Consider the following 72,089-nt stretch of genomic DNA (forward strand, 5'->3'; position numbering starts at 1 on the left):
TACAGACCCCGATCGTTACTGTTCGGGTTCGCCCATCACTAGTCTTAACCTTTAGTGTTAAAATCTTACCATGTGTCAAAGTGACCTCAGTTTGAATAAGGGCCGAGCAGGACCAGGTTCTGAATATGGATACCCAGCAATCGGAAGCTATAGAAACATAATATCCATGTCAAAGAAAGGGATACCACACCCTTACCTGCACGGAGTGCAGAAACCTGAAACTTAAAAAAAAAAAGCAAAAAGAAAACTAGAGTTTAAGTTGGTATGCACACAAAATATATGTGCATGCTCACACTTCCTGTGTAGAGAGACAAGTGTATTTCCACTTCACTGCTCCTATTTCCTGTAGAGAAACAAAACCCACCTCCAGTTTCTCTAGAGAGACAAAGACCTGCCCCCTTCCTGTAGAGCAATAAAGACCATCCTTCACTTCCTGTACAGCCATAAAGACTTTCCTCCACTACCTGTAGAGATGTAAAGACCTCCCCCACTTCCTGTAGAGAGATAAAGACCTACCTCCACTTCTTGTAGAGAGACGTAGGCCTGCCCTCACGTCATGTAATTTGTCTCCACGTAGAGAGATAATTTGAATCCTGTACAAAGATAAAGACCCGCCCCCACTTCCTGTAGAGATATAAAGACATTCCCTACTTCCTGCAGAGAGACCTAGTGCCACCTTCAACTGCTTTAGAAAGACAAAGGCCTGCCCTCACTTCCTGTAGAGAGACAGAAACCGCCCCCCCACTTCCTGTAGAGGAACATAGACTTGCCCCCATTTCCTGTAGAGGGACATAGACCCACTTCTTGTAGAGGGACATAGACCCACTTCCTGTAGAAGGACATAGTCCCACTTCCTGTAGAGGAACACAGACCCATTCCCTGTACAAGAATGCAGACCCACTTCCTGTTGAGGAACATAGACCCACTTCCTGTAAAGGGACATAGACCCACTTCCTTTAGAGGAACATAGACCCACCCCCACTTCATGTAATTTGTCTCAACATTTCAGCTGCTGGAGGTGGATTGCACTTGACAACAGGCAGAGGACAGTGCCTAATTGCTAATTGCGCTGCAGTGTGCTGCCTTATTTGCTTGACTATATACGAGTTGGTGACTCTAGGTTCAGCACCTGTTCACACTTAGTCTATGTTTGGATGTGACGGTCAGTTTTTTGAAATGTATTCTTTAGCCTTCTGACCGAGCACTCCGCCTCTTAGCCACAGGTGTCTTAATTGCAACAGGTCCATTACCCCTCCACAGAGAGAGAGAATGTTAGTCTAAGAAGAGGTTTTCACAGGTACCCATTCACATGGAGACGTTTATTCTCAGCGAGGAAAAGAAAGCGTAGGACCTGGTATAAGAGAGATGCCCTAAAGTGGCTACCAGGTACACATAAAATTGGCCATTTTTATGCGCTAAACGCTCTAATTTTTCATATTTCTAGTGCAGTAATGCAGTTCAGTTTTCATGTTTGCATGTTTCAGCGCTGCAGTGTGCTGCCTTATTTGCTTGACTATATACGATTTGGTGACTCTAGGTTCAGCACCTGTTCACACTTAGTCTATGTTTGGATGTGACGGTCAGTTTTTTGAAAAGCACAAATTATAGGACGCACTCAGTTTTAAAAAAAATCTTCTCAAACCATCAATGGTTTATAATCACAGAATCTTAAATTTGTTGAAAAGACAGTGACAAATTAAAGTGATAGCCCATCGAAAACCTTGCTCTTGGCTTCAACACATGTTTACATGAATCAAGTTTTCACAACGTTATCTTGTTTGAAGACAAAATATCAGAGGTCACTTTCCTATTTGCTTAACAAACAGATGTATTTTTAGATGTTAATTATTAAATGATGCTGTCTTTTTTTCTGTGTCCGCTCGCTTCCTTTTCCTACTATATCTACTTTTCACCCCTGAGATTTTGCAGTGCGTTCTACACGATGGGGATGTACACACTACTGGTGGTGACAGTGCTGGTCGTCCTAACCCCGGGTAAGTGCAATGCCAGCTTCATACCATCTCAAAACCGTCAAGGATATATTGTCGCAAAGGGGTTAACAAATGACCCATGAAACTATAGTATTTGCTGCACGTTCTTGATCGGAAACTGTTAGAAGATGGTGTATAAATAGTCAATGATTGGATGACTTAGATGACTCCATTTAGTGGCCATTTCTGTGCCTATTCTTGGATTTATGGTAGATGTGGTCTTGACTGTGGCTCAGAGTCACAACTACAACTTTTTTGGCCCTAATTTGTAGAGGGACCTCCACCTGTCGTGCATTTTATAATTCTAGCAATGTAAGGTTCTTACATGGTAAGGTCATTTTTAGGCTCCTTAGGCTCTAGAGCTTGGGGGCAATTTCTACTTCTGCACCAACTATAGCATTTCTCCTGTTGTGGCTACTGGTCAGGGGTGCAACTAGACTACACACTGCTTTAATAGGTAGATGAAATGGCAAAAACAAAAAAATGCTGCCGCCTACATCAGAGAAGATATGCACCTTGTCTAATGGTTGGCCCAATCCTCCTTAGGAGTAGGACACCAAATGTTCTGTACCTATTTGGCGAGAAGTATACCCTTAGTTTTCCTTCAACTGGGCTCAAATATAAAGTTTTCTGCTCTGACCCTATATCTAAAATCTAAATACCCTGGCTAATGCTGACTGGCATGTTGATGCCCCTTTTGTTCAATCTTCCAACTCTCCGGCACATGCCTCATCAGACCATCCTAGATATGCTCCTGCCTTCAGGATCAAGGATACAGCCCGACATATGCACTTACCTTCTGCTCTATATTTTCCTTCTTAGGTCTCATCTCGGCTTATCGTGCTACAGGAATAGTCGGCGATACCTTAATTTTACCCTGCTTACACCCTGAGATCAAAGACACAAGTCTCGCATGTTGGGGAAGGGGAGCTTGTTCACAAACCGGTTGTAACCATCCAGTAGCCACAGTCAATGGAAGCAGAGTGATCTGGACAAAATCCGTAAGATACCAAGTGAACAGGGATAATAGTAAAGTAGAACTGCCGCTGACCATCACAGATGTGAACCTGGATGATTCAGGAAAATACTGTTGCCGTGTAAGGTTCCCAAATGTTGGGATTGATCTGAAGGTCGAGGTCGAAGTGGAGATACAGCATCGTAAGTAATTTCCTATACATGTAGATCATGCACCATTCCATCTACTCCCCAATTAATACATTAAAAGACCTTTATGCCAAGATAAGTGAACAGGTTAGTCAACAGGTTAACGAGAATTGTGGCAGACAATTGGTGTTAACAACAGTGATTTTACACTTGTCACAATTTGCTGACATTTGAAACAATCCGCTGGCAATCTCCTCAGCAGCACTTCCATTACTTTGCAACAGTCTCTGTGTCAATTCTTCAGCAGATCAGCACACACTCACACCACTAGTAACAAATCATGTCAAAATCACTGTTCAATGTCCTGCATAAGATCATCTTCATTTTTAAAAAAATTGTGGCATACCGGACACAATTATCACGCCACAGTCCCTGACATACAGCCATTTCTTAACAATCTAGTGCTTTTAGACTTCAGATGTGGCAAACCCCTTGCCCCTTTCAAGTGACTTTTTTCTTACTTGTTCTGGCATATGTACTCTTCACATATGGATACGCCTCTATGCACGCCTGGGCTCTTACATACCTTACTGCTGTAGATGAGGTCCCTATTGTAGGTGAGCCAGTCTCTTCCGCTTGAAACAAACAATTCCTACTACACCTGAGGTTGGAGTCTCTGCTTGCCCGTACTTACACCTCACTAAAATATCGGATGGTGCGCTTTACTAGTGAGTGCTACTCACACCCACATGCTAGCTAGCTATAGTGCTTGATTTCAGAAAATATCATTTTAAGGTTCTAATATATAATAGTGTCTAGAAAATTACAATAAATACAGCTTTATCTTGGAGGCATTTTAGACCAAAAACACAAACTAAGATAGTAAAACCCAACCTCAGCAGGCTAGACAGCATTGCTCACTTACTCCTCTAGGTAGGTCATCAGAAAATTACCTATTGATTAAATGAAAGTTATATTTAAGAAAAAAATATAGAAAACTTGCAATTTTCACCTTGGCTACTTAGCCCAAAACTAGACTTTCACTCAATAGAAGACATTTCATCAGTCTTCTCTCAATATAAATAATAGGTGAGGTCAAGGCTCAAAATTTCCTTTAATCTGGGAATAAAATTCCTAACAATCTTGAAAACAGGTGAACTCCAACAAGATCGAAAACACAAATAGAAGCCCAACATAAAATGTCTCATTCTTGATGCCTTTCTCTCCACAGCCATGATGCCCAACAATCTTGTGCGGGGGTCAGTGAACGACACATTGACTTTGCCCTGCAAATATTCAGTTGTTGATGGTCCAAAAGAGGTTTGCTGGGGAAAGGGTGGCTGTCCTTTCACTGGCTGCAAAAACAAGGTCCTCAAAACTGATGGCACCAAAGTGACCTGGAGCGAATCCAGCAGATACAAGTTATTGGGAGATATCTCAAAAGGTGACTCCTCTCTAACAATCAGCGGGTTATCAAAGGATCAAGAGGGAACCTATTGCTGCCGCGTCCGGATCCCAGGAATGTTAAATGACATTAAAAATGAGATAAAACTAGAGATACAAGACGGTAAGAATTATGCTTTACATTTACTATTTGGCAACATTTCGTTAAAAAAGTCGGTTTCAATATGGTGGTGAACTTTAAATACATAGTCCTGTATTCCATCACTTGGTGAAAATAAGGCCATGAACTAGACCATGTATAGAAAGTTATCGAGAACTTCCAATGACAAGAATTACCCAATGTCAATGACCTTTTTCATTTTTATCAAAAATGTATTTTGGTTTCCCAATATTCCCCTTTACTCATCCCAAACTAGGTAGCAAAGGGCCAAAGGTGAGAGGTCAAAAAGTCTCGTATCAGTCAGACGCTGTTCACACTACGGTCATGGCTTCTATTATGACCACTGTGATGGGTCTGTTTTCAAACAAACACTGACAGATCCCATTGACTTTTGAAAGGTTATGACAGATTTTCAATGTGGTATCCAGTGATTTTGACTTTCTGGTCTCACAAAGCTGCTCTTTTTCAAAAGACAGGATTGATTGATTGATTTAATTTCTTTAGTAGTTGCATTTTATTTTTTATTTACCATAAATTAATAGTAAACGTGAAAATAATAAACTTTGTAATATATCTTATCAGATAAATCTGCTTCTTTCTCCTTCTGTATGAATCTTTTACTCAAAATTCATTGATCAAAGCTGCAAAATGTGCATTCAGTGAAGACATACTGAATATTTCACTTACTGAGATAGGAGATGATAGTTGGTGATTTTAAAATTCTATGCAGAGGGAGGAGCTAGAGGCCGACACAGACATTCTAGGGAGGAGCTAGAGGCAGACACAGACATTCTAGGGAGGAGCTAGAGGCAGACGCAGACATTCTAGGGAGGAGCTAGAGGCAGACAGACATTCTAGGGGGAGCTAGAGGCAGACACAGACATTCTAGAGAGGAGCTAGAGGCAGACACAGACATTCTAGGGAGGAGCTAGAGGCAGACACAGACATTCTAGGGAGGAGCTAGAGGCAGACACAGACATTCTAGGGAGGAGATAGAAGCAGACACAGACATTCTAGGAGGAGCTAGAGGCAGACACAGACATTCTAGGGAGGAGCTAGAGGCAGACAGACATTCTAGGGAGGATCTAGAGGCAGACACAGACATTCTAGGGAGGAGCTAGAGGCAGGCACAGACATTCTAGGGAGGAGCTAGAGGCCGACACAGACATTCTAGGGAGGAGCTAGAGGCCTACACAGACATTCTAGGGAGGATCTAGAGGCAGACACAGACATTCTAGGGGGAGCTAGAGGCAGACACAGACATTCTAGGAGGAGCTAGAGGCAGACACAGACATTCTAGGGAGGAGCTAGAGGCAGACAGACATTCTAGGGAGGATCTAGAGGCAGACACAGACATTCTAGGGAGGAGCTAGAGGCAGGCACAGACATTCTAGGGAGGAGCTAGAGGCCGACACAGACATTCTAGGGAGGAGCTAGAGGCCTACACAGACATTCTAGGGAGGAGCTAGAGGCAGACACAGACATTCTAGGGAGGAGCTAGAGGCCGACACAGACATTCTAGTGAGGAGCTAGAGGCAGACACAGACATTCTAGGGAGGAGCTAGAGGCAGACACAGACATTCTAGGGAGGAGCTAGAGGCAGACAGACATTCTAGGGAGGAGCTAGAGGCAGACACAGACATTCTAGGGAGGAGCTAGAGGCAGACACAGACATTCTAGGGAGGAGCTAGAGAAGACACAGACATTCTAGGTAGGAGCTAGAGGCAGACACAGACATTCTAGGGAGGAGCTAGAGGCAGACACAGACATTGTAGGGAGGAGCTAGAGGCAGACAGACATTCTAGGGAGGAGCTAGAGACAGACACAGACATTCTAGGGAGGAGCTAGAGGCAGACAGACATTCTAGGGAGAAGCTAGAGCCAGACACAGACATTCAAGGGAGGAGTTAGATGCAGACACAGACATTCTAGGGAGGAGCTAGGGACAGATACAGACATTCTAGGGAGGAGCTAGAGGCAGACACAGACATTCTAGGGAGGAGCTAGAGGCAGACACAGACATTCTAAGGAGGAGCTAGAGGCAGACACAGACATTCTAGGGAGGAGCTAGAGGCAGACACAGACATTCTAGGGAGGAGCTAGAGGCAGACAGACATTCTAGGGAGGAGCTACAGGCAGACACAGACATTGTAGGGAGGAGCAAGAGGCAGTCAGACATTCTAGGGAGGAGCTAGAGGCAGACACAGACATTCTAGGGAGGAGCTAGAGGCAGACACATTCTAGGGAGGAGCTACAGGCAGACACAGACATTGTAGGGAGGAGCAAGAGGCAGACAGACATTCTAGGGAGGAGCTAGAGGCAGACACAGACATTCTAGGGAGGAGCTACAGGCAGACACAGACATTCTAGGGAGGAGCTAGAGGCAGACACAGGCATTCTAGCGAGGAGCTAGAGGCAGACACAGACATTCTAGGAAGGAGCTAGAGGCAGACAGACATTCTAGGGAGGAGCTAGAGACAGACACAGACATTCTAGGGAGGAGCTAGAGAAGACACAGACATTCTAGGGAGGAGCTAGAGGCAGACAGACATTCTAGGGAGGAGCTGGAGCCAGACACAGACATTCAAGGGAGGAGTTAGATGCAGACACAGACATTCTAGGGAGGAGCTAGGGACAGATACAGACATTCTAGGGAGGAGCTAGAGGCAGACACAGACATTCTAGGGAGGAGCTAGAGGCAGAAACATACATTCTAGGGAGGAGCTACAGGCAGACACAGACATTCTAGGGAGGAGCTAGAGGCAGACACAGACATTCTAGGGAGGAGCTAGAGGCAGACAGACATTCTAGGGAGGAGCTACAGGCAGACACAGACATTGTAGGGAGGAGCAAGAGGCAGACAGACATTCTAGGGAGGAGCTAGAGGCAGACACAGACATTCTAGGGAGGAGCTACAGGCAGACACAGACATTCTAGGGAGGAGCTAGAGGCAGACACAGGCATTCTAGCGAGGAGCTAGAGGCAGCCACAGACATTCTAGGAAGGAGCTAGAGGCAGACAGACATTCTAGGGAGGAGCTAGAGACAGACACAGACATTCTAGGGAGGAGCTAGAGAAGACACAGACATTCTAGGGAGGAGCTAGAGGCAGACAGACATTCTAGGGAGAAGCTAGAGCCAGACACAGACATTCAAGGGAGGAGTTAGATGCAGACACAGACATTCTAGGGAGGAGCTAGGGACAGATACAGACATTCTAGGGAGGAGCTAGAGGCAGACACAGACATTCTAGGGAGGAGCTAGAGGCAGAAACATACATTCTAGGGAGGAGCTACAGGCAGACACAGACATTCTAGGGAGGAGCTAGAGGCAGACACAGACATTCTAGGGAGGAGCTACAGACAGACACAGACATCCTAGAAAGGAGCTAGAGGCAGACACAGACATTCTAGGGAGGAACCAGAGGCAGACACAGACATTCTAGGGAGGAGCTGCAAGCAGACATAGACATTCTAGGCAGGAGCTAGAGGCAGACACAGACATTTTAGGGAGGAGCTAGAGGCAGACAAGACATTCTAGGGAGGACCAATAGGCAAACACAGACATTCTAGGGAGGAGCTAGAGGCAAACACAGACATTCTAGGGAGGAGCTAGAGGCCGACACAGACATTCTAGTGAGGAGCTAGAGGCAGACACAGACATTCTAGGGAGGAGCTAGAGGCAGACACAGACATTCTAGGGAGGAGCTAGAGGCAGACAGACATTCTAGGGAGGAGCTAGAGGCAGACACAGACATTCTAGGGAGGAGCTAGAGGCAGACACAGACATTCTAGGGAGGAGCTAGAGAAGACACAGACATTCTAGGTAGGAGCTAGAGGCAGACACAGACATTCTAGGGAGGAGCTAGAGGCAGACACAGACATTCTAGGGAGGAGCTAGAGGCAGACAGACATTCTAGGGAGGAGCTAGAGACAGACACAGACATTCTAGGGAGGAGCTAGAGGCAGACACAGACATTCTAAGGAGGAGCTAGAGGCAGACACAGACATTCTAGGGAGGAGCTAGAGGCAGACACAGACATTCTAGGGAGGAGCTAGAGGCAGACAGACATTCTAGGGAGGAGCTACAGGCAGACACAGACATTGTAGGGAGGAGCAAGAGGCAGACAGACATTCTAGGGAGGAGCTAGAGGCAGACACAGACATTCTAGGGAGGAGCTAGAGGCAGACACATTCTAGGGAGGAGCTACAGGCAGACACAGACATTGTAGGGAGGAGCAAGAGGCAGACAGACATTCTAGGGAGGAGCTAGAGGCAGACAGACATTCTAGGGAGGAGCTACAGGCAGACACAGACATTCTAGGGAGGAGCTAGAGGCAGACACAGGCATTCTAGCGAGGAGCTAGAGGCAGACACAGACATTCTAGGAAGGAGCTAGAGGCAGACAGACATTCTAGGGAGGAGCTAGAGACAGACACAGACATTCTAGGGAGGAGCTAGAGAAGACACAGACATTCTAGGGAGGAGCTAGAGGCAGACAGACATTCTAGGGAGGAGCTGGAGCCAGACACAGACATTCAAGGGAGGAGTTAGATGCAGACACAGACATTCTAGGGAGGAGCTAGGGACAGATACAGACATTCTAGGGAGGAGCTAGAGGCAGACACAGACATTCTAGGGAGGAGCTAGAGGCAGAAACATACATTCTAGGGAGGAGCTACAGGCAGACACAGACATTCTAGGGAGGAGCTAGAGGCAGACACAGACATTCTAGGGAGGAGCTAGAGGCAGACAGACATTCTAGGGAGGAGCTACAGGCAGACACAGACATTGTAGGGAGGAGCAAGAGGCAGACAGACATTCTAGGGAGGAGCTAGAGGCAGACACAGACATTCTAGGGAGGAGCTACAGGCAGACACAGACATTCTAGGGAGGAGCTAGAGGCAGACACAGGCATTCTAGCGAGGAGCTAGAGGCAGACACAGACATTCTAGGAAGGAGCTAGAGGCAGACAGACATTCTAGGGAGGAGCTAGAGACAGACACAGACATTCTAGGGAGGAGCTAGAGAAGACACAGACATTCTGGGGAGGAGCTAGAGGCAGACAGACATTCTAGGGAGAAGCTAGAGCCAGACACAGACATTCAAGGGAGGAGTTAGATGCAGACACAGACATTCTAGGGAGGAGCTAGGGACAGATACAGACATTCTAGGGAGGAGCTAGAGGCAGACACAGACATTCTAGGGAGGAGCTAGAGGCAGAAACATACATTCTAGGGAGGAGCTACAGGCAGACACAGACATTCTAGGGAGGAGCTAGAGGCAGACACAGACATTCTAGGGAGGAGCTAGAGGCAGACACAGACATTCTAGGGAGGAGCTACAGACAGACACAGACATCCTAGAAAGGAGCTAGAGGCAGACACAGACATTCTAGGGAGGAACCAGAGGCAGACACAGACATTCTAGGGAGGAGCTGCAAGCAGACATAGACATTCTAGGCAGGAGCTAGAGGCAGACACAGACATTTTAGGGAGGAGCTAGAGGCAGACAAGACATTCTAGGGAGGACCAATAGGCAAACACAGACATTCTAGGGAGGAGCTAGAGGCAAACACAGACATTCTAGGGAGGAGCTAGAGGCAGACACAGACATTCTAGGGAGGAGCTAGAGGCATAGCTATATATAGCTTTTTGAACACCAACTGTCATCTCCTCTTTCAGTAATGGTAAAATCTGAAGACACATTTTAACTGTGATTTCAGGATTTAAATAGTGAAAGATGAGTCTAGGAGGAGAAAAAAGCAGATTTCTCTAATAAGATATATTACAAAGTATCTTATGTTCATGTGTACTATTGAGTTACATTTATGAAAATAAATAAATAATATGACTGTTACTATTTAAAAGAGACTTTGAATTCATTACAGGGTGTCTACTTGGAGTTGAAAGGGTTGTTGTGAATTAAAAAAACATGACTGCCTTTGTCCAAAAACACCTAATCTGTCCAGAGATTGCATGTGATATTGCAGCTCCGCTACGTTCACTGTTGGGCATCAATTCAAGACACATGGCATGGACACATGTTGTGATTTTGGAGAAAAACAGACATTTTTTCCTACCCTTGGACAACCCCTCTATTCTAATTTAGTTGAGACTTTTATTAGTCTAAAACTTTTCACCAAAGGTTAAGGAATTAACTTAGGATTCTATAGCCTTCACCAAATTTTTTTATTTGAAAGGATGTTTTCGAAGCAAAAGTTCTAGATGAAGAGAGAAGGATACCCAATATTTGATCTACTATGACTATTTTTATGTATTATTATATATGAATTTAACATTATTTTCTACTTATTTACTTCTCCTTTTTCCCCAGTCCATCTTGTTAGAGGGTCAGTGAAGGATAAACTGGTCTTACCATGTTCATACTCCACCGATAGTGGCACAAACCCAATTTGCTGGGGTCACGGTCATTGCGGACTTTTCAAATGTCACAATACAGTCCTTAAAAGTGATGGCAATGAAGTGACTTGGAGACATTCGAACAAATATGAATTAGATGGGAACTTAGCCAAAGGGAACGTGTCCCTGACCATCGAATCAGCCAATGCGGATGACGGTGGAGTCTATTGCTGCAGAGTGAAAGTCCCTGGAGCCTTCAACGACATAATGAAGGAAATCCGTGTAGAGATACGAGACGGTATAGTATTTCCCATCCTGATATACAAATGTGTATGGTGCAGAGAACATATGTGGAAGAAGTATAAGGGGACATTTGGCTTGTTCTTCATCATATCTAATGCAGTTCTGTATTTATATAGTTAAATCCATAACACATTTACCCATATTTTAATTTTTGAGAAGTAAGAATGGACCCCTAGGCACAGTAGGGAAGTCTGGAGAAGTGTAACCAGCTAAGGAGAAAATTCACATACAGTGAAAATAAATTAATCTATGTTTAATTATATATACTGTATATTAGTTAAGTATGGTGTACTAGATGTGGCCTACTTGGCAGGCAAAGACAAAACAAATAAGTTAAATACTTAAAAAATTCCCTGAGCTCCGCTGATTCTGCTGTTGTTTTTCGTTTTACCCTGAGACACTCCATTATAGAGATATTCACATTTATTGTTTTGGAGAACAAGATGTGAAATCTCTGCTTGCAGTGCACATGATTGCTTCATCATCTACTGTATATCTGGGAGGGAATATACTCTCAACCCTCCCTGCTAGACACTGCCAATCAAGTTCGGCAGCGTCTGAGGCTGCTTCACTTCTAGATCCGCTGTTCAACTGTGATTGACAGCATTTGAGAGAGAGGGATAAATGTGCGCACCCCCAGAGAAGACGCTGAAGAAATACCCTGTTGGTCTTCAAGCAGAGATTTCATATAATGCACTCCAAAAGCACAAAATATGAATATTTCTGCAATGGAGCAACGCAGCACAAAACGGAAAAGGGCAGCAGAATCAGGGGCGTTCAGGGAATTTTACAAGGTATTCATTTCAATTTTTTGAAGTGACAGGTTCTCTTTAAAGGCTCCTTAAATGTAAAACCTTTACTGTTCATCTTTACAAAGTATTCACAAGTGAAAAATGTGAATTAATGAGAAAAAAAAACTCAGGTAAAGGTAATCCCATTGTTTAACTCTACCATTTTTTTCCAAGTGGGCGTTCTTTTCTGTGAAAGATCTTCTTGAGAACCACGCCCACTTGACAAACAAGATATTCATTGAAGAGAGGGCCATATCTCAGGATTGGAGAGGCGCAGGAACAAAAGAAAAATGAAGCCGGATTCAGGAGAACAGCAGCGTTTACACCAGTTATAAACATTGCACATTCATTTTTTGTGTTCCATTTTCACAGCTGACCACTTGTCTGGATTTTTTGGTGACACCATCACATTACCCTGCAAATACAATGCTACTGATGGCACTTCCCCAATGTGCTGGGGAAAAGGCACCTGCCCGACATTTAAATGCACCGACACCGTTGTTTCGACTGATGGCGATTATGTGTCCTTTGCCGAGTCAGGAAAATATGTGTTGAAGGGAAAGTTAGAAACTGGAGATGTGTCCTTGACCATCAAGAGAGTGACAAAGGAGGATGAAGGAATGTACTGCTGCCGCGTGGAGGTCCCAGGACTTTTTAATGACAACATGAAAGAAATCAGATTGGTAGTCTTTGATGGTAAGTTTTTCATTTTCTTAGGAAAAATGTAGATTAAGTCTATAATTAATAATAATAATTAATATATATTTTACAAAAAAAACATTTCAATCGTAAGATCAAGGATGTATCTACCGTAGAGGCAGTCCCTGGTGGCTCTTATAGATGAGGCCTACGAGGCTCTGGTGTTGTGGGTGGTTAGGAGTATGTTGGTTTCAATCTGCTGCTGAAAGACAGTCTGATATGTATCATTGCTGTAAATCAACTAAGTGCAGATGTAGAACATGAAAAAATTGGTCCTTACAGTTAATACATTCATGGTCCGATTGCATAGCTGGGCAGGTAATGTGTGAACAGGTCAAGCTATGTCCGTAGCTTGTAAAAAATCTACAATAATTTGGCGATAGTGGGGTTCGAGAAGATGATCATGGCTCATCTAAATCTCAGGTTTCGGGTCTCGGTGCTTCTTCTCTGCTTTTGTTTTCAATTTGAGATTTGCCTATACATTGAAAAACTTGGAAATGGAGAGTACGAAAGCCTAATATCAGAACTTCTTCTTTAATTTTTTTCCTAGATGGATTCCAAGGACACAAAAAGTAATTTGGGAAGGTAATCGACCTATTATTATTATTTATTTATATAGCATCATTAATTCCATGGTGCTGTACATGAGAAGGGGTTACATCAAAATACAAATATCACTTACAGTAAACAAACTAACAATGACAGACTGATACAGAGGGAAGAGGACCCTGCCCTTGTGGGCTTACATTCTACAGAATTATGGGGAAGGAGTCAGTAGGTCGAGGGTTGCAGTAGATCCAATGGTGTTGAGGTGGCCGTGTGGTCTTTACAGACTGTAAGCTTCTTTGAAGAGGTGGGTTTTCAGGTTTCTTTTGAAGGATCCAAAAGTAGTGGATAACCGGACGTGTTGGGGCACAGAATTCCAGGGGATGGGTGATATTCGGGAGAAGTTTTGGAGGCGATTGGGTGAGGAGCGAATAAGCGTGGAGGAGAGGAGGAGGTCTTGGGATTACCGGAGATTACGTGAGGGAAGATATTGAGAGATTAGTATGGAAATATATGGAGGAGAAAGGTTATGGATGGCTTTGTAGGTCAGTGTTAGTAATTTAAACTGGATACGCTGGGAAATTGGGAGCCAGTGAAGGGATTTGAAAAAAGGGGAAGCAGGAGTGTAGCGAGGAGAGAGATTATTTAGTCGGGCAGCAGACTTAAGGACGGACTGGAGGGGTGCGAGAGTGTTAGAAGGTAGGCCACAGAGGAGGATGTTGCAGTAGTTGAGTCGGGAGATGATTAGGGCATGCACAAGCATTTTGGTAGCGTGTGGGTTGAGGAAAGGACGGATTCTGGAAATATTTTTGAGCTGAAGGCGACAGGAGGTGGCGAGAGCTTGGATGTGCGGTTTGAAGGACAGGTCAGAATCCAGGGTTACTCCAAGGCAGCGGATTTTCGGGACAGGGGAAAGTGTGATTTCATTTATTTTGATAGATAGATCAGGTAGGGAAGATATGCGTGATGGAGGAAAGATAATGAGTTCAGATTTGTCCACATTGAGCTTGAGGAAGGGAGAGGAGAAGAAGGAGGATATGGCTGATAGACACTCTGGGATTCTGGAGAGCAGAGAGGTTACATCTGTGCCAGAGAGGTAGATCTGAGTGTCATCAGCATATAGATGGTACTGGAGGCCATAGGACCTTATGAGTTGTCCCAGGCCGAGTGTATAGATTGAGAAGAGATAAGGATCCTAGGACAGAGCCTTGGGGGACTCCAACAGAGAGGGGGCGAGATGAAGAGGTAGTATGGGAGTAGGAAACGCTAAATGTGCGGTTGGTAAGGTATGAGGAGATCCAAGATAGGGCAAGGTCTTTGACCCCAAAGGAATAGAGGATCTGTAGTAGGAGGCAGTAGTTAACTGTGTCGAAGGCGGATGACAGGTCTACAAGGAGTATAGAGAATTGTCTGTTAGCTTTGGCTGTAAGTAAGTCGTTAGTAATTTTGGTCAGGGCAGTCTCAGTGGAATGATGAGGACGGAATCCAGATTGTAGGTTGTCGAAGAGAGAATTAGATGCAAAGTGAAAGGAAAGTTCAGCATGGACTTGACCTACTCAGGATCAAACGAACTTAGAATTCCTCTTTCCTATCTCCGATTCCACATTTTTACATGAGCTTTGTAGAAGTCTAGAACACACATAAGAATCCTTTATATCCCAAAGAATAGGAAAGAGTTGGGGCAGGACCATGTGGCCATGAAATGTGTCAGTCACTCTGTACATCAGTTGTTGGGAGAGAGGATTGGGCAGTGAGATCAACCACCGCTTTTTATTCATTTCTCCTCTCCTGCACACTTATTCAAGCATTCATCTTTTCAGTATTATTGAGTAGCTTTTTAAAAGATGAGCCAGGCAATCTTTTTATGACCCCAAAGCACTGCACCATCAGTGAGAAATCATGTTTTAAAGTTGTGCCCGGAAGTGCATTTTGGTGCAATGGTGCACTTACAGCTCCTCAACCTCGCCCTTTTTTTCCTTCCTAGAAGCTTCTGCCTTGGCTGATTAACAGGTTGTTTCCACCGTTACAGCAACCACTTTCTTATCAGTCAGTCAGGGGAGTGTGCTGCTAAGTAGGAAATTCAGTGTGAGGCTGAGAAGCTGTAAGTGCATTTCCTGACACAAGTTCAAAACGCTATGATTCACTGCTGAGATCATAAAGGAATTGACTGGCTTATCTTCTAAAAGGCTACACTGTCATATAAATTATCCATCAGGTTGAATTTCAATGGTCAGTCTTTTTTTCACAGCAGAGATAAGTCACTGACAGAGGAGTCTGGAGGAGGAATACAGTGTTTTTTGGCATAGTCACTCCCATAGAGAACACAATCATCCTCAGCCAGGCTGAGCATTCCTATGTATGAGAAAGTCATGAGAGACATCTACTGAATGAAAAATTGTTTGGTGAACATGTAGCTAATGTGTATGGCCAACCTTAAGGCCCTCATACATATTAGACCAACGTTGGCTGAACCTGCCAATATTGGTGTCTAATATGTATGAGGACCTCCCAACTCTTTCCCGAGAAGGATCTGGCATGTCCAGTTTGAAACTTTTGTTCTCCTGAAGCTAAGCTGTAGCCAGAGGAGTTTGGCAGTACCTCTCTCGTAGAAAACGTAGACATGCTTGGCTGGGCCAAGTGCTCCTGTGTATAGGGAAGCTCAGGAGAGATTGCTATCAGATGATGATCATCCAATCTATCGTTTAGCCAACAGCTATCTATTGTGTATTTGGGGCTTTAGTGTTGAAAGCCTAAGAGAAAATTGGTATCTCTTGCACGAAACTGAGCTATTAGAGTAAATAGACCAATATTGACCAATACTCAGTTATTAAAGCACCAGATTTTCTCTAGGTGAAACTTTCGGAATATAATACTTGGTCTACATACAGATTCTGGTCTCACCGGTGAAGTAGGTAAGGTTCATTGGACTATATGTACGATGGCCGTCTCACAGATAGGATGGCCGTGTTGCCCATGTCCTATGTCTGGTTGATTTTTTTCTTCATTTTGATTCAGAGGTTCAAAATTGTTAGACCAATTATATGTTATTCCTATCCCCCCAGCTTTAGATGTCTACACATGAAGGACCAGAGAAGCTTACGACTCTGCAGCATAAGGGCGTCCACGTTGTACTCAATGTACAGAAGTCTACACGGCATTCAACACTACGCCGGATCTGATTACCTTTACTAAGTCTATAAATTAGTTCTCCTAAAGTTGATTAATTATTCCCTACCTGTGCTGTCTTATTACATTTCTTTTGGTTCTGTTGACTCTATAGTACTATGAGCCACGTAGACTAGTCAGTCTGGTTTCTTTTCCATTATATTCTCTTACATCTAGATTGCTTTTCATAACAACTTTGTGATCTTACAATAAAAAATACCGCTATCGTGGTCTCTACTATGGAAAAAGACGACTCAATTCTATTGAAAATTTGATATAAATCAGATTACGTCTTCTAGGCTAAAAGGAAAAAACTGTGGCACAAATAATCACTTTTAGGAAAGGTGCTATTATTGGGTTCTATTAGGCAACACCTCACCAGAAAGGAGCTTAGGAGCGCACCAGAGAGGAGCCTAGAAGCGCACCAGAGAGCAGCCTAGGAGCGCACCAGAGAGGAGCCTAGGAGCGCACCAGAGAGAAGCCTAGGAGTGCACCAAAAAGGAGCATAGAAGCGCACCAGAGAGGAGCCTAGGAGCGCACCAGAGAGGAGCCTAGAAGCGCACCAGAGAGGAGCCTAGAAGTGCACCAGAGTGGAGCCTAGGAGCCCTCCAGAGAGGAGCCTAGGAGCGCACCAGAGAGGAGCCTAGAAGCGCACCAGAGAGGAGCCTAGGAGCGCACCAGAGAGCAGCCTAGGAGCGCACCAGAGAGCAGCCTAGGAGCGCACCAGAGAGGAGCCTAGAAGCACACCAGAGAGGAGCCTAGAAGCGCACCAGAGAGGAGCCTAGAAGCGCACCAGAAAGCAGCCTAGGAGCTCACCAGAGAGGAGCCTAGGAGCGCACCAGAGGAGCCTAGAAGTGCACCAGAGAGGAGCCTAGGAGCATACCAGAGAGGAGCCTAGGAGCGCACCAGAGAGTAGCCTAGAAGCGCACCAGAGAGGAGCCTAGGAGCGCAGTCAAGCACAACTCCTCTCTATTGTCTCCCATTGTCACATTACTGCTTCACTCCCTTCAGCGGCGCTCATGGATTAGTTGCATGTGTGTCCCTGTGATATGGACGTGTCCATGTTCATGATCAGAGTACATTTATTCTGTGTTGTGTTTTGTGTATTGTGACTGTGCATATGTGTGCATTCATGTGTACGGTGCGACTGTGATCTGAGGCATGGTATTGAATATCTGGTCACATACCATGCAGAAAAAGAACTTTTGAACTTATTTTAAAAAAAAAGGTAATGAGAAGTATGTGGGCAGCTAAGCACAATGCAGTCACAGACACAGATAAAGGTTTGTGCAGTAAACAGTTCCTCTTTTACATTTTCAAAGTTTTGTTAGGGGCAGGCTCCATTTGAGATTGAAGCAAAACTATACTTTATGACAGTGGAATAATAAATCTGGAGAGATTCTTCTCCATTGGCCAAGACCATGAGATAAGCCAACGGGTCAACAAAGTTAATGTCGGGAAGTGCCATGGTGGTTCTCAATGAGGTCACGCCCCACAATTGCTGGTCCCAATTATAAGCTGTTTACACTTAGCGATAGGTATGTGCACACGTCCGGATTTCTTGCAGAAATTTCCTGAAGAAAACCGGAAATTTTCTGCAAGAAATCCGCATATTTTTTTTTTTCGTTTTTTTTCCGTTTTTTTCGCGGTTTTTTAGCATTCTGCAAGCGTAATTAGCTTGCAGAATGCTAAAGTTTTCCAAGCGATCTGTAGCATCGCTTGGAAAACTGACTGACAGGTTGGTCTCACTTGTCAAACATAGCGTTTGACAAGTGTGACCATCTTTTTACTATAGATGCTGCTTATGCAGCATCTATAGTAAAAGATAGAATGTTTAAAAATAATAAAAAAAATAAAAAAAATGGTTATACTCACCTGCAGGCGTCCGTTCCTATAAATGCCGGTGTGGTTCAGGACCTTCCATGACGTCGCGGTCACGTGAGCGGTCACATGACCAGTCTCGACCAATCACAAGACCGTGACGTCATCGCAGGTCCTTCACCGCACACCAGCTATAGAAACCGAAGCGGCAGCATGCAGCTGAGAGGCGGGAAGACATCGAAGGTGAGTATATGACTATTTTTTATTTTAATTCTTTTTTTTTTACCAATTATATGGTGCCCAGTCCGTGGAGGAGAGTCTCCTCTCCTCCACCCTGGGTACCAACCGCACATAATCTGCTTACTTCCCGCATGGTGGGCACAGCCCCGTGCGGGAAGTAAGCAGATCAATGCATTCCTAGGTGTGCGGAATCCCCTGCAATTCCGCATTTTAATGAACATGTTGCTTTTTTTTCCGCGATGCGATTTTTTCGCGGAAAAAAAGGCTACATTTGCACAAAAAATGCGGAATACACTGAAAATAATGGTAGGCATATGTTAGCGTTTTTTTCGCGTTTTTATCACGATTTTATAGCGAAAAAAACGCGAAAAATACTGAACGTGTGCACATGGCCTCACTTTGTTCTTCCACTAGTCCTCATGGTATGCCAACTATTGCAGCAATCGTGTACATTGCACTATGCTCTGCACAGCAGGACTATGGTCCCTGGCCATGTAGTCGCCAATACAATATTAGAATATATACAATCGCCAATACAATATTAGTCCTTTATTAGAAAGGGGTACCATGTACTAAAGCATTCACCATACTTGACTTGGAACAGTCTTGGAACGTCTAGGAGGCACCCAGAAAAAGGACGACCTCCAGGACACCTGGAAGACTTGACAAATTCAAAACTCCCAGAAGAGTATTCAAATGCCAGATACTGCAAAAGCCTCACCTCTCTCTATCAAGGCTTTGATGACAAGGTATCCTGATTAACCAGCCGCAGACCCCATTGTTCAGAGTGTTAGGGTGTTGCCCTTGATTTCTTGACACCATAGAGTTGACACATCCTTAAAATTAGGTTTGGTTCAAATTTTGGATCCTTGTCTAACAGGATTCTTTGCAGACAACTGTAAGGTTGAAGGACAAATTCTAAGGCCAGTCAAAAATTGGTGAACAACAGGATTGAGTTCTATGGATGACTGCATCTTACCGGCAGCAGTAAACACCCTCAAATAGAGACAAAGAACAGATAATGGAACATGAACACAGTAATGTAACAGGAAACATCTTGAAACCAAATATATACAGATATGATAAGTTGCATGCTTGAGCCATGGGCTAACCTAGAGCTGTGCGGTTCGGTTCTTAAGATGGGCTGTAACAGACTGGGTGGTGGAACCACTGTCCCGTGATCCAAGGAAAGTCTGGAAGGGCGTGACTAGGTACCTCACCGAATCTGACCTCGGATGCACAGTGGCTGACAATCCTGCGATCCGAGGAGAAATGAGGGAGGAGGGACCAGGTGCTACTCCAGGACTGACCTTGGGTAGATGGCAGCTGACCCCCCATAGGACAGGAGGCAGGAAAGACCAGGGATGGTAGACTTGTCAAGCACAGGCGGACACGGCTGATAGACAGGCAGGCTGGCACGGCTGATAGACAAGCAAGCATACAGGAATACGAGCATTGGGACCTGAGAACTAACAAGAGTGTTAAGAATAAACTTACAATGTTGCACAGGCACCTCCCACCTGGTGGAGGTGCCTTAAATAATAAGTGTTCCCCAGCCATTGGCTGCAGGACGATAAGGACGAGGCGTGGAATTGCGTCAGTGAGTATGTTGGCGTCTCTGCTGGGGGAGGCAGATAGCAGGGGCAGCAGGAGAAGGAGAGGGAGGTGCGGGACCGCGGTGGTGAGAGCATCAGTGTCTCTGCCAGGTAAGAGGGTGCAGAGAAGCCAGCATTACACAGGCACAATATTTAGCCCCTAAGAATATTTAGCCCCTAACATGCAATGTCAGTCTTTAAAAATGTTTATATCCAGGTTTACAAAGACTCCATTGTTGATTGAGTTGGAGGCAATGATTATTTATCTTTTGAGCAACTGAGAGCCCCAGTACTGAACATCTAGCCTTATACTAAGACCACATACATTAAATGGTTGTCAGCTGAACAATATTTTACAGAATGTTTGACCAACAGACATCTCAGCCACCTATCCCATACACATGAGCGCTTACTCTGCTGAGCACTCTTGCACTCTCTATGAGAAAGCAGCAATGGTTCACAAACTGTAATAGTCTTTGTCTCATTCTTCTCCAGTTTTTTTCCCTGCACTTGGGCCTCATTTTGTGCTAGGAACTTAAAGAAAAAACTGAACTTAGCTTACCTAGTACACAAGGGTGAACGTGAATTTTCCACCTGACAACAAAGTGACCTGTAAGTTTTTTATTTTCCTTTTTACTAGTTGATATGTTATAACCTATAGTATCAGTTAACCAACATTGCAGATATGCAATTAACTTAAGCGGTATTAGCTCCCCTAGTACATGAGGGTGAAAGTTATAGTTCATCTTTTGCTTGATCTGTGGTGTATAAGCTACACGTTGTGGTATAATAATATAAAATACAACTCAGTACATGTGTAAATAATTATTAATGTATACTTCTTTTACAAATTAAGCAGGGCATACAACAACCACAACGCCATGAAAAGGAGGAACAAGGGATGATAATATTTAGGAAGCAGGTGCACCTATATGTTAAAATGAAATAAATTTCAATGGTGGTAAGGGGATATTAAAACAAAACTTCCAATTTTATACAAACTATATTTGTGCTGCTTCTAAAAAAACAAATGTTACAGCAATATTTCACCACCACAAAGATTTTATCTGTTAGTTCCGCTTCTCTACATATATATCTATATTTTCCCATGCTAAGCTCAGTTTTTCTGATGTCCATCTTCCCATTGACTGCACAAAATGGATGTGTGCTCCGGATGGATTATCTGCCTTGTCCTGTCCATTACAGGTGGGTTAAGACATTTCTTGTGATTTTTGAATGTTTTTTATTCTTTTACTTTTTTTAAATTTTATATCACATCCCATTTATTAAACTTTTAGCAGCATGTGATTGCTTGTATATTGAAGGCTAAAATGCCATCATTTACCCTTAAATATTTTAAAGACTTCTACCATCGTAGGAGGTTATCGGATCAATTATCATTGACAGTTTTCGAGAAGTACAAATTTCCTTAATAAAGTAATTTCCAGTGTGGAAGCCATGCTCTTGTAGTTGTTCCATACATTGTATAGGAGAAAGTGCAGGAGAGGCAAGGCTTGTCTTCCTTGTCAAGTAAAATTTGACGAATTTCCTTAATTTCTAAATTCCTCCTCCATATATTGACATTTATTCTCGAAATCTCATATTGTTCCCCACAGCTTTGCCAGCACCAGCTGAAGTTGTGAAAGGATCAGTAAATGACATATTAAACCTACCCTGCAAGTACACCTTTGAAGGCAATGCATATGCCATGTGCTGGGGACGCGGGGACTGTCCAAATTCTGGTTGTAATAATGAAGTCATCAAAACAGACGGCCAAAATATCATCTTAAGGAAATCTGACCGATACCAGTTATTGGGGAACATAGCTAGGGGGGACGTATCCCTGACCATCATTGGGGTCATTAAAGAAGATGAAGGAACGTACTGTTGCCACGTGGAGATACCCGGACCAAACAATGGTCAGAAGAATAATCTGGAGGTGAAGATACAAGGAGGTGAGATATTACACATCTCTACAGTGTTTATGACCTTAGGGCAAAAAAATTAGAGTTGGTCAATTGGAAGTCTCCTACGAGAACAAAAAGGTCCAAGAGAAAGCGCCTTCATGAGAGAAAATAACTACCCTTATTCTCTGCAGTCCAATCGATGCACTTCCTAAAAAGTTACTTTCTCTGATGAAGACCCCTTCACATTGTTTGGGACATATGAAAGAATGATTGTCTGTAGAAGACGGGGTGAGCGCTACCATGTCTGCCAACAGTAAATCATCCCGAGACCATTCATGTTCATGCTTGGGATTGTTTTTCATCCTTCAAAGGTGCTCACTCACAAATTTGCCTAATATGATTGCCAGGGATCTAAACCTCCTCCAAGATCAACTTCTCCCAATGCTCCAGGAGCAATTTGGAGATAACCAATGCTTTTTCAGCATGATGGACTCCACATTATTAGGCAAAAGTGACAACTAAGTGGTTCGGTGAAGAAAACACTGAACGTTTGGGTCCATGGTGAGGAAAATCCTCAGATCTCAATCCCATTGAAAACCTGGGATCAATCCTCAAAAAGCTGGAGTGCAAAAAAACAGAAATTGTGATAATCTCCAAGCACTGATTAGACAAAAATGTGTTGTCATCAGTCAGGATTTAGCCCAGACACTGATATCCAGCTGCCAGGGGCGAAGGGCAGAAGTCTTGTAAAATAAGAGCCAACCTTGGAAATATTGAGTTTTTGCATAAACTGGATGAATTTAAAAACGTATGAAATGCTAATAGTTGTACTTCAGTAACCATAAAAAATCTGACTAAAGATCTTAAAACAATGAAGCAGCAAATGTAAAAACAAAAATTTGTGTCAGTCTGAAAACTTTAAGCCATGGCTAAACATGACATTTAGGCAGGATCAGCCTTAGGTGCAGGCAGACCCCCCCCCCCCCCCCCCGCAAACCCAGGGCACTTCAGCCAGTGGCATGCCACTGAAAGCGCATTGATGTCACTTCACTGCACACCGTGCTGTGCTGGGCAGTGAAGCTGCTGAGACATGCTGCAGACACTGGAACAGCTGGGGAACGGGGAGAGGTAAATATTGTATCTTTAAATAAGAGGGCTGCATTATACTCTATGGGGTGGCTGCATTATACTCCTTGGGATGGCTGCATTATACTTTATGGGGTGGCTGAATTATACTCTGAGGGGTGCTGCATTATACTCTATAGGCTTCATTATACTCTATCGAGGACTATGCGGTGCATTATACTATATGGGGTGCATTATACTATATGGTGGCTGCATTATACTCTATCAAGAACTATGGGGAGTGCATTATACTATATGTACTATATGGGACCTGCATTATACTGTATCGAGGACTATGGGGAGTGCATTATACTATATGACGGTCTATGGGAGCTGCAGTATACAATATGGAGTACTATGGGTTGCATTATACTATATTGAGGACTATGGGCTGTGCATTATACTATGAGGAGGATATGGGCTGTGCATTATTCTATATGGAGGCCTATGGGCTGTGCATTATACTGCATGGGGAACTATTGAGTTTGCATTATACTACATGTAGGACTATGGGGGATGTATTATACTATATGGAGGGCTATGGGGTGTGCATTATACTATATGAAGTTCTATTGTGAGTCTATTATGCTATATGGAGGACTATGGGGAGTATATTATACTATATGGAGGGCTATGGGGCACATTATACTATATGGAGGACTATGGGGAGTGCATTATACAATATGAAGAACTATGGGGTGGATTATACTATATGGAAGACTATACAGTGCATTATACTATGTGGAGGACTATGGGGTGTATTATACTAAACAAGCAAAATGCTGCCTATTCATCGAGTGAATGGATTGTTTATGCCGGAACAAAACTCATTGTTCTCAGCGGCACATCACCTGGTGAAAACTGCAGACATGCTGCTGATAACATGATACTGTATGGGGACAGATTGATATATTATTGATTATTCTATCTTCATCACTGTTCCTCAACCAGAGTAAAAAGGCTTGGAAACAAGGGTCGAACGACTTCCATATTGTTGATCACACTTGTTTAGCGGCCTGAACTCAGCGCATGTAAACGCAACCGAAATGTTTCTGTGTGATGGTGCAATATGTGAGCACCAGGGCCCCACTTTGTCTAAAACCGGCCCTGCATTTAGGTCCTAACAAGAAACTGTCTTCAGGAACTTAGAAAAAAGAGAAGCCTGAGGAAATATGTAGAAGCAAAACCATGACTAAGGTCAAACAATATACCACAGTAGTTGGGGTCTAAGGGGTATCGTTTCTCCTTATGGAGAGTGACATACCATCTCTGGCTTGTCAAGGTAAGGAGGCTTATTTGCCGTACAATGCTCCTCTAGGAATTTAAATATGCAAATTGCCTCTTCTGAGAAAAAGAGGACTTAAACTCTACAGCGCCACCTATTGGAAGTAGCGATCCTACAAGTCACAATCAACCCTTTAACGAGTCGTGCAATATGACTTAGGATAAAAGCCAAATCAGTATCTCAATTCGCAGACACGGTGTTTCGGGCTGTTGGCCCTCGTCAGTGCGAAGCATGAGAACTGATTTGGCTAGGTGAGAGGCTCTGGACATGGGGTCTAAGGGGTATCGTTTCTCCTTATGGAGAGTGACATACCATCTCTGGCTTGTCAAGGTAAGGAGGCTTATTTGCCGTACAATGCTCCTCTAGGAATTTAAATATGCAAATTGCCTCTTCTGAGAAAAAGAGGACTTAAACTCTACAGCGCCACCTATTGGAAGTAGCGATCCTACAAGTCACAATCAACCCTTTAACGAGTCGTGCAATATGACTTAGGATAAAAGCCAAATCAGTATCTCAATTCGCAGACACGGTGTTTCGGGCTGTTGGCCCTCGTCAGTGCGAAGCATGAGAACTGATTTGGCTAGGTGAGAGGCTCTGGACATGGGGTCTAAGGGGTATCGTTTCTCCTTATGGAGAGTGACATACCATCTCTGGCTTGTCAAGGTAAGGAGGCTTATTTGCCGTACAATGCTCCTCTAGGAATTTAAATATGCAAATTGCCTCTTCTGAGAAAAAGAGGACTTAAACTCTACAGCGCCACCTATTGGAAGTAGCGATCCTACAAGTCACAATCAACCCTTTAACGAGTCGTGCAATATGACTTAGGATAAAAGCCAAATCAGTATCTCAATTCGCAGACACGGTGTTTCGGGCTGTTGGCCCTCGTCAGTGCGAAGCATGAGAACTGATTTGGCTAGGTGAGAGGCTCTGGACATGGGGTCTAAGGGGTATCGTTTCTCCTTATGGAGAGTGACATACCATCTCTGGCTTGTCAAGGTAAGGAGGCTTATTTGCCGTACAATGCTCCTCTAGGAATTTAAATATGCAAATTGCCTCTTCTGAGAAAAAGAGGACTTAAACTCTACAGCGCCACCTATTGGAAGTAGCGATCCTACAAGTCACAATCAACCCTTTAACGAGTCGTGCAATATGACTTAGGATAAAAGCCAAATCAGTATCTCAATTCGCAGACACGGTGTTTCGGGCTGTTGGCCCTCGTCAGTGCGAAGCATGAGAACTGATTTGGCTAGGTGAGAGGCTCTGGACATGGGGTCTAAGGGGTATCGTTTCTCCTTATGGAGAGTGACATACCATCTCTGGCTTGTCAAGGTAAGGAGGCTTATTTGCCGTACAATGCTCCTCTAGGAATTTAAATATGCAAATTGCCTCTTCTGAGAAAAAGAGGACTTAAACTCTACAGCGCCACCTATTGGAAGTAGCGATCCTACAAGTCACAATCAACCCTTTAACGAGTCGTGCAATATGACTTAGGATAAAAGCCAAATCAGTATCTCAATTCGCAGACACGGTGTTTCGGGCTGTTGGCCCTCGTCAGTGCGAAGCATGAGAACTGATTTGGCTAGGTGAGAGGCTCTGGACATGGGGTCTAAGGGGTATCGTTTCTCCTTATGGAGAGTGACATACCATCTCTGGCTTGTCAAGGTAAGGAGGCTTATTTGCCGTACAATGCTCCTCTAGGAATTTAAATATGCAAATTGCCTCTTCTGAGAAAAAGAGGACTTAAACTCTACAGCGCCACCTATTGGAAGTAGCGATCCTACAAGTCACAATCAACCCTTTAACGAGTCGTGCAATATGACTTAGGATAAAAGCCAAATCAGTATCTCAATTCGCAGACACGGTGTTTCGGGCTGTTGGCCCTCGTCAGTGCGAAGCATGAGAACTGATTTGGCTAGGTGAGAGGCTCTGGACATGGGGTCTAAGGGGTATCGTTTCTCCTTATGGAGAGTGACATACCATCTCTGGCTTGTCAAGGTAAGGAGGCTTATTTGCCGTACAATGCTCCTCTAGGAATTTAAATATGCAAATTGCCTCTTCTGAGAAAAAGAGGACTTAAACTCTACAGCGCCACCTATTGGAAGTAGCGATCCTACAAGTCACAATCAACCCTTTAACGAGTCGTGCAATATGACTTAGGATAAAAGCCAAATCAGTATCTCAATTCGCAGACACGGTGTTTCGGGCTGTTGGCCCTCGTCAGTGCGAAGCATGAGAACTGATTTGGCTAGGTGAGAGGCTCTGGACATGGGGTCTAAGGGGTATCGTTTCTCCTTATGGAGAGTGACATACCATCTCTGGCTTGTCAAGGTAAGGAGGCTTATTTGCCGTACAATGCTCCTCTAGGAATTTAAATATGCAAATTGCCTCTTCTGAGAAAAAGAGGACTTAAACTCTACAGCGCCACCTATTGGAAGTAGCGATCCTACAAGTCACAATCAACCCTTTAACGAGTCGTGCAATATGACTTAGGATAAAAGCCAAATCAGTATCTCAATTCGCAGACACGGTGTTTCGGGCTGTTGGCCCTCGTCAGTGCGAAGCATGAGAACTGATTTGGCTAGGTGAGAGGCTCTGGACATGGGGTCTAAGGGGTATCGTTTCTCCTTATGGAGAGTGACATACCATCTCTGGCTTGTCAAGGTAAGGAGGCTTATTTGCCGTACAATGCTCCTCTAGGAATTTAAATATGCAAATTGCCTCTTCTGAGAAAAAGAGGACTTAAACTCTACAGCGCCACCTATTGGAAGTAGCGATCCTACAAGTCACAATCAACCCTTTAACGAGTCGTGCAATATGACTTAGGATAAAAGCCAAATCAGTATCTCAATTCGCAGACACGGTGTTTCGGGCTGTTGGCCCTCGTCAGTGCGAAGCATGAGAACTGATTTGGCTAGGTGAGAGGCTCTGGACATGGGGTCTAAGGGGTATCGTTTCTCCTTATGGAGAGTGACATACCATCTCTGGCTTGTCAAGGTAAGGAGGCTTATTTGCCGTACAATGCTCCTCTAGGAATTTAAATATGCAAATTGCCTCTTCTGAGAAAAAGAGGACTTAAACTCTACAGCGCCACCTATTGGAAGTAGCGATCCTACAAGTCACAATCAACCCTTTAACGAGTCGTGCAATATGACTTAGGATAAAAGCCAAATCAGTATCTCAATTCGCAGACACGGTGTTTCGGGCTGTTGGCCCTCGTCAGTGCGAAGCATGAGAACTGATTTGGCTAGGTGAGAGGCTCTGGACATGGGGTCTAAGGGGTATCGTTTCTCCTTATGGAGAGTGACATACCATCTCTGGCTTGTCAAGGTAAGGAGGCTTATTTGCCGTACAATGCTCCTCTAGGAATTTAAATATGCAAATTGCCTCTTCTGAGAAAAAGAGGACTTAAACTCTACAGCGCCACCTATTGGAAGTAGCGATCCTACAAGTCACAATCAACCCTTTAACGAGTCGTGCAATATGACTTAGGATAAAAGCCAAATCAGTATCTCAATTCGCAGACACGGTGTTTCGGGCTGTTGGCCCTCGTCAGTGCGAAGCATGAGAACTGATTTGGCTAGGTGAGAGGCTCTGGACATGGGGTCTAAGGGGTATCGTTTCTCCTTATGGAGAGTGACATACCATCTCTGGCTTGTCAAGGTAAGGAGGCTTATTTGCCGTACAATGCTCCTCTAGGAATTTAAATATGCAAATTGCCTCTTCTGAGAAAAAGAGGACTTAAACTCTACAGCGCCACCTATTGGAAGTAGCGATCCTACAAGTCACAATCAACCCTTTAACGAGTCGTGCAATATGACTTAGGATAAAAGCCAAATCAGTATCTCAATTCGCAGACACGGTGTTTCGGGCTGTTGGCCCTCGTCAGTGCGAAGCATGAGAACTGATTTGGCTAGGTGAGAGGCTCTGGACATGGGGTCTAAGGGGTATCGTTTCTCCTTATGGAGAGTGACATACCATCTCTGGCTTGTCAAGGTAAGGAGGCTTATTTGCCGTACAATGCTCCTCTAGGAATTTAAATATGCAAATTGCCTCTTCTGAGAAAAAGAGGACTTAAACTCTACAGCGCCACCTATTGGAAGTAGCGATCCTACAAGTCACAATCAACCCTTTAACGAGTCGTGCAATATGACTTAGGATAAAAGCCAAATCAGTATCTCAATTCGCAGACACGGTGTTTCGGGCTGTTGGCCCTCGTCAGTGCGAAGCATGAGAACTGATTTGGCTAGGTGAGAGGCTCTGGACATGGGGTCTAAGGGGTATCGTTTCTCCTTATGGAGAGTGACATACCATCTCTGGCTTGTCAAGGTAAGGAGGCTTATTTGCCGTACAATGCTCCTCTAGGAATTTAAATATGCAAATTGCCTCTTCTGAGAAAAAGAGGACTTAAACTCTACAGCGCCACCTATTGGAAGTAGCGATCCTACAAGTCACAATCAACCCTTTAACGAGTCGTGCAATATGACTTAGGATAAAAGCCAAATCAGTATCTCAATTCGCAGACACGGTGTTTCGGGCTGTTGGCCCTCGTCAGTGCGGAGCATGAGAACTGATTTGGCTAGGTGAGAGGCTCTGGACATGGGGTCTAAGGGGTATCGTTTCTCCTTATGGAGAGTGACATACCATCTCTGGCTTGTCAAGGTAAGGAGGCTTATTTGCCGTACAATGCTCCTCTAGGAATTTAAATATGCAAATTGCCTCTTCTGAGAAAAAGAGGACTTAAACTCTACAGCGCCACCTATTGGAAGTAGCGATCCTACAAGTCACAATCAACCCTTTAACGAGTCGTGCAATATGACTTAGGATAAAAGCCAAATCAGTATCTCAATTCGCAGACACGGTGTTTCGGGCTGTTGGCCCTCGTCAGTGCGAAGCATGAGAACTGATTTGGCTAGGTGAGAGGCTCTGGACATGGGGTCTAAGGGGTATCGTTTCTCCTTATGGAGAGTGACATACCATCTCTGGCTTGTCAAGGTAAGGAGGCTTATTTGCCGTACAATGCTCCTCTAGGAATTTAAATATGCAAATTGCCTCTTCTGAGAAAAAGAGGACTTAAACTCTACAGCGCCACCTATTGGAAGTAGCGATCCTACAAGTCACAATCAACCCTTTAACGAGTCGTGCAATATGACTTAGGATAAAAGCCAAATCAGTATCTCAATTCGCAGACACGGTGTTTCGGGCTGTTGGCCCTCGTCAGTGCGAAGCATGAGAACTGATTTGGCTAGGTGAGAGGCTCTGGACATGGGGTCTAAGGGGTATCGTTTCTCCTTATGGAGAGTGACATACCATCTCTGGCTTGTCAAGGTAAGGAGGCTTATTTGCCGTACAATGCTCCTCTAGGAATTTAAATATGCAAATTGCCTCTTCTGAGAAAAAGAGGACTTAAACTCTACAGCGCCACCTATTGGAAGTAGCGATCCTACAAGTCACAATCAACCCTTTAACGAGTCGTGCAATATGACTTAGGATAAAAGCCAAATCAGTATCTCAATTCGCAGACACGGTGTTTCGGGCTGTTGGCCCTCGTCAGTGCGAAGCATGAGAACTGATTTGGCTAGGTGAGAGGCTCTGGACATGGGGTCTAAGGGGTATCGTTTCTCCTTATGGAGAGTGACATACCATCTCTGGCTTGTCAAGGTAAGGAGGCTTATTTGCCGTACAATGCTCCTCTAGGAATTTAAATATGCAAATTGCCTCTTCTGACGAGGGCCAACAGCCCGAAACACCGTGTCTGCGAATTGAGATACTGATTTGGCTTTTATCCTAAGTCATATTGCACGACTCGTTAAAGGGTTGATTGTGACTTGTAGGATCGCTACTTCCAATAGGTGGCGCTGTAGAGTTTAAGTCCTCTTTTTCTCAGAAGAGGCAATTTGCATATTTAAATTCCTAGAGGAGCATTGTACGGCAAATAAGCCTCCTTACCTTGACAAGCCAGAGATGGTATGTCACTCTCCATAAGGAGAAACGATACCCCTTAGACCCCATGTCCAGAGCCTCTCACCTAGCCAAATCAGTTCTCATGCTTCGCACTGACGAGGGCCAACAGCCCGAAACACCGTGTCTGCGAATTGAGATACTGATTTGGCTTTTATCCTAAGTCATATTGCACGACTCGTTAAAGGGTTGATTGTGACTTGTAGGATCGCTACTTCCAATAGGTGGCGCTGTAGAGTTTAAGTCCTCTTTTTCTCAGAAGAGGCAATTTGCATACCACAGTAGTTGTATTTTTGCCCACCACGTGATAACTTTCGAAAGTCTGCTGTTAGACCGAAATACAACAATCTTATACTGTAAACGATACATGGATTTCTACAAATAAAATACCTAATTTATATTGTAATAATATAGTCTAGAGATAGATTTGAGGTGAGTTTAAGGGTATGTGCACACGTTCAGGATTTCTTGCAGAAATTTCCGGACAAAAACCAGACATTTCTGCCAGAAATCCACATGCGGTTTATTTATTTTTTTGCACGGTTTTAAGCGTTTTTTGCGCGTTATCTTCGCGTTTTTTCCCAATGCATTAAATAGCAGGAAAAAAGCAAAAAATCCGCAAAATTAATGAACATGCCGGGTTTTTTACCGCAATGCGTTTTTTTTACGGAAAAAAACGCATCATGTGCACAAAAATTGCGGAATGCATTCTAAATGATAGGATGCATTTGTATCTGTTTTTTATGCATTTTTATCGCGAAAAAACGCGAAAATTCCTGAATGTGTGCACATGCCCTTAATGAAAAAAATCATGAGAGGAACTAGCCCATCGCCAAACAAGTGGCATTTATCAAACCTGTGTTTTTTTAGGTGGCATAGGTGACAGAGTGTGAATATTGCCGCAGCACCCTCTATATAGAGGGTGCTGCGGCAATATTCACACTCTGTCACCTATGCCACCTAAAAAAACACAGGTAAAACACACATACAGGTAAAATACACATGTAAAAAACACATACACACCAGCTATGTTGAACTTCTAATATATATATATATTTTTTGCAATAGAATACTCAGTAACTTCTACAACTACAGATCATCATCCCACAACCACAGAGGAAGACGTGTTCAGCATGCGTAAGTCATTTATCATCTTATCATCTTTGATGTTCTGAAAATCCCTATGTCATGCTTCATTCTTTCAGGCTCTGAACCATGCATAGATCTGAATAGTCAACTTTGTCTGGAGTAATCTGGTCCTTTAAAGAATCCCATCACTTACCAAGTATGTATTTTTTTACATAGTGTAAATGCTGCTGTTCTCCTGAATCCAGCTTTGTTTTTCTTTTGTTCCTACGCCTTTCCGTTCCTGAGATATGGCACACTCTTATTTGCATATAAAGCTAGTCTTTATAGCCAACTGAGCATGGTAGTCAAGAAAACGCCCACAGAGAAGAGTCCAAGGCCACACCCATTAAAAAGACTAGTGTTATATGCAGGGAAGAGGAGGCCATATCTGAGGAACGGAGAGGCGCAGGAAGAAAAGAAAATCAATTCCGGATTCAGGAGAACAGCGGCATTTACACTAGGTAAAAAAAATACATATTTATGGAAAGTGACAGATCCCCTTTAAGTCCTAAAAAAGTCTATATTTTACACTTCTGTATCTTCTATATTTAATGGAAAAATTATGTATTGTGATATTGTTATTTTGTATCTTCTTTCAGTTGAAGAATGTCCTGATGATGAAGATTAAAATCCTGATCAATAAGAGTCTTCCACATTACGGAGATCACTTATTGCTTGTATGGAATCACATTTATTAAAGGGGGGTGTCCACTAACCTAACTTAGTTACTAGTTTTGTCACAAATGCTTAAGAATTCTGCTTCTAAAAATACCTGTATACAGTGGCTTGAGAAAGTATTCACCCCCTTGGCTTTTTACCTATTTTACCTATTTTATTACAATGCAATCTGTGTTTAAATATTTTTGTAATCTGATTTGTGTGTGATGTATCAGCACTAAATAATCTAAGTTGGTGAAGAGAAGTAAGAAAAATATTGGCCTAAATTAAATTTATTGGATTCAATTACTAAAAATGTACATGTGCATATGTATTCAACCCTTTTGCTTTGAAGCCCCTAAAAATATAACTTCATAAGTCACATGCTTAGTGACAAGATGACCACCTGTGTGCAATCTTAGGCTACTTTCACACTAGCGTTAACTGCAATACGTCGCAAATGCGTCGTTTTGCCGAAAATACGCATCCAGCAAAAGTTCTTGCTGGATACGTTTTTTCGTCATAGACTAACATTAGCGACGCATTAGCGACGCATTTGCGACGCATTGCAAAACGTCGCGTCCGTTTTGCGACGCTTGGGCGTGTGTTAGCGGACCGTCGGGAAAAAAAACGTTACATGTAACGTTTTTTGCTCCCGACGGTCCGCTTTTTCCGACCGCGCATGCGCGGCCGGAACTCCGCCCCCACCTCCCCGCACTTCCCCGCACCTCACAATGGGGCAGCGGATGCGTGGGAAAAATGCATCCGCTGCCCCCGTTGTGCGGCGGAGACCACGCTAGCGTCGGGAACCTCGGCCCGACGCACAGCGACGGGTTGTTCCCGACGCTAGTGTGAAAGTAGCCTTAGTGTCACAAGTCAGTATATGCACACCTTTTCTGAAAGGCCACAGAGGCTGCAATTCCACTAACCATACACCATGAAGACCAAGGAGATCTCCAAACAATAACATAAAGACCAATGAGATCTCCAAACAACACCATGAAGACCAAGGAGATCTCCAAACAACACAATTAAGACCAAGGAGATCTCCAAACAACACCATGAAGACCAAGGAGATCTCCAAACAACACAATTAAGACCAAGGAGATCTCCAAACAACACAATTAAGACCAAGGAGATCTCCAAACAACACCATGATGACCAAGGAGGTCTCCAAACAAGTCAGGGACATAGTTGTTGAGAAGTACAAGTCAGGGTTGGGTTATTAAAAGAAATCCCAATCTCTGATGATTCCCCGGAGCACCATCAAATCCATTATCATCACATGGAAAGAATATGGTACCACCACAAACCTGCCAAGAGAGGGGAGCCCACCAAAACTCTCAGCCCCAGCAAGGAGGGCAATAATCAGAGAGGCAGCACAGAGACCAAAGGTAACCCTGAAGGAGCTGAGCAGAGACTGGAGTGACTGTTTATACGAACACAATAAGTTGTACACTCCTTAGAGGTGGTCTTTATAAGAGTGGGCAGGAAAAAGCCTTTACTTACACACAAAAATTCTAAGGCTCAGTTTGAGTTTGCCAAAAGACATGTGGGGACTCTCCAAATGTATGGAGGAAGGTGCTATGGTCAGGTGAGACGCACATCCAGCTGAAGCTTCTGCTGCCATCAGCGAGGTCCTGATCCACCAGGCCCACTGTTGTTTTGCCCCTGCTGACAATAAAGATTATCCCTACTCCCTCTCACTGACATGGATGAATGGAGAGATGGATCGACTGGATGGGGACAAATTATATTCAAATTAAAAAGGGTATAACGCAAGGTGTATATACATTACACATTGTATACAGCAGTGTATACTTGTATATACTGTTATGATCCAGACCAGGTTTTGAGTCCTGTCTTCCTCTTTTTCTGGTCTGGGCACGCCAGGGGTTAACTTTCTCAGCCTCAGTCTGGCCTCAGGTTTGCTATGTATCTCCGCTGTGTCCTGCAGACCATGTCAGTTGTAGCTTCTGCCTGCGGAGTCTGTAGCTGACTCTGTTTGCCCTGATTTGTCCTGCTGCTTGCTTACTGAACCTGTGTCTGTTTTTCCCCCTTGTCCCTACCCGACTCAGTGTCCCCCTTTCGTGTATTGACTCTCTGGTTCTGACTTGGCTTGGACCCTAACCTGCGGTTTTGTCTCTTGTCTTTGACATATCTGCTCCTGACCAGTACTGACCCATTTGGCTTGTTGTTGACTCTGTGTTTGCTTATTCCTTTTGTACTGCGTTACAGTCTTATATTGACCCGGCTTGTTTTGACTATTCTGCTGCCACCTGGTGGTGGCCTCACTGCTGCGTTGAAGGTCTGGTCTTGCTGTGTGCAGTGCTTCCACCACTCTATTGCCACCTAGTGGAGCTTGCATTTACCTGCATTGCAGCAGCGTGACATATACATTCCACTATATACATACAGATACGAGGGAGAGTTGGGTCTGTAGCAGCAGCATCTTCAGAAACAGAGTGAGCTCTGCTGAATGCAGCCCCACCCACAGCAAACTAAGCTCCACCCAGAAGTGAGTGACCTATTAACATGATGATGACATCACAGGAAGCAAGGGGATTCTCGCCAGAGATCATGTGACCAGAAGAACAGCTCAGGTTACAGCAGGATTTGTCTAAGTAAACTAATTGGTAGATAATTAACATGAAAGGGACATGTAAAGTAGTGGTCACCGCCTTTAAAGTAGATCTGTTAGTTTGAAAATGGCATCTTGTCTCCTTGCAACATGTTACAGAGCAGGAGGAGCTGAGCAGATTTATATATAGTTTTGTGGGGAAAGGTTCAGTAGAACTTGTGATATAGAGATTTATTTAGATTTTTCACTCTGGACATATGAGTCCAGTGGGCGGTTCTATTCCATGAGCGGCAGTTATCTGAATGAGCATGTGACTGAATGACTCCGCCTCCTAGACTAATCAGGAATTTAGGGATATTTTGGGTTCTTTAAATACTCTGTCCAATTTTAACTATCATTACAAAACTGATTGCATGACCCTCTGTTGGAAAGTGTTTATACGTGATCTTAGTATTTTTTTAAAAACCCTAATAAATGATCTACTAACTTATCTTGTCTCTGCAGCATAAAATGAACAGAGCTAATGCAAGACGTGAAAAGCAAAATACTCCCATGTAATAAACGATATGTGTAAACAAAAATATAATGTTTAAAAAAAAATAGATATATATATATATATAGTTATAAAATCTCCAGTGATTTAGCTAGTGGAGGTGATGAGGAGGAGATGCCAAGCCAAAAACGACCCAACAAAACTATAATTAGCTTATTACGTATTACATTATTACATCAGTTTAGAGTAATAATCTTCATCTGGTTCCCAGCACGACCGGACAGTTAATGACTGTCATGGCATACCAGCAGTGGAGAAACTGAAGAGCCCCAGTTGGATACCATTGGTACAAAGTAAAGGTGAAACTTAGACCACACAGAATGGTTTTTGTAGGATAGTTGGGTAACTTGATGCTCTTAGGCCCCGTGCAAGATCTGTAACAGGGCTCTCCATTGACCATACTGGTGTCTCCGACCCTTTTCATAAGGTGGACATGAAAGGGTTTCCCCAATTTAGCATGTTTTTCCTATCGGCAAATCTGTTTAATTTGATTCAAAAGTCAAGATTCCTGGTCTAACCGGAATCTTTGTAAGTGCCCACTGGTTAATGCCTTCTCGGATCAATGCTCCCGCTATCATCTTTTCGAGGGGTTGGCCTGGGATTTTATATAAAGTAGAAGCAGAAAATGAAATAAAAAGTACTCACTGTTAAAATCCCCTTTCTGGTCCAGCAGCAATGACTACATACATAATTCCCCAAAAATCCCTTCGATTCATCTTCTCTTGGTAGAAGACCAAAGAGTTTACCCAGGAATGATGAACATGACGTGATCGTTGCAGGACCGACAGAATTATTATTGTTCTTAATAATGTTGCTCTTCAACATGTCCCTTAATAATGTCATTGCTTCCAGATGGAGAACTGGAAAGATCTGACCGTGATGCTCCAAAATGGTCTGTTGGCCGCCTTTTTGTCTTGTTGGTCAGGATGAAGTCCATTTTTACAAGGCATCAGGACCAGCCTTTGTTGAGTTACATTCACCATCCTTTTGAATTTGAGCCACAGCAATTCCCTCCTACTGTATATTCCTGCTTCTAGTGCTAAGGAGTAGGATTGCTAACACCTCGTGCCTCATGGCCAACTTTTACAGGTCTGACATGGTTTTCTTGATACAACAGGTCCACCCACTTTCTGGATTTAACACTGTTCTAGCACCTTCTGAACGGCCATGATGGTTGTTGACACAACAAAGTCTCCAATATTTCAGCCAAAGATCATTAGCCATGATGATCCGATCTACTTCTCCCAACATATTGATTCTGTGGTCAACGAGAACATTATAGTCCAGGGGTCTCAAACTCGACTGGGTATATGGACCGCACATAGAAAAAATTTGAATTTGACAGGCCACATTCTTTGCAGAACAAGATAACATTTTTTTAATATATATATATATATATATATATATACCTTTTTGATAATTTTTTAATTACATTAATCATATGGGTTATGGTACATTTTTATAGATCGGGTCTTTGTACATAATCCAGCATTTTTAGTGGCAAAATATGTTTTGATTATTTTTTGATACTTTATTCTGAATTTGTTTTTACATTTTTACATTTATTTCTCCTTTTTGTCAAATAATTGGCCCCATACAGTAAAATTGTCTTACAATAAGCACTATGTAATAATTCTGGCCAACATCTTGTAGTAATGTTCCGATCCTGGTCCATATTGTGTGATAATGTCACCCATCCTTGTCTCCATCTCATAGTAATGTCCTCATCCTGGTCCCTATTGTGTAGTAATGACCTCATGCTGTCCTCATCTTGTAGTAATGTCCACATCCTGGTCCTTATCTTCTGGTAATGCCTCCATATTGTAGTAATGTCCCCCATCCTGGTTCCCATCTTGTAGTAATGTCCTCATCCTGGTCCTCATCTTGTGGTAATGTCCCCATCCTCATCCTCGTCTTTTAGTAATGTTTCCATCTTGTAATAATGTCTCCATACTGGTCCCTATCTTATAGAAATGTTCCCCATCCCGGTCCTCATTCTGTAGTAATGTCTTCGTCATCACTTTCATCTTGTGGTTAAGTAACCATCTTGTTATAATGTCTCCATACTGGTCCCTATCTTGTAGTAATGTTCCTCATCCTCATCTTGTGGTAATGTCCCCATCTTGTAATAATGTCTCCATCCTGGACCCTATCTTGTAGTAATGTCCCTATCCTGGTTCTTATCTTGTAGTAATGCCTCCATCCATGTCGCCATTTTGGCCATCTTGTAGCATTGTCCCCATTTTGTAGTAATATCCCCCATTGTGCTGCTCATCATATACTGATTAAAAAAAAGAAAACCTTCTCCCTAACATCACTCCCTCAGCAACCAGCGTCCTCTTCTCTTCCACAGCCGGTAGTGACGTCATATGCTGCCCACAACAAGCATGCTCACGTCAGCTGTCGGCCTCTGATAGCCATGGCTGGTTTTGGTATTGCTGGTCTAGGAAAGCATCTTTAACTGAAAAGAAGCTGTTTCAAGATCGGCAATAACTCCGGAATCCTAATAACAAATAGGTGAGATATTTCCCTTTTATATTTCAAGTGGATTCCACCACTGATGGGTTTGGGGACAAAAGAGTGGGTTCGAAGAGTTTAACCACAACTCCATGCAATGAAAGAACATAACAGAACCCCCCCCCCCAATGTCACTTTTATATAAGTACACTGGTCAAAAAACAATGAAAGGACCAAATAGTTCCCATATTGGATTTTCATGAAAAAAAAGGTTCAAGTCGAATGTTTTTACTGATATGAATTGTGAAATTTCTCATAGAATCGTAGACTGTTAGAGTTGGAAGGGACCTCCAGGGTCATCATGTCCAACCCCCTGCTCAATGCAGGATTCACTGAACCATCTCAGACAGATGTCTGTCCAGCCTCTGTGTGAAGACTTTCATTGAAGGAGAACTTACCACCTCTCGTGGCCGCCTGTTCCACTCATTGATCACCGTCCCTGTCAAAAGTTGTTTCCAATATCTAATCTGTATCTTCTCTCATTCAGTTTCATTCCATTGCTTCTCGTGTTTCTATGCCCAAATGAGAATAATGATGATCCCTCTACACTGTGACAGCCCTTCTGATATTGGTAGACAGCTATTAATTTTTCTCTCAGTCTTCTCTTTTGCAAACTAAATATTCCCAAATCCTCTATTCCTCGTAGGACATTGTTTGCAGGCCGGTCACCATCCTGGTAGCTCTTCTCTAAACTTTCTCCAGTTTTTCCATGTCATTTTTAAAATATGGTGCCCAGAACTGGACACAGTATTCCAGATGAGGTCTGACCAAGAAGGAGGAGAGGAGGGTAATTACTTTACATCATCTAGATTCTGTGCTTCTTTTAATACAGTACATCCCAGAATTGTGTTTCCCTTTTTTGCTGCTGCATCACACTGTTGACTCATGAAGAAAAGTCTGTGATCTATTAGTATACCCAAGTATTTTTCATACGTGCTGTTGCTTAGCCCTATTCCTCCCATTCTGCATATACATTTTTCATTTTTCTTGTCCAGATGTAGGACTTTGCATTTCTCCCTGTTAAAATTATTCTGTTACTTGCTGCTCACAGTTCCAGTTTGTTTAGATCTTTTTGATCCTCTCTCTTCTCTAGTATTAGCTATCCCTCCTAGCTTTGTGTCATCAACAAATGTAATCAGCGTACCCTCATTTCCTTCATCTAAATCATTGATAAAGCTGTTGAACAACACAGGGCACAGAAGAGAGGCTTGTGGTACCCCACTTGAGACATGCTTACAACTGGATGTGCAGCCATTTATGACCACTCTTTGAGTACGATCACTGAGCCAGTTATGAATCCACCTAACAGTTGTCTTGTCCATTCAATAGCTGGTCATTCTTTCAAAAAGGATAGTGTAAGCAGATGCGTGAATGCAGTAACTCAGGAATTGCAGAACAAGGCTGTATAACAATATTATTTAATTTTTTAACAAGAGAGATGGCAATGGTCTCCTCGCATGGAGTTAATAAACAATGAGCTATGAACAATAAACAAGGGGGTTAAAGGGTTAATTCAGCAGTCTGATTTTTAAATGGCACTTATCGTAGTTGTGACACCCCAGGTTCCTGGTTGTCACGGTGGCATTGCTTTCTTCACGGGGAGAGTGATGTCACGCTTGGAAGCGAGGGAGGATCTTCTTTATCAGGTAAACACAAGCTTACAACATGTTCACACTCCAGGTCAGAAGGGGGAGCTCTGATCCAGCTTGTGTGTGGCTTCCCTATATATATTCTGGTCTGGAGGGGAAGTGAGTCAGTGAGTGCCAGACAGCAGACTGGAGCAGTCTGAGGCAGAAAGGAAGCAGAGGGGCTGTGCAGCCACGAGGGTTCTACAGCTCCTAAAGAAAGAGAAAGACAAACGGATTGTAGTGAGCGTGTAGGAGAACTCACGCAGAAGCGCAGGTAAGTGAGAACTGGGGAGAATATCTGCGACAGGGCTACCTCCTTGCACAGCGCAGACACCGGTAGCCGGAAGACTGAGGTTGTGAGGGACTCCAAGACTCACAGTAGAAACCGGCAGGACAGCTGGACTACACGTCACCTGTCTGCCATTGAAAACTGAGGATACAGTAGCACATAGAGCCCGGGTCGTGATAGAGACCCTGTAAAAAGGCTCGAGCTACCTGTTGTACGTTTAGTGTCCTACCTGCAAGGAGGACAGAGAGAACATGTGAGGACCTTGTGAGAGGCCTAAGGCAGCAAAGGACTACATCACAGTGCTAGAGGGAAGACTTCTAACTCCACCTGGTAAAGGGGACTCCCAACTCACTTCCAAGCCGGCCTGCACCTGTGATCTGGTGCCCTGGACTGTGGCTGCCTGAATTCTTCAGTAAACTAAGAAAAGAGACTGCACACCTGTGTCCTCCGTTTCTTTCCACATTACCCACCATCTCTATCTACACACCGGGAGCCCTGCGGACCCAGCTTCACCTGTGGGAAGCCATACCATCCCTGCTGCCATAACACCACCCCAAAGGACCCCTTTATGCAGCGTCGGTCACCTCTGACCGAATACCACAGATGGCGTCACAAACGTTTATTATTTTCACAACCCCTTTAAAGACTATCCCTTTTACTTGGGCGCCCAGGGCCATGGACCGGGTCGCAGCCATCGTGACCACCCCTTTAATAGTGACCGGACCCGGTACTGAGTACCCCTAGGCCCTGTCGGGGGGGCCCATAGTCTTCCCTAGTCCTTATCCACACACAGTCTGATGGGAGTTGGAGTACAGGCAACGGGCGGTGTGGTGTCCTCTGAAGAATTCCAACAAAGCACGGTCCAGCTTCTGGCTGCAACAGGTGTGCTGCTGCGTGTCTGTCAGCAATAGGGAACGCACCTCAGGGTCCTGCACGTGGCACCAGCTCCCCTGCACATACACTGTACTCTGCTTAGCCGGGTGTGCAGCACTCTGCGCACTCACTGGCTTAATGGCACGTACGTGAAAGCTCTACCACAGCTCAACTCCGCGCTGTCTCTCACATTGCGGAGTGCGCCTCACACTTGCCTCTGCTCTCGCTGCCAGCGGGAAACTGAGACTTCTTTCCCACTCTTCCTGTACACTGCCCAGCTTAGCCACACACCCTCTCCCCAGGTCATGGGACCTGTGCGGTCCCCCATTCTTTCCCCCCGGCAACACTGAACACAGCCTTCACAGTTCCGGACCTGGCATGATGCAGGAACCCGCAGCCCGGTCTTCCTCCTTACAATAGTATAAGATACTTTGTGAAATGCTTTGCTGAATTCAAGATATATCTACTGCATGTCACTGATTCACCCAGTCAGTGATTCCATCATAGAAGGAAATTAAGTTAGTCTGACATGACTTGTTAGTTTCAAACCCATGCTGCCTCTGGTTAATCACTTCATTCTCATCTAGGTACTTGCATACATGTTTTTTAGTAATTTGTTCAAACTTTCCTGGTATGGAAGTAAGGCTCACTAGCCTATAGTTCCCCGAGTCCACTTTCTTCCCCTTTTTGAAGAAGGGAACAACGTTCGCTCATCTCCAGTCTTCTGGGACTTCTCCTGTACAACAAGAATTTTCAAAGATTATGGAGAGTGGTTCAATAATTTCCTCTGCTATCTCCTTCAGTACTCTAAGATGTTATTCATCTGGACCTGGAGACTTGAAATCATTTGTGTTAGTTAAGTATTCCCACACTATCTCTCTGTTTATAGATAGCGTGGATTCTCCTATTCCTTCAGTAGTAAAGTGAAGAACCTTTCATGTTACATTTACTTTCTGAGAGAAAATAGATGCAAAATAGGAATTTAAAAGTTCGGCCTTCTCAGCATCATTTTTTACCACTTTACCATTTTCATTCTGTGAAATTCCTATAGCATGTTTGACTTTTCTTTTACTTTTGACATACCCCCAAAATCCATTCTTATTGCTTCTGACATCTCTTGAAAGCCTTAATTCATTATCAGCTTTCCACATTCCGACTGATTGTACTCGGCTTTGTTCATTTCACTTGAATTGAGAGAGGCCGCGCACGTCTAATCAGCACGTGACTGCATGTATGCAAATCGCATACTCATGGCAACATGATCAAGGGCGTAACTAAAGGCATCGCATAGGGGGACCCAAAAGTCCCTTTGGCCTATATAAAAAGACCAATGATATTAAAGGCGTGCAATAATTGGGAACCCCATTAAAGATTTTGCTTTGGGGTCCATGTTGTTCAAATTATGTCACTGCACGTGATCACCAACTCCTAGCGCCGACACCGGAGAATCCTCACTGCACGCGAGCACTTAGAGAATTCAGAAGTCGGCAGTCACATAGTCACTGCAGACTTTATATTCAAGATCGGAAAACTACTGTACCAAAAACACTGTACTAAGTCTGATATTAGCACTATATAGGTGTATATTGTGCAGGTTCTCACCAGTGATGTTCACGCTGATTGTTGTCCACCACAGCCCCCAATATACAGTATCAGAGGCCCCACAGACCCTCACACAGTATGATGTCCACCACAGGCCCCTTTATAAAGTCTGATTTCCACCAAAGCCCTCCTTACAGTATGAGGATCCCACAGCCTTCATACAGTATGATGTCCGTCATAACCATCCCATACAGTATGATGGTCACCACAGCCCCAACATAGTATAATGTACCCAATTGACCTCCAGACAGTATAATGTCCACCACAGTCACCCCACACAGTGTGATGTCCACCACAACCACCCTACACAGTAAGCTGGTCCCTCACAGGCAACCCAAACAGTATGATAGATCCCCCATACACAATGAAGGACCCCATAGCCCCAATACTGTATGACAGTCCTCCCACAGCCCGCTATATAGTACAATTGTCCACCTCACAGCCTCCATATAGTATGATGGTCCCTCGAACAGCCCCCTATATAGCATGATGGTCCCCCAATACCCAGATATACTATGATGGTACACCTCACTATATATTATGATGGTACCCCCAACTATCCCCCATATATTATGATGTTTCACTTCATTGCCCCTATATATTATGACGATCCACATCACAGCCATATAGTATGATGGTCCACCTCACATTCCTCAATATAGTATGATAGTCCATCCAACAGCCCCCTATATAGTATGATGGTCCCCACCAAAACTATCCCCAATATAGTATGATGGTGCAACCCACAGCTCCTTATATGTTAGGATGGTACACCTCACGACTCCTATTTATTATGAAGGTACCCTTAACAGCCCCCCATATGGTATGATAGTATGGTGGTGGTAAACCCCACAGCTCCTTATACACTATGATGGTCCAACTCACAGAGCCCTATAAAATGTGATGGTCCCCCAAAAATAAAAAAATTCCTTTACAGACCTAATCCAGACACCTCATCCTCCGCAGCGTCTGACTACTCTTTCATCCATTCTAACAGTGGATGCTGGCAGCATGATGCAGTGATGTCATTACACCGCCGACATTATCTGTTGGTGCTGGCCTCTGGCGGGTTACAGCCAGAAGGGACACCTGCGGCCTGCTGAGGAATGTGACGGAGCCAGCGACTTTGTGCTCCATCACAACTGTTAACAGTATTGGCGTCTTGATGATGCAATGTAGCAGACAAGGCAGCCCACGACCAGATAGGCCCTTCTGGCATTTGCCAGAATTGCCAGATGGACAGTCCGGCCCTGGCAGTAGGCCTCAGAAACCATCAGGCCTCCACTTCCTTGGACTTATTATTATTATTATTTATTTATATAGCACCATTAATTCCATGGTGCTGTACATGAGAAGGGGTTACATACAAGTTACAGATATCACTTACAGTAAACAAACTAACAATTACAGACTGATACAGAGGGGCGAGGACACTGCCCTTGCGGGCTTACATTCTACAGGATTATGGGGAAAGAGACAATAGGTTGAGGGTTGCAGGAGCTCCGGCGTTGGTGAGGCGGTAGCTTCGGTAGTGGTGAGGAGGCAGCAGGGTCAGTGCAGGCTGTAGGCTTTCCTGAAGAGGTGGGTTTTCAGGTTCCGTCTGAAGGATCCGAATGTGGTTGATAGTCGGACGTGTTGGGGTAGAGAATTCCAGAGGATGGGGGATATTCAGGAGAAGTCTTGGAGGCGGTTGGGTGAGGAGCGAATAAGTGTGGAGGAGAGAAGGAGGTCTTGGGAGGACCGGAGATTACATGAGGGAAGATATCGGGAGATTAGTTCAGAGATATATGGAGGAGACAGGTTATGGATGGCTTTGTAGGTCAGTATTAGTAATTTGAACTGGACACGCTGAGGGAATGGGAGCCAGTGAAGAGATTTGCAGAGGGGGGAAGCGGAGGAGTAGTGAGGAGAGAGATGAATTAGTCGGGCAGCAGTTAAGGATGGACTGGAGAGGTGCAAGGGTGTTAGCAGGGAGGCCGCAGAAAAGGATGTTGCAGTAGTCAAGGCGGGAGATGATGAGGGCATGCACAAGCATTTTAGTAAATTGACGGTTGAGGAAAGGACGGATTCTGGAGATATTTTTGAGCTGGAGGCGACAGGAGGACTTAACTACCCGTGTTACTATCCTTAAATTTTTCTGACAATGGTAATCTGCAAAACTAATATTTGTACCATCTGAGTGTGGCTCAGCATGAAAGCAGGTAGAAGCGTTGCATATGGTATCAGGGCTCCTGGCAAAGGAGGCCTACACAGATCCCTCACCCACCTCGTCTTACTGTGAAGTTCAATTGACAGCTGTAAATGCTGTCCTAGAACCCGATACCTCATGCCTGGCTGATTGCTGCAGTGCCATGCTACAATTAGTACTGTGGGTGAATTGAGGCCACTTTTCTGGTGTCTGTCCCTCATTTGATGTGTTTTGGCAGCATTTGGGGCCATTCTAAGGTGTTATGCATGTGTTTGTTTTTGCCTACCATTGACGTAAATGGCATTCGGCTATGTTTTGCGAATATTCGACAAATAATCGGCAAATATTGCAAATTCAGCAAACGTAATTTGAATCGAACATTGAAATATTCGCTCATCCTAAGTGAGGACCAGTCAGTGGCATGAATGTCTTCATCATCTTTGAACACTGTGGCCACATAAGGCCGGCCATTGTCCTGCACCAGTAATAATGGCTCTGATGATTTCATCCCAGTATGTAACAACAGTCTGAGTACTGTTGGCTATCATGTGGGGGTTTGTGAGCTCTTCCAAGGATTTGCCTCTCCAGATCAGCTCTGACCCACCACCAAACCTATCATAATGTTCACCATGGTGTCTCCACACAGGTCCCACTGAAGGACATCGAATCTCTTCATTTTTTCAGCAGTTTATTTAAACTTCTCACATTCTAAAGAAACGTTGTAGCAAAACTGCCACCAAGATACCATCGCATTTCACAATCTCTATTAGTTCCCCTTCTCTTCATATATATCTGCATTTTATTTTTATTCATTTAACCCTGAATATTTTGGAAAGATCTGCGTCTTCACCTTGACTGCACAGAATGGATATTTGCCCTGGTTGGATTATTTGCCTTGTCTTGTCCATTACAAGTAAGTACCTGATCGGCAGTGTATTGCTAGTTTATTTGGTTTTTTTTCCTGTTGATTTTATATCACATACCATTTATTAAAATTTTGGCAAATGTGATTGTCAGGCTGTGTGCACACGGTGCGTTTTTGGTACATTTTCACAGTGTTTTGTGCTGTGTTGTGCACATGATCAGTAATTTTCCTTTGAGTATTTGCATGGCATTTTTTTCTGCAGCATGTCAATTCTGTGTGCTAAGTTTTTGCGTTTTTCACACACTGACTTTGAGTCAGTGAAATCTGCAGCAAAAGCACAAGTTTAAAAATGTTTGCGGATCTCCCAATTTTTACAGACTTCCTATGGTATTTCCCAAGCTGTCATCCGTGGGAAACACCGGCACAGCGGTTCTGATCGGCAATTCTGATCAGCGGTAACGTTACCACCAGTAACTGTACTGCTGTCAGATGTCAGGGTGACCCCGCGGCTGTGACCCACGGTAAAGAGCTTACCGCAGGTCAACAGGCATCTGCTGAGGAGAGGCTACAACTCCCATCAAGCTACATCTCCTATCACTGATAACAGTGATAGCAGGCGCTGATGATGGGAGTAGTAGTCTCTTATCAGCCGACGCCTATGTGAATACAGGTGCATGACTCATTAAGTAGCGTGCGTCCATTAATAAATCAGCAGCGTATATTAATATATAGTCTTGAACTTTAATTTCCCCCCACAGCTTCTGGAGCACCATCTGAAAATGTGACTGGTTCAGTGAATGACACATTAAACTTACCGTGCCGATACACCGTTCAAGACAGCAAAGTATACGACGTGTGCTGGGGACGAGAACACTGTCCGTTGTCCCATTGTAAAAATTAGATCATCTAGACTGATGGACAAAAAGTGACCTGGAGGAAATCTGACCGATATCAGCTGCTGGGGAACATTAATCAGGGGGACGTGTCCCTGACCATCATCGGGGTCACTAAAGAAGATGAAGGAACCTACTGCTGCCGCTTGGAGATCTCTGGAATACTCAATGATGTGAAGACAGAGGTAGAAATTACAGTACAAGAAGGTGAGAGAGTTCACATCTTCATACATCTAGTAACCCACGTAGGTGCATACAGAGATAGAGAAACATTTTGAGTAGGTCATACGGTGGAGATCTCGTAAGAGAAGAAATAAGTCCATAGTATTGGGTTCACGTAAAAACATAACTCTTCCAGATGGGAATAGAAGATGTCTACTTTCTGATGACAAAGTGTCGTAATGTCATCCACAAGAACCACCAGTGCCACATGACTTGAAACAAGTTTGGGTCATGAACCAGTCTCCAAAAACATCTTACATAAGAAATCTGACGAGCTATTGGATGACAAATGGTCCATATACTGTTCTTGCCAAGGGCCCTCTTCTGTCTTCGTCCTCCAGTGGTCTACTGTTAGGCCAAAATGTCACTTGTGTAAACCATTACAGTACATCTACTGAGTGCTAGGTGATTTTGTTATTAGTAATATTTTAGAGACTAGAGAAATATTTGGGAGCATGTTAAAATTTGCAAAATCATAGGGTTAACATGTTACTCTTTGGCCACAGTGCAAAATTTGTAACCTACCATGTGCCATTTGTAACACTTACATTTTCTTAGGTCATGGTGGACTTCTTTCAGTAACTATTGGGACTACAGATCATCATCCCATGACTACAGAGGAGGACATGTTCAGCATGCGTAAGTCATTTATCATCTTTGGTGTTCTGTGACTCTCTATGTCATGTTTCGTCCTCTCCAGCCCTGTTTTAAGCTTAGGTCCATATTTTCAGCTTTGTCTAGAGTTAGCTGGTCCTTTAAGTACCAGTAAGTCAACAGGAAAATAGCTCTGGACAAATCAACAGTGAAGTCACTGGACAAGGTCTTCAAATGAAGGAACATTTCACTGATGATGAAGACACGACTTGTACATAGTTTAGTCTTTTCTGTGGTAACACACGAATGTGAAACCTGGAAGATAAAGAAACAAGACAAAGGAAGAATTGACGCCTTTGAAATGTGGTGCTGGAGAAGGATTTTATCAATACCATGGATGGCAAGAAGAACAAACAAATCTTTTTTGGAAGAAATCAAGCCAGACATGTCACTTGAAGCAAAGATCACCAAGCTATGACTTTCCTACTGTGGACACCTCATACGAAGAGAGCAATCACTGGAGAAGGACATCATGGTGGGAAGAATAGAAGAAACAAGGCGAAGAGGAAGACCAGCAACTTGATGGCTTGATACTATCAACATAATGGCAGAGAAGACCCTGGTGGACCTTTTTAGGTCAGCACAAAATCCAACCTCCTAAAAATCGTTCATCCATCAAGACATCATGGCTAAATATCAAGCCGTGGGCAGTTAAAAACAAAAAGGCTATGGGGACTTCCGCTTGCCCTATATATATTGGGTAAATTTTGCATTGTGATGTTATTACTTTGTATCCTCTTCCAGTTGAAGAATGTCCCGATGATGAAGATTAAGACTCCAATGTAGAAGAATCTTCCACAGCAAAAAGATGATAAACCAGGTATCACATTTGTTACAGTAGATTTGTCAGGTTGAATATGGCATGCTATCTCCATGCAGCATGTCACAGAGCAGGAGGAACTGAGCAGATTTATATATAGTTTTTGGGGGAAAGAATTAGTAGAACTTACAATATCAGAGATTTAAGTCTCTGCTCAGTGTGGACTCATGAGTCTAGTGGGCGGTCCTACATATGAGCATGTGACTGAGTGACTCCGCCTCTTGGACATAGCAAGTGTGGACTCATGAGTCTAGTGGGTGGTCCTACGAATGAGCATGTGACTTAGTGACTCCGCCTCCTGAAATGAGCAGGAATTTAAAGTACTTTAATCAGTAGAACACATAAGTAACAATTCTGTAATTCTACATGTTGTCATTGCAATCACTCATGTCTCGTATATGACCTTTAAGGATTTGGAGGATTTTTAATACCCTGTCCATTTGTAACAACAATTTTTCAGATTCAAAATGATTGCATGATCCTCTGTTAATCCAAAAGTACTAAAGACTGTTTATACTATATGTTTACAAATTAAAAGTCCTTATAAATGATTTCAATAACTTACTGCATCTCCTTTATAGGCAGCATAAAATGAACAGAATTAATGCAAGACACGAAAATCCGAAAATACAATAAAAGTCGTGATGAAATCTCTTGTGTGATGTATTTTTTTTTAATAGCGGTAATTTTTATCACATTTTATAAAATTTTACAATCAGAAATGAGACAAAACAATTACAATTTGTCTTACAAATTAGAGGATCAGAAAGAATGGAGTACAAACAGAATGAACTCTAAGGGTATGTTTCCGCGTTTAGGAAACGCTGCTTGTTTGACGCTGCGCAGCGCTTCAGCGTCAAACAAGCAGCGTCCAGATGTTCCTGCATAGTGGAGGGGATTTTATGAAATCCCGTCTCCACTATGCGTGGAAACCCGCACGCGGCGGCCCTGCGACTACGGACATGCTGCGCGTCTTTTCAGATCGCAGTATGTCCGTACACCTTGCGGGGACGCAGCGTATCACAGGGCCCTATGGGAGCGAGCGATCATCCCGGATGTGAAGAGTTAACACATCCGGCATGATCGCGTCCCAGAAAGGGGGCGGGGCATAGCACCGAGCGGCTTCGCCGCTCCGGCGATACCGTCGGCCACCCGCAACGTGGAAACATACCCTTAAGGTACCTTCACATTAAGCGACGCTGCAGCGATAGCGACAACGATGCCGATCGCTGCAGCGTCGCTGTTTGGTCGCTGGAGAGCTGTCACACAGACCGCTCTCCAGTGACCAACGATGCCGAGGTCCCCGGGTAACCAGGGTAAACATCGGGTTGCTAAGCGCAGGGCCGCGCTTAGTAACCCGATGTTTACCCTGGTTACCAGCGTAAAAGTGAAAAAAACAAACAGTACATACTCACCTGCGCGTCCCCCGGCGTCTGCTTCCTGCACTGACTGAGCGCCGGCCCTAACAGCACAGCGGTGACGTCACCGCTGTGCTTTCACTTTCACTTTAGGGCCGGCGCTCAGTCAGAGCAGGAAGCAGACGCCGGGGGACGCGCAGGTGAGTATGTACTGTTTGTTTTTTTCACTTTTACGCTGGTAACCAGGGTAAACATTGGGTTACTAAGCGCGGCCCTGCGCTTAGTAACGCGATATTTACCCTGGTTACCAGCGTAAAACATCGCTGGTATCGTTGCTTTTGGTGTCAAACCTGACGATAAACGCCGGTCTGACGACCAAATAAAGTTCTGAACTTTCTTCAACGACCAGCGATATCACAGCAGGATCCTGATCGCTGCTGCCTGTCAAACTAAACGATATCGCTAGCCAGGACGCTGCAACGTCACGGATCGCTAGCGATATCGTTTAGTGTGAAGGTACCTTTAGAAGACATTTCCACCTAGTGGCATCAAAACATATTGTGCAATAGAACAGAAAAAGACAGAAAGTGCAACAGCAGTTCTAACTGATGCCAAGTTAAGACAACTCCATCCCCATACTCATATTACAATTCTTATAAAACCACAATACTAAATAAGATGAGACATACACATAGGGAAGGGAAGGGAAGAAGAAACCTGTTCAAAAACCAACATGCTCCTAACTGTTGTTTTGGGCCCTAAAATAGTCCCAGGGAGCCCAGACATTCTTAAATCTGTCCAAACTCACATTCAATAACGCTGTCCTGTGCTCCATCCTGCGGATGTTGGCTATGTAATAGGGTGCAGGGTTGAGTATGTCACCACGGAACAGACAGACAGACTGTTGAGGGGAATTTATTAACAGGAGTAAGATTCTCCTCGCAGGGAGTAAACAGGGGGTTAATAGAGATAAAGCAAACAGTAAACAGTTAAGCAGAATCAAAATGGTTAACGAGTGTTCTTGTAACTTATCAGTCCAGGGAGGTCCTGACTGGAGGGTCCTTATTCCAACGTGGGTACAGTCACCAGCAGTGCTTGAGATCCTAAAGTCTCTCTTCTGTCTCCTGGGAACTGGAGACTCCGGGGTAAAGTCCTTGCAGTCTTTTCTCCCAGTGAAGCTGGAAGCAGGAAGTAACACAGCCACTCTGCTGCAGAGTCTCTGTATATTAGCCTGGCAATCTTTCTGCAGTAGCAATACTACACACACTGAGCAGTTTACTTGTCACACTCAGGGGTCCTGGCTTGTCACTGCGGTCACCGGGGCTGCGCGCTCAGGTCACTGTAAGGGGATACGTCATCTCTGATTATGGTGGCTTCCAAGTCCACACTCACTCCAGCCTTCACTACGGCTGGTATCTCAGCCTCAGTGCCCTCACGGGGAGCACTCTCTCTCGGGGAGCGTGGCGCTGCAGCCTGCTTTCTCTCTGGCGCGCTGTCCCCTCCGTCTCGCGCGCTCTGCTCTCCCGCTCTTTTCTGACCACACACCTCTCTCTTCCTCTCTGCCCCCAGCAGTCACATGGTCTCCTCTGTCCAAGGCAGAAAGTCTTCCCCCCAACAACCCAGCTGTCCGACTAAGTGGTTCCAGGTAAGGAGCAGGGAAAGCAACCTCCTTACAGCTATTCTATCCAAAACCTTCTGATAAGAGGGGGGAGAAGTCTGTCTCCAATGAAGGGCAATCAAACATCTATGTTATGATCCGGTGACCCTGGAGCCGCATGAAACTATCTCTGGAGTAGGTGGTACCTGTACTGACCGCAAACCCTAAACTGACACCGCAACTAGAAGTAGCCGTGGCGGGTACCTAACACGGCCTAGACCCCTCGACACAGCTGGAGGACTAAATACCCCTAAAGATAGGAAATAGGAATACTATCTGGCCTCAGAGCAGTACCCCAAAGGAAAGGCAGCCCCCCACAAATATTGACTGTGAATTTAAGAGGAAACACAAACGCAGGATGAAATCAGGATTTAGCAAAAGAGGCACTTCTAGCTAAACAGAAAAGTATAGGACAGAATTCTAAGCGGTCAGTATTAAAACCCTAAAAATGTCCACAGCAGATAATACAATATACTACATCTAACTAAAGACATAGAATGTATATCTGCATCTCCAGAGATTCCAGCATGACTGAAAAATCCAAACAAGTCTAAGCTGGACAAAACCACAAATAATTGCACTGAACAGAAAAACACACCGCAGTGTGCAAAAGAGACAAAAAACCAGACACTTATCTTAGCTGAATTGTCAGCAGGGCATGAGGAGCCAGAGAGAGATGCAATCCCTCCAAGAACAATGGACAACTGGCATGGACTAATGGATCCTGCACACCTAAATACCTAATAGAGCTGAAATAAGCAGAAACACCTGCCAAGGATTACCACACAGAGACAACTGCACTACTATCAACAACCACCGGAAGGAGCCCAAGAGCAGAATTCACAACAGTACCCCCCCTTGAAGAGGGGTCACCGAACCCTCACCAGAGCCCCCAGGCCGATCAGGACAAGCCAAATGAAAGGCACGGACCAAATCAGCAGCATGGACATCAGAGGCAAAAACCCAAGAATTATCCTCCTGGCCATAACCCTTCCATTTGACAAGGTACTGAAGCTTCCGCCTCGAAAAACGAGAATCCAAAATCTTCTCAACCACATACTCCAACTCCCCATCAACCAACACAGGGGCCGGAGGATCAACAGAGGGAACAACGGGCACCACATGTTTCCGCAATAAAGATCTTTGGAAAACATTATGAATGGCAAAAGAGGCCGGAAGGGCCAAACGAAAAGACACCGGATTGATAATCTCAGAAATCCTATAGGGACCAATAAACCGAGGCTTAAACTTAGGGGAAGAAACCTTCATAGGAACATGACGGGAAGACAACCAGACCAAATCCCCAACCCGAAGCCGGGAACCAACACACCGACGACGGTTAGCAAAACGCTGAGCCTCCTCCTGAGACAACACCAAATTGTCCACCACATGAGCCCAAATTTGCTGCAACCTGTCAACCACAGAATCCACACCAGGACAATCAGAAGGCTCAACCTGCCCTGAAGAAAAACGAGGATGAAAACCAAAATTACAAAAGAAGGGCGAAACCAAGGTAGCCGAACTAGCCCGATTATTAAGGGCAAACTCGGCCAATGGCAAGAAAGCCACCCAATCATCCTGATCAGCAGACACAAAGCATCTCAAATAAGTTTCCAAAGTCTGATTAGTTCGCTCGGTCTGGCCATTTGAGGATGAAATGCGGAAGAAAAAGACAAATCAATGCCCAGCCTGGCACAAAAGGCCCGCCAAAACCTAGAAACAAACTGGGTACCTCTGTCGGACACAATATTCTCCAGAATACCATGCAAACGAACCACATGCTGAAAAAACAACGGAACCAAATCAGAAGAGGAAGGCAATTTAGGCAAAGGCACCAAATGAACCATTTTAGAGAACCGGTCACAAACCACCCACATAACCGACATCCTCAGGGAAACCGGAAGATCTGAAATAAAATCCATAGAAATATGTGTTATGACCCCAATGGCTGAGGGTCTCTGCTATGAATACCAAGTCTGCAAACACAAAAAAACAGCTCATAGGGCAGTGGTAACTGGGCTGACCGTATAGCTAATCCTAGCACCACAAATAGCAGCAGCCGGGGAACGTGCCTACGTTGGTTCTAGACGTCTCGCGCCAGCCGGAGAACTAACTAACCCTAGAAGGGAAAAGACAGACCTTTCTTGCCTCCAGAGAAAAGACCCCAAAAGTTGGATACAAGCCCCCAACAAATAATAACGGTGAGGTAAGAAGAAAAGACAAACGTAAGAATGAACTAGGTATTTAGCAAAGAGAGGCCCACTGACTAATAGCAGAATATAGTAAGATGACTTATACGGTCAGCAAAAACCCTATCAAAAATATCCACGCTGGATATTCAAGAACCCCCGAACCGTCTAACGGCCCGGGGGGAGAATACCAGCCCCCTAGAGCTTCCAGCAAAATCAGGAATCACATTTAGTACAAGCTGGACAAAAAATAAGAGCAATACAAATAACCAAAAAACAAGGAAGCAGGACTTAGCTTAATTTTGCATGAACCAGGACCAGCAGACAGGAGCAAACAGAAAGGACTGATTACAACGATGCCAGGCACCAGACTAAGAATTCAGGAAGTTCATATAGCAACACCCCTGGACTAACGACCCAGGTGGGTGCAAACTAGGAAAAGACAATCTCAGAGACATACCACTAGTTACCACAAGAGGGAGCCAAAAAAAGTCTAATTCACAACAGTACCCCCCCTTTAAGGAGGGGTCACCGAACCCTCACCAAGACCACCAGGGCGATCAGGATGAGCAGCGTGAAAGGCACGAACTAAATCGGCCGCATGCACATCAGAGGCAACCACCCAGGAATTATCCTCCTGACCATAGCCCTTCCACTTGACCAGATACTGAAGCCTCCGTCTGGAGAGACGAGAATCCAAGATTTTCTCCACCACGTACTCCAACTCGCCCTCAACCAACACCGGAGCAGGAGGCTCAACAGAAGGAACCACAGGTACAACGTACCGCCGCAACAAAGACCTATGGAACACGTTGTGAATGGCAAACGACACCGGAAGATCCAAGCGAAAGGACACAGGATTAAGGATTTCCAATATCTTGTAAGGACCGATGAAGCGAGGCTTGAATTTAGGAGAGGAGACCTTCATAGGAACAAATCGAGAAGACAGCCATACCAAATCCCCAACACGAAGTCGGGGACCCACACCGCGGCGGCGGTTGGCAAAACGCTGAGCCTTCTCCTGTGACAACTTCAAGTTGTCCACCACATGATTCCAAATCTGCTGCAACCTATCCACCACAGAATCTACCCCAGGACAGTCAGAAGGCTCCACATGTCCCGAGGAAAAACGAGGATGGAAACCAGAGTTGCAGAAAAATGGCGAGACCAAAGTAGCGGAACTAGCCCGATTATTAAGGGCAAACTCAGCCAACGGCAAGAAGGTCACCCAATCATCCTGATCCGCAGAAACAAAACACCTCAAATAAGCCTCCAAAGTTTGATTAGTTCGCTCCGTTAGTCCATTAGTCTGAGGATGAAAGGCAGACGAAAACGACAAATCAATGCCCATCTTAGCACAAAAGGATCGCCAGAACCTGGAAACAAACTGGGATCCTCTGTCAGACACGATATTCTCAGGAATGCCATGTAAACGAACCACATTCTGAAAGAACAAAGGAACCAGATCGGAAGAGGAAGGCAGCTTAGGCAAAGATACCAAATGGACCATCTTGGAAAAGCGATCACATACCACCCAGATGACAGACATGCCCTGAGACACCGGAAGATCTGAAATGAAATCCATGGAAATGTGTGTCCAAGGCCTCTTCGGGACAGGCAAGGGCAAGAGCAACCCGCTGGCACGAGAACAGCAAGGCTTAGCTCGAGCACAAGTCCCACAGGACTGCACAAATGACCGCACATCCCGCGACAAGGAAGGCCACCAAAAGGACCTAGCCACCAAATCTCTGGTGCCAAAAATTCCCGGATGCCCTGCCAACACCGAGGAATGAACCTCGGAAATGACTCTGCTGGTCCATTTAACAGGAACAAACAGTTTGTCAGGTGGACAAGAGTCAGGTCTACCAGCCTGAAATCTCTGCAACACATGTCGCAAATCCGGAGAAATGGCTGACAAGATTACTCCCTCTTTAAGAATACCAACCGGTTCTGCGACTCCAGGAGAGTCAGGCACAAAGCTCATTGAAAGAGCATCAGCCTTCACATTCTTTGAACCTGGTAAATACGAGACCACAAAGTCAAAACGGGAGAAAAACAATGACCAACGGGCCTGTCTAGGATTCAGGCGCTTAGCAGACTCGAGATACATCAGATTTTTGTGATCAGTCAAGACCACCACACGATGCTTAGAACCCTCGAGCCAATGACGCCACTCCTCAAATGCCCACTTCATGGCCAGCAACTCCCGATTGCCAACATCATAATTCCGCTCAGCAGGCGAAAACTTCCTAGAGAAAAAAGCACATGGTCTCATTACAGAGCAACCAGGGCCTCTCTGCGACAAAACGGCCCCTGCCCCAATCTCAGAAGCATCCACTTCAACCTGAAAGGGAAGTGAGACATCAGGCTGGCACAAAACAGGCGCTGAAGTAAACCGGCGCTTCAACTCTTGGAAAGCCTCCACGGCTGCAGGAGCCCAGTTAGCAACATCAGAACCTTTCTTGGTCATATCCGTCAAAGGTTTAACAACGCTAGAAAAATTAGCGATAAAACGACGGTAGAAGTTAGCAAAGCCCAAGAACTTCTGAAGACTCTTAACTGACGTGGGTTGAGTCCAATCATGAATAGCTCGGACCTTGACTGGGTCCATCTCCACCACAGAAGGGGAGAAAATAAAACCCAAAAAGGGAACCTTCTGTACTCCAAAGAGACACTTTGAGCCCTTAACAAACAAAGCATTCTCACGCAAAACCTGAAACACCATCCTGACCTGCTCTACATGCGAGTCCCAATCATCAGAAAAAAACAGAATATCATCCAGATAAACAATCATAAATTTATCCAGATACTTCCGGAAAATATGCATAAAGGACTGAAACACTGAAGGAGCATTAGAGAGCCCAAAAGGCATCACCAAGTACTCAAAATGACCTTCGGGCGTATTAAATGCAGTTTTCCATTCATCTCCTTGCTTAATGCGCACAAGGTTGTACGCACCACGAAGATCTATCTTGGTGAACCACTTGGCACCTTTAATCCGGGCAAACAAGTCCGACAACAGAGGCAAAGGATACTGAAATTTAACAGTGATTTTATTCAGAAGCCGATAGTCAATACAAGGTCTCAAAGATCCGTCCTTCTTGGCCACAAAAAAGAATCCCGCACCAAGAGGGGAAGAGGATGGACGGATATGCCCCTTCTCCAGAGATTCCTTGATATACGAACGCATTGCGGTATGCTCAGGTACAGACAGATTAAATAATCTTCCCTTAGGAAATTTACTACCCGGAATCAAATCTATAGCGCAGTCACAGTCCCTATGAGGAGGCAGAGCACTGGACCTGGACTCGCTGAATACATCCTGATAATCAGACAAATACTCAGGAACTTCCGAAGGAGTGGAGGAAGCAATAGACACCGGTGGGGAATCACCATGAATTCCCTGACAGCCCCAACTTGACACAGACATTGCCTTCCAATCCAAGACTGGATTATGGGTCTGTAACCATGGCAGACCCAAAACGACCAAATCATGCATTTTATGCAGAACAAGAAAACGAATCACCTCCCGATGTTCAGGAGTCATGCACATGGTTACCTGTGTCCAAAACTGCGGTTTATTTTCTGCCAATGGCGTAGCATCAATACCTCTAAGAGGGATAGGATTTACCAATGGCTCAAGAACAAAACCACAGCGCTTGGCAAACGACAGATCCATAAGACTCATGGCAGCACCCGAATCCACAAACGCCATAACAGGGTAGGAAGACAATGAGCAAATTAAAGTCACAGACAAAATAAATTTAGGTTGCAAATTACCAATGGCGACAGGGCTAACAACCAGGGGCTGGCTGGCAATTTTCAGCCTGGGGGGCAATCACAAGGCAGTGGCCCTCGTGTTGCGGTGGCCCTCCTTTTCCCTGCTTATATATGGCCACTGCATTAAAGTAGCAGAGATAACAGGCTTTAAAAACAGGCTGGTACACAGATATGGGAACTGAACGAAGCTTGCTGCATAGATATGGGAGCAGAATCGAGCTTACTCCAGAGATATGGGAACAGAACGGAGCTTACTACAGAGATATGTGAGCAGAACAGAGCTTACTACAGAGATATGGGAGCAGAACAGAGCTTATTATAGAGATATGGGAGCAGAACTGAACTTACTAGATTCAGAGATATGGGAGCCGAACCGAGCTTACTGCAAAGATATGGGAGCCGAACCGAGCTTACTGCAAAGATATGGGAGCAGAACCGAGCTTACTACAGAGATATGGGAGCAGAACAGAGCTAACAACAAGAATATGGGAGCAGAACCAAGCTTACTACAGAGATAGGGGAACAGAACCGAGCTTACTACAGAGATATGGGAGCAGAACCGAGCTAACAACAAGAATATGGGAGCAGAACCAAGCTTACTACAGAGATAGGGGAACAGAACCGAACTTACTACAGAGATATGGCAGCAGAAACGAGCTTACTACAGAGATAAGGAAGCAGAAACGAGCTTACTACAGAGATATGGGAACAGAACCGAGCTTACTACAGAGATATGGACGCAGAACCGAGCTTAGTGCAAAGATATGGGAGCAGAACCAAGCTTACTACAGAGATATGGGAGCAGAACCGAGCTTAGTGCAGAGAAATGGGAGCAGAACCGAGCTTACTGCAGAGATATGGGAACAGAATCGACCTTACTACAGAGATATGGGAGCAGAACCAAACTTACTACAGAGATATGGGAGCAGAACCTAGCATACTACAGAGATAAGGGATCAGAACCAAGCTTACTAGAGAGAGAAGGGAGCAGAACCAAGCTTACTACAGAGATATGGGAGCAGAACCGAGCTTACTGCAGAGATATGGGAGCAGAACCGAGCTTACTACAGAGATAAGGGAGCTGAACCGAGCTTAATAAGTCTACTACATGGAACCAAGTCTGCTACATAGAAACTGGAGCAGAACTGAGATTACGACATACATACAGTACCATAATCTAGATTACTACATTGATAGAGTACCAGAACCAAGCTTATTGCTTAGATATGGTGCCATAACGGAGCTTACTTACAAACATACATACAATACGGCTACACAGTGCCTACTACTGTCACCACTACACAGCGAATACATAATATTATGATATCACCATTACCTCTACATGAAACTACATTCTATACAAAGACCAATGATGCCACCATACACTCCCTGACAGAAGTTATGTCGCTTATCCATGTTATGTAAATAAAAGCTTATAACCTGATGTTAAATTCATCCATTGGTTGTATAAGTTATTCTTTTGAAAGCTGGAACCCTCCAAAATGTGATTTAGGTTAAGAAAATAAATTGTTATCAAAGCAGAAATATTGATCAGTTAATGGACACAGAATGGACAGATTTTGGCAAGACAACATTTTTGTTGCCCACAGACAAATAATTAACTTAAAATACAAATATATGTTGCATAACATTGATGAATGAAGTTGTGGTGCTCATCTACATTCTTTGGTTTTGTCTTCCAAGCTTCCTCTTTCATCCTTCCCCAAACATGCTCAATGATGTTCATGTCTGGTGACTGGGCTGGCCAGTCCTTGAGCACCTTGATCTTTTTTGCCTGGAGGAACTTTGCTGTAGAGATGGATGTATGAGATGGAGCACCATCCTGCTGCAGAGTTTGGCCCCTTTTATGATTTGGAATATAAGAGGTAGCTAATACTTCTTGATATTTTAGGCTATTGATATTGCCTTCCACCTTGCAAATGTTTCGCACCCCCCCCCCCCATACTGAATGTAACCCCAGACCATGATCTTTCAACCACCAAATTTAACTGTCTTCTGGGTGTATTTTGGATCCATACGGGCTCCAGTAGGTCTCCTGCAGTGTTTGTGGCAGCTGTGGTGTAATTCTACTGCAGAGAAATCCATCTTCTGCCACTTTTCCAGCGTCCATCTATTTAGCAGGCTGTGGGAGTTTGCAAATGCCACACGGTTTTTTATTTGCCTTTTGTTAGTGCCGGCTTCTGGGCACTGATTCGACCATGGAGGCCATTTTGAGACAGAATCCTACAAACTGTTCTAGTTGACACAGGTAAAGGTTTAGGTGTGCACTCAGCCTTAATATGATGAGGTGCTGGTGGAACCGACCAATGGCCCAGAATAACAGTAAAAGTTAAATTCACTGCACTCTCTCTAGGTTTCTTATGCAAAGTCTGTTATAAATTTATTATACATAAACTGGGAGCGTAACAGAATATTACAGCATCTGCGATTTTTTATATACAACGTTTCAGCTCAACCAGAGCCTTTGTCAGGTAATCGCTTGTTCCAGCTAAGATAGTGATACACAGAGAAGGCGGAAAGTCCCAGCGGTGCAATATAAGCTCTATTGTAATCTAAATGTCCGCCTATGGAAGATCCTGTCCAGTAGTGTGGACCTGCAGTGTCTGTTATGACAAGCGGCGCTCCCGCGCCTTGCTAATGATCGGCGTGTCACGTGCGGTGAATTTAACTAGTTGACACAGGGACTTGAGGTGACCAGACCTGTTGGAGCTCTACTGCTGTGGAAGAGGGGCTTGCTTTGGATTTTCTAACCAACAAACATTCCTCTTGAGCAGTTGTCTTGCGGGGTCCGGGTAATCAGCTGTAGTCTACCCAGTACCCCCGTGACATCCAGTCTCTTCAAATCTGTTTTTTAATTCTTTGTACTTGACGCTGAGACACATTAAAGGTGCCCGCCACCTCTGCAGTGGATCTGGTCTTCAGCCTCTTGATAATCCAGGCTTTGGTCGCAGGGTTTATTTTTGGCATGTTGTCAAGAGCTCAAGTTGCAGTGCAAATGAAGGTCTGGGGTGCTGGGTTTCTTTTTATACACACACACTAAATAACCAATCATTTACTGAGCACAGGTGAGGATGTAATCTAGGATTGGGTGCATTATATGACCAGGCGACAAAACTTTTGTCTTGCTAAAATCTGACCATTCTGTGTCCATTAACTGATCAATATTTCTGCATTGATGTCAATTTATTTTCTTAACCTAAACCACATTTTGGAAGGTTTCAGCTTTCAAAAGAATAATTTATGCAACCAATGGATGAATTTAACTTCTGGTTATAAGCTTTTATTCACATAACATGGATAAGCGACATTACTTCTGTCAGGGAGTGTACAACTTTTACTACTTGTATACTACAATACTGATCATTAATTTTAAAAAAGCACAACACTAAGTGCCATTGTATACAGGAACTCTGTATTTACGGTCAGTGTAAAGATATTACAGTGATCACTGGTGACATTATACACAGAAGATCTGTATAAGGTGTCAGTGTACAGGTAATACAGTGATCACCACTGCCAGTGACATTATACATAGGAGCTTTGTATATAGTATACAGTGTATAGTGTCAGTGTACAGGTAATACACTGACTCACTAGTGACGTCTCTAGCTGAAGTCCTTGATCTTTGCTTTTCATTTTCATCCAGCACAGACTGCCATCACTTCTTCCAGCCAGGACTCGTCTCTGCATAAAATAACACAGTTACCTAGAGCACGGCTTCCAGACCACATTCCCCACTTTTTCCCTTTCTTCTACACCATGTTCCAAATTATTATGCAAATTATATTTTTCTCAGATTTTCCTAAATGGTCGGTGCAAATGACAGTCAGTCTAATAAAAGTCATCACCCGTTAGAGTATACATCGAATTTTATTGGAGAAACCTCCCAATGATAACAGTATAATCTCCAAAATGAATAAAAACTCAAAATGCACTGTTCCAAATTATTAGGCACAGTAGAATTTCTAAACATTTGATCTGTTTTAAAGAACTGAAAATGCTAATTTGTGGAATATGCAGCATTAGGAGGTCACATTCACTGAACAAAAAAGCTATTTAACTCCAAAACATCCTAACAGGCCAAGTCACATGTTACCATAGGAACCCTTCTTTGTTATCACCTTCACAATTCTCGCCTCCATTGAACTTGTGAGTATTTGGAGAGTTTCTGCTTGTATTTCTTTGCATGAAGTCAGAGTAGCCTCCCAGAGCTGCTGTTTTGATGTGAACTGCCTCCCACCCTCATAGATCTTTTGCTTGATGATACTCCAAAGGTTCTGTATAGGGTTGAGGTCAGGGGAAGATGGTGGCAATACCATGAGTTTATCTCCTTTTATGCCCATAGCAGCCAATGACTCAGAGTTATTCTTTTCAGCATGAGATGGTGCATTGACATGCATGAAGATGATTTTTATACCATGGAAGAAAGTTGTCAGTCAGAAACTCTATATACTTTGCCGAGGTCATTTTCAAACCTTCAGGTACCTTAAAGGGCCCTTCCAGCTGTTTCTCCATGATTCCAGCCCAAAACATTACTCCTCCATCTCCTTGCTGACGTTGCAGCCTTGTTGGGACATGGTGGCCATCCACCAACCATCCACTACTCCATCCATCTGGACCACCCAGGGTTGCTCGACACTCATCAGTAAACAAGACTGTTTGGAAATCAGTCTTCATGTGTGTCTGGGCCCACTGCAACCGTTTCGGCTTGTGAACACTGTTTAGGGGTGGCCGAATAGTAGGTTTATGCACCACAGCAAGCCTTTGAAGGATCCTACACCTTGAGGTTCGAAGGACTCCAGAGGCACCAGCAGCTTTAAATAACTGTTTGCTGCTTTGTAATGGTATTTTGGCAGCTGCTCTCTTTATCCAATGAATTTGTCTGGCAGAAACCTTCCTCATTATGCCTTTATCTGCATGAACTCTGTGCTCTGTTTCAGTCACAAATCTCTTCACAGTATGATGATCACTCTTAAGTTTTCGTGAAATATCTAATGTTTTCATACTTTGACCAAGGCATTGCACTATTTAATGCTTTTCAGCAGCAGAGAGATCCTTTTTATTTCCCATTTTGCTTGAAACCTGTGGTCTGCTTTATAATGTGGAACATAATTTTTAAGTAGTTTTTCTTTAATTAGAATCACCTGGAAAACTAATGATCACGTGTTTAAGATTGATTTCAGTGATCCATTGAGCCCTGAGACACAATACCATCCACGAGTTTATTTGAAAAACAAAACAATTAAATCTTTATGACACTTAAATCCAATTTGCATAATAATTTGGAACATGGTGTACACTAGACATCTGAATACAGAGGTGCACACACAAACAATATATAATTGGTTATTATGCAACCTCATAGATTGTAAGCTTGTGAGCAGGGCCCTCATTCCTTTTGGTATCTGTTGATCTATGTGTTTATTGTTATGCTTAATGTCCATTGTCTGTACAAGTCCCCTCTAAAATGTAAAGTGTTGGCACTATAGAAATAAAATTATTATAATTATTATTATTAACTGACCATTCCAAATATAAATTATAATCCACCACTGTGCACCCACTAACTATAAATAGCCACTTTCCCCACTTAATATATAAATTAATTAGCACCTGTACTCTTTCCCCCAATTCATTACCTGTCACTTCATCCTCAACGCCCTGCACTATGTACCACTCTAACCCTAACCCCGATTCATTATAGTTACATGCCCCTCCCACCCCAATTCATTGTCATGTCTTTCTCTCTCACCTTCTATTCATTATCAACTGCTCTACCCCACATTCAATACATCATTTACTCCCCCACCCTTAAAATTCATTATTTGTTCTTCCCCTAGATCATCATTTGCTCTCCCCACCCTCTTCAATTGATCATTTGCTCTCCCCACCTTCAATTAAATTGCTGTCCCCTGTCCCTCACACTGAATTTATAATTTTGCAGTCCCCCCACTTTAATTTGAAGTCCCCTTACTTCATTCATTGCAGTCCCCGATTACCCCCTCACTTCATCTGCAGTGACCCTTCATCATTTGCAGCCCCCTATCCCCCTTCCATTTCATCATGAGCAGTCCCACATCAGACACACTTCATCATGTGCAGTCCTGCAGTCCCCTTCTCCCACTTCATCATGTGCAGTCCCCTTACCCCCCACTTCATCATGTGCAGTCCCCTTACCCCCCACTTCATTATGTGCAGTCACCCTTACCCCCACTTCATGTGCAGTCCATCTTACACTCCACTTTATCATGTACAGTCCCCATTACCCCCACTTCATGTGCAGTCCCCCTTACCCCCCACTTCATCATGTGCAGTCCCCCTTACCCCCCACTTCATGTGCAGCCCCACTCCCCCTTCATCATGCACAATCCCCCTTCATGTGCTGCCCCATTCCATCATGTACAGCCCCACTCTCCCCACTTCATCATGTGCAGTCTCCTTTATCCACTAAACTATCATGTGCAGCCCCACTCCCCTTCATCATGTGCAGCCCCACTCCATGTACAGCCCCACTCAACCTTCATGTGCAGCCCCACTTACCCCCTCACTCCATCATGTGCAGTCTCCTTTAACCCACCAATTCTATCATGTGCAGCCTCCTTACACCCCCCACTTCATAACTTGCAGTTACCCACCATTAAATTTATTTTATAAAGAAAACAAAAAAGTTCTTCATACTTACCTCACCAGTCGCTCCCCTGCAGTGCCTCTCTGCTCCTAGCATCCGGGTCATGTCGGCGTGTGCGTGAGGACGCCATCGCGCATGTCCAACAGCTAACCTGGAAGTATAGAGAACATGAAGGGAGCAGTAGCTGCGCAGCCGTCAAGGTGACAGCCAAGCATAGCTCCTTCTTATGACCCCAGTGGACAGGGTCTCAGAGGAACGTGTAAGTCTGCGAGATTCAAAAATCCAGCTCATAGGGCTGTGGTAACTGGGTTGACCAAATAGCTACTCCTAACGCCAACACTAGAAGTAGCCGGGGATCATGCCTACGGTGATCGCTAGATGACTCGCGCCAGCCGGAGAATCTAACTACCCCTAGGAGAAGAAAACAAAGACCTCTCTTGCCTCCAGAGAAAGGGACCCCAAAGCAAGATACAAGCCCCCCACAAATAATAACGGTGAGGTAAGAGGAAATGACAAACACAGAAATGAACCAGGTTCAGCAAAGAGAGGCCAGCTTACTAATAGCAGAATATAGCAAGATAACTTATCTGGTCAACAAAAACCCTATAAAAATCCACGCTGGAGATTCAAGAACCCCCGAACTGTCTAACGGTCCGGGGGGAGAACACCAGCCCCCTAGAGCTTCCAGCAAAGGTCAGGATACGATTGGAACAAGCTGGACAAAAATACCAAACAAAACAAAAGCAAAAAGCAAGGAAGCAGACTTAGCTTGAAATACAGGAACCAGGATCATAGGACAAGAGCACAACAGATTAGCTCTGATTTCAACGATGCCAGGCATTGAACTGAAGGTCCAGGGAGCTAATATAGCAACGCCCCTGAACTAACGGCCCAGGTGAGGATATAGGAAAAGACAGAAGCTCCAGAGTCAAATCACTAATGACCACTAGAGGGAGCAAAAAGCAAAATCACAACAGCTCCTGGCCCCAGCGCAGACGTGTGTGCTAACTGTGATGCGGCTGTGTCTGCTGCCAGCCACGTCACAGTACAGCAGACATGGCTGCGCACAATTTGCTGTGTGGCTGTAGCCATCACCAGGCAGCCGGCCCTGAACAGCTGCTGGGGGAGCGGCCCGGGGGGCATTTGCCTCTTTGCCACCTGGGCCAGTCAGCCCCTGCTAACAACCCTTGTAAGGCGTTTAGAGCATGCTGATATAACATGTGTAGAATCACCACAGTAAAAACACAACCCATTCTGACGTCTATGATTTTTCCGTTCATTTCTAGTCTGAATTCTATCACATTGCATTAAATCAGGTGTCTGTTCAGACAACACCACCAGAGGATTAGCAGTTTTGCGCTCCTGCAAACGCCGATCAATTTGAATAGCCAGCGCCATGGAATCATTCAGACTTGTAGGAATGGAGAAACCCACCATCACATTCTTAATAGCTTCAGAAAGTCCATTTCTGAAATTTGCGGCCAGAGCACACTCATTCCACTGAGTAAGCACGGACCATTTCCGAAATCTTTGGCAATACACTTCAGCTTCATCCTGGCCCTGAGAAATAGCCAGCAAGGCTTTTTCTGCCTGAGTTTCAAGATTGGGTTCCTCGTAAAGCAATCCGAGCGCCAGAAAAAACGCATCAATATTCGCCAATGCCGGATCTCCTGGCGCTAGCGAGAAAGCCCAATCCTGAGGGTCGCCCCGCAAGAAAGAGATAACAATTTTAACTTGCTGAGCTGAGTCTCCAGACGAACGGGGTCTCAGAGAAAGAAACAATTTACAATTATTCCTGAAATTCCTAAACTTAAATCGATCTCCAGAGAACAGTTCAGGAATAGGTATTTTAGGTTCAGACATAGGACTACTGGTAACAAAATCTTGTATGCCCTGCACACGAGCAGCAAGCTGATCCACCCTTGTAATCAGAGTCTGGACATTCATGTCTGCAGCAAGCTTAAGCCACTCAGAGGTAAAGGGGAGGAAGAAAGAGAGGAAAAAAAAAAAAAAACTCAGAATTTCCTTTCTTATTATCCCACTTCTGCAATGCATTAAACATTCAACTTTGGCCTGGCATACTGTTATGACCCCAATGGCTGAGGGTCTCTGCTATGAATACCAAGTCTGCAAACACAAAAAACCAGCTCATAGGGCAGTGGTAACTGGGCTGACCGTATAGCTAATCCTAGCACCACAAATAGCAGCAGCCGGGGAACGTGCCTACGTTGGTTCTAGACGTCTCGCGCCAGCCAGAGAACTAACTAACCCTAGAAGGGAAAAGACAGACCTTTCTTGCCTCCAGATAAAAGACCCCAAAAGTTGGATACAAGCCCCCAACAAATAATAACGGTGAGGTAAGAAGAAAAGACAAACGTAAGAATGAACTAGGTATTTAGCAAAGAGAGGCCCACTGACTAATAGCAGAATATAGTAAGATGACTTATATGGTCAGCAAAAACCCTATCAAAAATATCCACGCTGGATATTCAAGAACCCCCGAACCGTCTAACGGCCCGGGGGGAGAATACCAGCCCCCTAGAGCTTCCAGCAAAATCAGGAATCACATTTAGTACAAGCTGGACAAAAAATAAGAGCAATACAAATAACCAAAAAACAAGGAAGCAGGACTTAGCTTAATTTTGCATGAACCAGGACCAGCAGACAGGAGCAAACAGAAAGGACTGATTACAACGATGCCAGGCACCAGACTAAGAATTCAGGAAGTTCATATAGCAACACCTCTGGACTAACGACCCAGGTGGGTGCAAACTAGGAAAAGACAATCTCAGAGTCATACCACTAGTGACCACAAGAGGGAGCCAAAAAAAGTCTAATTCACAACAAATATGCGTCCAAGGTCTCTCAGGGACCGGCAGAGGCAAAAGCAACCCACTAGCGCGGGAACAACAAGGCTTGGCCCGCGCACAAGTCCCACAGGACTGCACAAAAGAATGCACATCCCGCGACAAAGAAGGCCACCAAAAGGACCTACCAACCAAATCTGTGGTACCAAAAATACCAGGATGGCCAGCCAACACAGAGCAATGAACCTCAGAATTCACTCTACTAATCCATCTATCAGGAACAAACAGTTTCCCCACTGGACAGCGGTCAGGTTTGTCATCCTGAAATTCCTGAAGAACCCGTTGTAAATAAGGGGAAATGGCAGAAAGGATCACCCCTTCCTTCAGAATGCCGACCGGTTCAAGGACCTCAGGAGAATCAGGCAAAAAACTCCTAGAGAGAGCATCAGCCTTAATATTCTTAGAACCCGGAAGATACGAGACCACGAAATCAAAACGGGAGAAAAACAGGGACCATCGAGCCTGTCTAGGATTCAGCCGTTTGGCAGACTCGAGGTAAATCAGATTTTTATGATCGGTCAAGACCACAATACGGTGCTTGGCTCCCTCAAGCCAATGTCACCATTCCTCAAACGCCCACTTCATAGCCAACAACTCCCGATTGCCGACATCATAATTGCGTTCAGCAGGCGAAAACTTTCGGGAAAAGAAGGCACATGGTTTCATCAAGGAACCATCAGAATTCCTCTGAGACAAAACGGCCCCTGCCCCAATCTCAGAAGCGTCAACCTCAACCTGAAATGGGAGAGAAACATCTGGCTGACGCAACACCGGGGCAGAAGTAAATCGGCGTTTAAGCTCCTGAAAGGCAGACAGCCGCAGAGGACCAATTCGTCACATCAGCTCCTTTCTTCGTCAGATCGGTCAGGGGTTTAACCACACTGGAGAAGTTAGCAATGAAACGGCGATAAAAATTAGCAAAGCCCAAAAATTTCTGAAGGCTCTTCATGGATGTGGGCTGAATCCAATCATGAATGGCCTGAACCTTAACCGGATCCATCTCTATAGATGAGGGAGAAAAAATGAAGCCCAAAAAAGAAACCTTCTGCACTCCAAAGAGACACTTAGACCCCTTCACAAATAAAGCATTATCACGAAGGATCTGAAATACCATCCTGACCTGTTTCACATGAGACTCCCAATCATTGGAAAAAAATCAAAATGTCATCCAAATATACAATCATGAATTTATCAAGATAATTCCGGAAGATATCATGCATGAAGGACTGAAAAACAGATGGAGCATTAGAGAGACCAAATGGCATCACAAAGTATTCAAAATGGCCTTCGGGCATATTAAACGCAGTTTTCCATTCGTCACCCTGCTTAATACGAACAAGATTATACGCCCTCGAAGGTCAATCTTAGTAAACCAACTAGCCCCCTTAATCCTAGCAAACAAATCGGAAAGCAAAGGCAAAGGGTATTGAAATTTGACCGTGATCTTATTCAAGAGGCGATAATCAATACAGGGTCTCAAGGAGCCATCCTTCTAGGCAACAAAAAAAAATCCCGCTCCCAACGGTGAAGAAGATGGCCGAATATGCCCTTTCTCCAAAGACTCCTTAACATAACTCTGCATGGCGGTATGTTCAGGCACAGACAGGTTGAAAAGTCGGCCCTTAGGGAACTTACGGCCTGGAATCAAGTCAATAGCACAATCACAGTCCCTATGCGGTGGAAGGGAACTGGACTTGGGCTCATCTAATACATCCTGAAAATCAGACAAAAACTCTGGAATTTCAGAAGAGGAGGAAGAGGAAATTGACATCAAAGGAACGTCATTATGAACCTCCTGACAACCCCAACTAGTCACAGACATAGATTTCCAATCCAACACCGGATTATGTACCTGCAACCACGGAAACCCCAGCACAATAGCATCATGCAAATTATGCAACACCAGAAAACGACAATCTTCCTGATGGGCTGGCGCCATGCACATGGTCACCTGTGTCCAGAACTGGGGCTTATTTTTAGCCAAAGGTGTAGCATCAATGCCCCTTAAAGGAATAGGGTTCTGCAAAGACTGCAAGGGGAAACCACAACACCTGGCAAATTCAAAGTCCATTAAGTTCAAAGCGGCGCCTGAATCCACAAACGCCATGACAGAAAATGACGACAATGAGCAGATCAAGGTCACGGATAACAGAAATTTAGGTTGTACAGTATTGATGGTAACTGAACTAGCGATTCTCTTTATACGCTTAGGGCAGACTGAAATAACATGAGAGGCATCGCCACAATAAAAACACAACCTATTCTGACGTCTGAACCCTTGTTGTTCTGCTCTAGACAGTATCCTATCACACTGCATAGGCTCAGGTATCTGCTCTGAGGACAACGCCACAGTGCGCATAGTTCTGCGCTCCCGCAAACGCCGATCAATCTGAATGGCCAGAGACATAGAATCACTCAGACCAACAGGCGTGGGAAACCCCACCATAACATCCTTAACAGATTCAGAAAGACCCTTTCTGATAATTGCCACCAAAGCATCCTCATTCCATTTAGTCAGCACAGACCATTTTCTAAATTTCTGACAATACAATTCTGCCGCTTCTTGACCCTGAAACAGGGCCAGCAAGGTCTTCTCAGCATGATCCACAGAATTTGGTTCATCATATAATAACCCTAGAGCCTGAAAAAAGGTGTCTACATTAAGCAAGGCCGATTCCCAGATTCCAGGGAAAATGCCCAATCCTGAGGATCGCCACGCAGCAGGGAGATGACAATTTTTACCTGCTGAATGGGATCACCAGAGGATTGAGGTTTCAGAGCAAAAAACAATTTACAGTTATTTTTAAAACTCAAAAATTTAGACCTGTCCCCAAAAAACAGATCAGGAGTAGGAATCCTAGGCTCTAAAACCGGAGTCTGAACAATATAATCGGAAATGCCCTGTACCCTAGCAGCAAGTTGGTCCACACGAGAAGCTAGTCCCTGAACATCCATGCTAGCACACAACTCCTCAGTCACCCAGAGGAAAAGAGGGAAAAAGAGACCAAGCAGACTACAGAAAAAAAATGGCTCAACACCTTTTCTTTTCCCTTCTTCTGAGATGCATTTAACTCATTGTTGGCCAGTTGTACTGTTATGATCCGGTGACCCTGGAGCCGCATGAAACTATCTCTGCAGTACGTGGTACCTGTACTGACCGCAAACCCTAAACTGACACCGCAACTAGAAGTAGCCGTGGGGGGTACCTAACACGGCCTAGACCCCTCGACACAGCCGGAGGACTAAATACCCCTAAAGATAGGAAATAGGAATACTATCTGGCCTCAGAGCAGTACCCCAAAGGAAAGGCAGACCCCCACAAATATTGACTGTGAATTTAAGAGGAAACACAAACGCAGGATGAAATCAGGATTTAGCAAAAGAGGCACTTCTAGCTAAACAGAAAAGTATAGGACAGAATTCTAAGCGGTCAGTATTAAAACCCTAAAAATGTCCACAGCAGATAATACAATATACTACATCTAACTAAAGACATAGAATGTATATCTGTATCTCCAGAGATTCCAGCATGACTGAAAAATCCAAACATGTCTAAGCTTGACAAAAACGCAAATAATGGCACTGAACAGGAAAACACACCGCAATGTGCAAAAGAGACAAAAAACCAGACACTTATCTTAGCTGAATTGGCAGCAGGGCATGAGGAGCCAGAGAGAGATGCAATCCCTCCAAGTACAATGGACCACTGGCATGGACTAATGGATCCTGTACACCTAAATGCCTAATAGAGATGAAATAAGCAGAAACACCTGCCAAGGATTACCACCCAGAGACAACTGCACTACTATCAACAACCACCGGAGGGAGCCCAAGAGCAGAATTCACAACACATCTACCTGCCGCTGTGTGATGTATTTAATAGTGGAGCAGAGAAGAAGGGGCATCAAGCCAACTGCAACCAAACAATAAATAGATTATTACATTTTTCATTATTTATTACATCTGTTTAAACCAATGGTCTTCATGTGGCTCCCAACATGTCTAGACGGTCACAGGCTATCATGGCATCCTAGAAGTGAAGGAATTTGAAAACCACCAGTTGAAGACCACTGGTGTAGAGTACATAATTGGTTTCCGTAGACTATTAGGGTAACTTGAAGCTCTTAGGCAGAATGCAAAATCTGGAACAAGGCCCCATTTGCCATGATGGAATCTCTGACCCCTTTTTAGAAGATGAATATTAAAGTGTTTTCTCAATTTAGCAAGTTATCTCCGATCTATGAATTTGTTTAACTTGCCCTGGTCCAATTGATTCTTTGTTAGTTTTCGGGGCAATGGTTATCCATTCCAAACTGTGCAGAAATTCAGCCATCGATAGTCCACAGAAAAATGCAATGTTCCAGCTCGATAAAATATAAACAGTTTATTGTAAAAAAAAAATTTTAAGTTAAAATGCAAATTGCAAAAGAAATTATACAAAAAGTGCTCCTAATACATTACCATGGCCCCAGTGGGTAAAGCAACGCGTTTCGACCGTACCGCGGTCTTTGTCAAAGCTTAACTACCCAGAATACAATGAAAATATATAAAGGAACCTAAGACCAATCAAATTAAAGAACACAATCACATGATCAAAGGTCCTGTTCATAAAGAGTATATAACAGAAAAAAAAAATTGAACAAAAACAAGTAAGAAAAGGGAAAAACCATAATGCATAAACAAAGAAATTAATTAAGAAATGACAAAATATTAAAATAAATCAATAATGAAACATGATTTTGTTTCTTTTGTTGAGGCCGTCTGGAAACCTGGTTCCAAGATTGAATATCCAGTAAGCCTCTCTGGTAAGCAGAGTCCTGCCGATGTCACCGCCGCGAGAAGGTTTTCTGATTTTTTCTATACTTGTAATTTTTAAAGAACTGATATTACGTTCATGATGTTCAATAAAATGTTTGGACAAAGAAGAAATGCTGCGGGTATTATTACTGATATTATGAATATTGTATAAATGCTCAGAGATACGAGTTTTTAATTTACGGGTAGTGCACCCCACATAAGATTTGCGGCATATAACACAATCTCTCTTATACACAACATATCGAGTGTTATAATTAATATATTGCTGAACATTAAAAGTTAAAGTATTGTTATGATTGGTAAATGTTTTTGTGATAATCATTTGTTTGCATGTGGAACAATTGGTAGTGCCACATTTGTAATTGCCTTTGCAATCAAGCCAGGTACCCATTTTCTTATCAGTAGACGTAAACATACTAGGTGAAAGAATGTTGCCTAATGAGGGTGCCCTTCGTGCAACAATATTACATCCACCTTGTAAAATCTTGGCTAGGACTGGATCTTCGTATAAAAGGGGAATATACTTTTTAATAATAATCTTTATTTTTATTATTTTTGATGTCCAGAAATTGTGGACTATATTGAAGACTCACAAATGGTCTGTTAGAAAATTCTGTTAGTCCGTTCAATATTGTTATTATTGTTTGAAAAAATTAAATCATGTTGTTTTTTATTCTGTACAATATGGTGCGCTCTATTTAACATCCAATTGGGATATCCTCTTTTATGAAATTTATTTCTAGAATTGACCAAGTCATTTTTGAATTCATTATGGTTATTACAATTGCGTTTGAGCCTTATAAATTCCCCCACAGGAATAGATTTCACTGTGTGCCTAGGATGACTAC

General features: G+C 44.0%; 2 protein-coding genes and 1 pseudogene across 3 annotated transcripts; all 3 read left to right on the forward strand.

The window, feature by feature from the left end:
- Window positions 1–1,878: 1,878 nt before the first annotated feature.
- LOC143776794 (polymeric immunoglobulin receptor-like) lies at window positions 1,879–16,765 on the forward strand. The gene is made up of 7 exons (XM_077266549.1): window positions 1,879–1,994; window positions 2,814–3,149; window positions 4,327–4,662; window positions 10,993–11,316; window positions 12,485–12,808; window positions 13,362–13,396; window positions 16,420–16,765. The coding sequence occupies exons 1-6, from the start codon at window positions 1,943–1,945 to the stop codon at window positions 13,385–13,387; spliced, it is 1,398 nt and encodes a 465-aa protein (XP_077122664.1). The 5' UTR covers window positions 1,879–1,942; the 3' UTR covers window positions 13,388–13,396; window positions 16,420–16,765.
- Window positions 16,766–20,308: 3,543 nt separating this feature from the next.
- LOC143774013 (hepatitis A virus cellular receptor 1 homolog) lies at window positions 20,309–32,554 on the forward strand. The gene is made up of 4 exons (XM_077261305.1): window positions 20,309–21,384; window positions 21,795–22,133; window positions 31,522–31,590; window positions 32,181–32,554. Exons 1-4 carry the CDS (start codon window positions 21,336–21,338, stop codon window positions 32,207–32,209), a joined length of 486 nt encoding a protein of 161 aa, XP_077117420.1. The 5' UTR covers window positions 20,309–21,335; the 3' UTR covers window positions 32,210–32,554.
- Window positions 32,555–36,542: 3,988 nt separating this feature from the next.
- Window positions 36,543–47,920, forward strand: LOC143775149 (hepatitis A virus cellular receptor 2 homolog; annotated as a pseudogene). Its single transcript, XR_013215589.1, has 5 exons — window positions 36,543–36,678; window positions 46,093–46,178; window positions 46,236–46,434; window positions 47,008–47,088; window positions 47,848–47,920. The product of XR_013215589.1 is annotated as a hepatitis A virus cellular receptor 2 homolog (transcript).
- The last annotated feature ends 24,169 nt before the right edge of the window (window positions 47,921–72,089 follow it).

This window comes from Ranitomeya variabilis, chromosome 5, assembly GCF_051348905.1.
Source record: "Ranitomeya variabilis isolate aRanVar5 chromosome 5, aRanVar5.hap1, whole genome shotgun sequence".
Taxonomy (NCBI): Eukaryota; Metazoa; Chordata; class Amphibia; order Anura; family Dendrobatidae; genus Ranitomeya; species Ranitomeya variabilis.

Excerpts from the sequence above, each read along its gene's own strand:
- LOC143776794 (XM_077266549.1), top strand. The coding sequence starts at position 1,943 with ATGGGGATGTACACACTACTGGTGGTGACAGTGCTGGTCGTCCTAACC. Across the intron at positions 4,663-10,992 it reads AAAACTAGAGATACAAGACG|TCCATCTTGTTAGAGGGTCA; the intron begins GTAAGAATTATG and ends CTTTTTCCCCAG. Across the intron at positions 12,809-13,361 it reads CAGATTGGTAGTCTTTGATG|ATGGATTCCAAGGACACAAA; the intron begins GTAAGTTTTTCA and ends TTTTTTTCCTAG.
- LOC143774013 (XM_077261305.1), top strand. The coding sequence starts at position 21,336 with ATGGATGTGTGCTCCGGATGGATTATCTGCCTTGTCCTGTCCATTACA. Across the intron at positions 22,134-31,521 it reads GGAGGTGAAGATACAAGGAG|AATACTCAGTAACTTCTACA; the intron begins GTGAGATATTAC and ends TTTTTGCAATAG. Across the intron at positions 31,591-32,180 it reads GGAAGACGTGTTCAGCATGC|TTGAAGAATGTCCTGATGAT; the intron begins GTAAGTCATTTA and ends ATCTTCTTTCAG.